This window comes from Beta vulgaris, chromosome 3 (genome assembly GCF_026745355.1).
Source record: "Beta vulgaris subsp. vulgaris cultivar EL10 chromosome 3, EL10.2, whole genome shotgun sequence".
Classification (NCBI taxonomy): domain Eukaryota; kingdom Viridiplantae; phylum Streptophyta; class Magnoliopsida; order Caryophyllales; family Amaranthaceae; genus Beta; species Beta vulgaris.
This window is the reverse complement of record NC_079204.1, coordinates 26,407,476-26,479,564: the sequence shown is the minus strand read 5'-3', so window position 1 is coordinate 26,479,564 and position 72,089 is coordinate 26,407,476. Positions and strand designations below refer to the sequence as shown.

The 72,089-nt window shown below is 36.0% G+C and overlaps 2 protein-coding genes across 2 annotated transcripts in view; both read right to left on the bottom strand.

Moving 5' to 3' along the window:
• Positions 1-10,478, bottom strand: part of LOC104906879 (stem-specific protein TSJT1) — a 12,814-nt gene extending 2,336 nt beyond the window's left edge. The window contains exons 1-4 of the mRNA XM_010695712.4: positions 10,186-10,478; positions 2,538-2,778; positions 2,066-2,186; positions 187-296 (exon numbers count right to left, since the gene is read on the bottom strand). Coding sequence (XP_010694014.1) covers positions 187-296; positions 2,066-2,186; positions 2,538-2,778; positions 10,186-10,388 — 675 coding nt within the window. The 5' untranslated portion in view covers positions 10,389-10,478. The remainder of the gene's footprint in view (positions 1-186; positions 297-2,065; positions 2,187-2,537; positions 2,779-10,185) is intronic.
• Positions 10,479-32,464: 21,986 nt separating this feature from the next.
• On the bottom strand, positions 32,465-44,391 carry LOC104906877 (signal peptidase complex subunit 3B). The gene is made up of 6 exons (XM_010695709.4): positions 44,061-44,391; positions 43,930-43,977; positions 37,876-37,938; positions 35,346-35,399; positions 33,006-33,092; positions 32,465-32,758 (listed from the first exon to the last, which is right to left on the bottom strand). The coding sequence occupies exons 1-6, from the start codon at positions 44,184-44,186 to the stop codon at positions 32,633-32,635; spliced, it is 504 nt and encodes a 167-aa protein (XP_010694011.1). The 5' UTR covers positions 44,187-44,391; the 3' UTR covers positions 32,465-32,632.
• Positions 44,392-72,089: the final 27,698 nt, after the last annotated feature.

Sequence of the window (72,089 nt, the reverse complement as noted above, 5' to 3'; positions counted from 1 at the left end):
GTTTGCCAAACAATTAGACAACAAATACCAAGGAAAGCTCCTAGTACCTAACATAGAATATAATGGGTAACTTTGAACTCCATTCGTTACGAGTCCGGATCCTCTAGATTCGTTACTTTACTTGAAACTCTTTAAGACTTTTTCAATCTTTAACTGATGGATCTGATCAAGAAGACAAGAAGTTACCTGGAATGTAGCACCCCACATCTCCTCATCAGTGGCAGGAATAGCAGTTATCTTGTTCTTAGGATTCTCATAGCTCCTTAGTTCTCCTATGGCAGTTGAGAAGAAACACCCTGCAAAACAATTGCCAGGTTCTTAAGGACAAAATTATACTAATTTCCGCGATAAAAAGTGATTAATCCAATTATATCTCTATTATATAAGGGAAGGGGAGCAATGGTGTCTTTTTTGAAAAAATCTATTTTGCCCCACTTCCCATTTTAAATTACAAATTCAGAGGCTTCAAACAAAAATACCAAAAATATAATTATAACAATAACTCACAAGTTAACTAAAATCATAAAATTGCATAATTTACGTTATGCAAATCACTAAAATGATCAAGAAACTTTATAAAAACTTAAAAATTCACTAACAAACTACAACTTATGAAAAAATTGACTTGAAATCAAAGTACCCACTTTCTTTACAATTTATGAAGTACTGTACTTAATTCAAAAATCAACTAAAAAATTATAATATTAGAAATCATAAATAAATTCAATAAAATTTCTATTTTGTTCATAGAATTTAACTTTGAAAAGAAAAAAAAAAACAAAAAGAATGGTGAGAGACTTAAGTGACAGAAACTAAACCAATCAGATTTTGCAACTAAAAACAATTATATTTTGTATGTCTAATGTTTAAATTTTGACTCTTATGCCGAAGAAAATCGAGTTTCTCATATATGTTTAGTGTATACTTCCTCCGTTTCTTTTTACTTGCAACGGTTTGACTTTTACACTATTCACCAACTCTACTTAGTTTATGTATGGTGATTTATTGTTAAGGAAATACAGATTCATGTGGGATCTTGTTAGATTCGTCTGAATGTATATTTTCCGAATATATATTTTTTATAATTTTTATTTATCGGTAATTAAAGTTATTGATGGTTGAAATTATGCATTGGCAAGCGTAAAAGTCAAACTGTTGCAAGTAAAAAGAAACAGAGGAAGTATATATGTATTCCTCTACGCTGGAATGTATGATTGATGACGTGCTCAGCTGTGAGAAACATACAACTTACAAGTAGGCAAAAGGACTAGAGCTTTTCCCTTTTTTCTTGGTACTTGAACTCCTATTATCAAATTAAACTTATTGTTCTTATTCGTTTTTATTTTTTTTTTAAACTAAAATTAATGTATTGAATCAAAGTCATACAACATCTAGTATGAAAGTCAAAACTAATGAATACGTATTAAAATGAAATAAATACAATTTTAACATGACAAAAAAAATTACTCAGTTTTATCTCTTATTAATTTTTGTTTGAACTTTTATTTATCCGAACTTGTCTTAAATTATTGACAAATTAATTTAATTATAAATTGAATGTCAGTAATCCTACTTTTAGCTTATTGCGTTTCCCTTAGTTAAACTTATAAAATTATTATTAGCCTAATCAAAATAAGCGGATAATCATTACTATAATTTTTTATTATATTTTACTTTTTTTTTTTGTTTTTTTATTTATTCCACTAGATATATCTTGACATTATTCATAATTAGAGAGAATTTTCTAAATTTTTCTGAATATATAAGAAAAATATATTCTCATGTGAGGTCTTATTTGATTCGTCTATCTTATTAATATTCAATCTTTATTATTTATTAGAAATACGATAAAAGATAGTTAATGTCAAAGAAATGATGGATTTGACGAATGCGCAAAAATAAAGATGGGTAAAGTATTTAGCTATATAGCTAGGGAGTAATTTTGTTATCCAGTTATCCCCTCGATCAATCTCATAAATGCTCCATTATCAAAGTCAATAGTTGGGGTGGTTAGTACACATCACAGTCTGAATTATTATTAGTCATACTCAAGCATCAAACCTACCTTGTGGGAAAGAGGCAAGAGACTTGCCACAAGAACCTTTAAGCAAGTTTGCATCGTCAGCGAAGGCGACATATCCATCACTGGTGATTCCCCAGTATAGTGGGACTTTGCCAAATTGATCCTGCCACAAAAAATATGGAAATCAATTTGTTATTTTCACATAATTTTCAGATCCACAAATTATACAAATATACAATGTTTCTTCGAATCTAGTTGTTGTATATTAATAATTCAAATCACAGTTATAAATATGAGATTTATTTAAGATGCAAGTAATTATTTAATTTCAACTTATTAAATTTTCATCCTAAATATTATCTGTATGTATTTTCAAAATATCAACTTTTAATATTTTTCACTTAAAACCGAATGAATGATACTAGTGATCAAACATGTGTGTTGAAGACTGTTAAACAATAAATAAAGCAAACATTTGTAGAAACGGATTATTTAATAATCACCGAATACCTACCGATGCCACAAATAAGGTAGAAGTAGACTTGTCAAAAACAATGAAGGAGAAATCTCCGTCGAGGTGGCTGATAACGTGGTTTGTTGGATGTGGTGCTCGATCACGAAGTGCCTTGTAAGCTTCGATGACTAAAACTGATTCATTGGCCGTCTTTGCCAATCCATAATGTTGGTTTAGACTACCCAGGTTGTGAAGTGCTCCTTCAAACAAGCAGAATATCTCATCTTTTGCAGCAAATGATCTGTCATTTGTATATGCATCCATTAAGTAATTAAGTTTTATGGGTAGTAAGGCTAAGGCAAGATACAGTAAACTAGGATCACCATCATTATTGAATTATAAATTAACAGAAAGCAAGTTGTAACGTAGCTTCATGTAATATACTTTCTTATGATCACCATGACTGAATATTCAATTTAAATAGCTATTCACCATTGTAAATGGGTATGTAATATACTTTTTTACTAAAGCATAATTGTAAAAATTGTTATATAAGTATTCACCTCTTCTAAGTTATGATTGGTGTGTCTTGGGAGTTTCAACTTTCAAGTGTGAACTAAAATTGCCACATTGAAAATAATAAGATTTTTTTGGCAAATGTTGTCTTTTAAAGTGTTCATTTTATTAATTGTCGTTCTTTCATTTCAATCTCTTCAAATACAGCCTCAAATAAACCAAACACTTTTAATTTAGCTTAGGTAAAAAATGTGAAGATAGATTGAATTTGGGCTTCAACTTAACAGTGATTGGATTATTTTATTTGAGGCTGCAATTGAAGAGAATCAAATGAAAGGACTATAATTGAAGAAAATGAAATAAAGAAGCTGTAATAAACAAAGTGGCCACTTTAAAAGGTTGCATTTCGCAAACAAATGTTTGAAAATATAGCCAAAATGCGGGTGGTTTATATATATTGATGAGCCACCATATGGTTTGAAATGTCTTGAACTAAATTTTCTAAATTAACATAGGCAAAAGCTAACGAGAGGAGAAAATAAGGATAAAATATATATATATAATATTTTGTTATATTTATTGACCTTACTTGAATAATGCTTTTAGTCCCTTTATAATATGCCTTATAAATTGGCAAATATTATAGGAGTGAGGGCATATTCTCCTTACCTTATTTTCAGTTTAGTTCAATTCAATTCCGTTCAGTTAAGTTACAATCGGTTCAGTTCAGTCCAGTTCAATTCAATTGCAACAATTCAGTTCAGCTCCAATTATCATTTCAGTTCAGAAAGTGTAATTCAATTCAGTTTAATTGCAATAAGTTCAATTCATTTCATTTCAAATGTTTTATGTCGAAAATAAGAGGTCTGAATCATCAAGATGTCAATTTTCAAAAACCACTACTCTTAAATGTTAGGTAAGTTCATTTCATATGCCTTTTAATTTTTCAAAGAAGCATGCTACTATATACTAATATTCTTTTTTGCTTATTTATTTTCTAGGTTTTTTTTTTATGGGAAATATTTTGTAGGTTTTAACTAGGAGTCATAAAAGGTGATTGCATAATATCTACAAATGAACTTGCAGATGAGTTGAATGAGGATGTCCTAGCTCAATTTTTTTTGTTTAGATTTTTTTAATGTATTTCTAGATAAGGGTGTCCGGAACTGACCGGACCAAATTTTGGTATTTTTTTGGACGGGACGGGAAATTTTTCCAGACTGATTCGATTTTGGACCTATTGGACTGGAATTTATATTTTTGGAAAATATTTTTTTTTTAATTTAAATATATATTTATAAACTAAATACATTAAAAATTAATAATTTTAATAACAATGATCCTAAAGTCATAAATAGTAGGTTTTTAAGTTTCTACCTTTTTAAACTTTTTTTTAACATATAAACTTTTTTTAGTAAAATAATAAAAATTACGGTCTAACCGGTCCAGACCGAAATGTTATGAGTTTGGAACGGACCGGATCGAAAACCCTGAATCAGGTTTTTTTGGACCGAAGACCGAACCGGAATCTCCAGTCTAATCTAATCTGATCCAAATTCCTGTCCGATTCCTGATCTTTGTACAACTCTATTCCTAGGAGAAGTATTTTGACTCAATTTTCGGCGAAGAAATTTCAATACTCTAACTTTGATGTTGAGTTTGTTGTCTTACTAGCATGAATTTTGATTTCCAATTTTTTTTATTTATTTTAGAAAACAAATCCTATGTTCTTTGAATATAAATTTTGGTAAGACTAATTCCTAATATAATGTATAGGAGTATTAAAAAAAGTAGTGGGAAGCAAGGAAATGCTTAAGAATGTCAACCAACGTTCACCGTTTGCATGTTATCAAAAGAATGAGGCAATCTTCTCCGTCTTTTAATATACATGTTTATAATCTCATTTTAAAATATTAATAATATATAATTACTAGCAATCAAACACATAATCTTTAAAATGGAATGTGAGAGTTCAACCATAAATTTACTGTTTATTAATTATTTTATGGCAATTCAATGTTTATTTAACAATAGCAGAGTTGCAATTAGATATTTATTTCAAAGATAAGATATTTTACAAGTATTTTAGTAAAATTAATTGGTAATATACGTTTTCGAGGGTTGAATTTTTCTTAGATCTATACATTTCATTGAGCAGCTAAAAAGTCGTATACTCCTTTTTGTATAGCTTATTTGAAAAAATAAATCTTGAATTAAACTATTGAATATGAAATTGTTGTAGTTCATTTCATATTAGAATAAATATCATTTATTGTCTTTTACAATTTCAACAGCTACTTTTGCCAAACACTTCTAATTAAACAACTAATTTGATCGCTGACAACTACTAGTAGACAGCTAGCAGCTACGCCCCAACATCTACAGTTACTGCAACCGCTAACATCTATTAAAACCGCTAGTTTTGCCAAACATGTCGTTCTGTAATTATATATAATTACAAAAACATAGAAATTTTTTAAAATCTCTAACACTTTTATTAAGGTTTCAACATTTTCTTATCTGAATTTCATTCATTATCCCTAATTTCTTTTATGTTTTAGAAAAAAAACTTATTATATAATAACGTTCATTTTCCAATTCTCACCAAACAGAAAAATATAAAAATCTAATAAAATCAATTATCAAAATTTATAAATAATAAAATATTTGATAATTATAACTGAATTCCAACGTCATCCATAACCAAAATACAGGTTGATCAATTATAAGAGCTTGTTTGGTTAACCTTCAAATACATGGAAAATTAAAATTCGTAGGAAGTAGGTATATGAGTTGTTGTTTGGTTGGCAAAAACATGGGAAGAACTTCCTAGAAAGTTCTATTTCCCATAAATGGAGGAAATAACTTACCTAGGCCCCTCTAGGTAAGTGGAAATTCCCATGGAAAATATAATTTCCCATCTTCAACCAAACAAAAAAAATATACTTTTTAGAAAATGAGCAAGGGAAGAATACTTCCCAATTTCAACCAAACGACCCCTAAGTAGAAAATATCTCATGATTGCATTTTTATTTTGACACGTAGCTTACATGCGTAGTGGATAAAGTGGGAAAACTAGTGGCAGACTGGCAGTGATATGTTGGGACCCTAAAAATTAAATCATGCATCAAACGATACTAAAACATGGCCGTTAAATCAAGGCCAACTGGCCAAACAAATTTGTGCTTGTGATTAGTGGAAACTCTAAAGGTGACAAACAATGCTTCACAAATTTGGTTCAAGTCAATGTCATTTTTCAATTTCTGTTTTATCTTTTAGAGATATCACTTTTTAAGTTCTTTATCATCTTTATTATGATGTCTTATATAAATAATCCGTCAAAGTCATTTTTAACATTTTAAATTTCAAACTTATCTTTTGAATTCTATATCATATAATCATGAGGGGCAGATTTATTTTATTTTGTTTGGTAGCGCATATTATATCTTCTTGTTGTCTCCTCTTTTAATTTCTGTTCATAATTTTCTAATTTTAGACTACATATAATAATCAATTTATAAGAAGAAATAACATCACTGATGAAAAGCGATACTGCAACTACTAGATTCATAAAATCCAAAGCTCCACAGTGCTTCTCTCCTTAGTGGTAAGGAAGATGTAAACAAGTATTCACGAAAAAGTGTACAGATTTTCTCATTGGCAAACTATATACTTCCTCCAGTACTTTTACTTGCAAACTTACAAGAAATAAGTCGCTATGACAATTTTACTCTTGACATGAGCCAAATCATGGTAATATAATTAGAGTCTTAGAGAAACTCTAGCCAAAATAGTCTCACATATATCAAAGTAAGAGTTATTGCACCAGAAGTAAGCAGAGCCGCGGTAAAAAAAAATTCTCATTGGCCGGGTCGGGCCTAAATTCAGACCGAATTTTTGTGACCCAAAGCCTGCTATTTCGGGCCTAAATTAGCGGGCTTTTGTGGGTCAAAAACGGACCGGGCCAAAAAAATAGACTAAAAAGTCGTTTTTGACTTACCTAAAGGCAAAAAAATTCAAGTCGGGCCCGCCGCGGGCCGAAAAAATCTACCCAAAAATGGGTCGGGCCGGGCCAAAATGATCATCTCTAACCAGAAGTATTAGTGAATAGTAATAACAAAGTTCAAAATTGATATTAAAATAAGTATAATTAATGCCAAAGTAAGTTTATTGATGGCAAAATTCAAAATTGATACCAAAGTGAATTTGCTAGATACCAAAATAAGAGTTTATTGGTATCTGTTTTACTGAACTTTGGTATAAATTGATACCAAACTTCAGCATCTGTTTTTTATCTTTTTGTGCAAATTGTCAAAAATGTTCCTTTAACAATGAAATGCGGATCCAAGCTTATATTTAGAGTTGTTCATAGGAAGATTGGATGATAGTGTGAAGTGACAACTGACAAATATTAGGTGATGCTACCATGTCAACCTTTATATCAATCAAACTAGTAATATATGCTCTTCTTCTTGTTAAGATGTCTACTTCTTTTTAATTTATAAATTTTCTTTTTTTTTTATTAGAAAATTAACTCAGTCCAAGAATTAACCCCAACAACGTTACTAGCTTGTTGGAAACACCAATATATTGGCTAGTAAGAAATGCATAGCATGTTAAGGAAATACCCCATCATAATGCTACAGGTAATGACCGAACCTCTGACCTCAAAAGCCAAGGGGGAGCGCTCTACCCACTTGAGCTAACACCTATCCTTTAATTTATAAATATAATGATGTTCACGTTTACTTTTTTTAAAATATACGTATGTGTATTTATATATATATATACACACGCATAAATATTACAAAGATATTGATATGAATTTAAATTTCATATAATTATGTTTCTCCTTATGGCAAAATAACGATGATCCTTACTAAAATTAAAATGTATATATTAATTTTCATTAGTGAATCTCTTCACCTTTTAATAATAAGTTCTTAGGAAAATTTAAATTACATAAGCACCGATAAATTACAAAAATATATTCTAAAATTCAATAAGTTGAGACAAGTTTTAATAACTATCATAGAAAGTATGGCAAAAATATAAAACCTAGAAAGTAGACACCGCAGCAAAGTTATGTAATTAAAGGAGTGAAGTAAAAAAAATAGTGATCCCCTCTTGTTTTTATAGTGATGTATATGTAGTAGAAATTTTTTTTGCTATTTCAAACTTGATGTCAAGTAAAGAGAATGAAACTTGAGTGTTTGGATCCTCTAGAGTTGTAAAATAACTCTACAAAGTAGAGTTTGAGCAATATCAACCATTAAATAAAAAATCAATGGCTCATATATTCTCTTTCCAAAATCCCCCCTATTTTATCTCATCGAAATCCACCCCTAAATCTTTCCATTCCACCAATATAAGCCTTTGATTTTAAAATGTATGGCTCAGATACAACTCTACCTTGTAGAGTTTCACTAAAACTCTAGAGGATCCGGACTCGAAACTTGAGTAACACCCGTAATTTTTGCACTACTTTGACCAACTTGTATTTTACTACCTCTATTACAAATAATTATTACGCTTTCTTTTTTGACCATGCATATTCGATTATTATACTTCGACTTTATCATTATGGTAACAAGTCATATCAACTTTAACATTTTCATATCTCATACGTTTTACCCTCCATTCTATAAATCCGTCCAATAGAACGAACTTTTTTACCTTATATTTTTCTCTCTCCACTAATATTTTAAGGATTTTTTAACTAGAACAATACAAACTTTTGTCCGTTTTCTCGCAATAATACAAATTTTTGATTATTTTTAAATAATACAAACTTTTGTCCAAAATTTCTCCAGTAGGGCATGACCGGTTAGTCACTTGTTGGTGCACGGAAAATTGCTTATGTGACATACACTTACTTCTTCTTCCTTGATTGCTCTAGTTCTACTTTCTCGGGGGTGAGGGAGTGGTTTTCGAGACAGGGATTGATGGTTTTCGGGGGTAAGGTGGTTGGGTTTGGTGGTTTTCCGAGATGAAGGAGTGGAGGGGGTGGTTTTCGGGGGTGAAGGAGTGGTGGGAGTGGTTTTCGGGAGCGGGGGAAGAGAGACGTGCTGTTTTCGGGGTAGGGGAGGGGATCAATGGTGTTTTCTGAGGTGGGGGAGGAGAGACATGGTGTTGCCGGTGGTTGGGGTGGGGGAGGAGGGGAGAGAGTCCAGTGGTTTCGTGGTGGGGTTTCAGTTGGTAGGGTGAGGAGAGGATAGAGAAGGAGATTTTTGGGTTTTTTTAAAAATTTTCTTTTATATGTCAAAAGTCACATTATCCTATTGGAGGAATTTTGGCAAACATTTCTATTATTTAAAAATAATTAAAAGTTTGTATTATTGCGAGAGAACGGACAAAAATTTATATTATTACAGTTAAAAAATCCATATTTTAACGGCTTTTACTTTCTCAAATCCATGTTTTTGTTGTACTTCTCTCATGTTTTTTAAAAATCGTATTGGTTCTCCATCAAAGTGTGTAATAATTATTTGTAGATGAAGGGAATATGTATGTAAGAAATAAGAATAATATTAGTCTATGGGATCTTATCAGATTTTTCAACTTATGCAAACTAACAATAGAACTAAGAAACTTGGAGGAGATATGCATTAGGATCAACAATGCATTCATCATATCTTTAACGGCCCGTTTGGTAGTTAGTCATAAATGATTGTAATGGGAATGAATTTGTGTGTAAATTTGTAAAAAAATATCATTGTCCATTCTCATGGTAATGTTAATATATCCTAAAGTGTTCACTTTCTTTCTTGAATTTGTATTCCCATCCAATACCACCTTGTAGGTAGTAATGAGTGGTAATGAAAATTGCTTCTCCTTGGAGATAAAAACATAAGTTTAGGGGTGAGATTGCTTGTTCATGTAGAAAAAAATGCCTCCCCATTAAGATTTTAAGGGTGCTTCCCTAATAAAATTAGACTTGAAACTCATTTCCATTACTACAATTTATTAACGACTACCAAATAAGCCGTAATTGTATATATATATATATACAAAGCTATTTTTTTCTCATTTGATACCTTCAAATAAGATAGTGAGAATTCTAAATGAACAAAATCAAATAACTTTAGTACATCATGCTCGTAGAATTGATATAGGATCAACAATCATCATCAAACAAACCGCCAAATTTATAAAATAAATAGAAAACGATAAAATATATAGTAACATATACCTAGGCCGGAGAAGAGATTCCCCTTGATGACAAAACGCTAATTGAGCGTCATCCCCAACCTGCGCGGAAAAAGCGCACGTATTTCCAGCCATGAAGCGGCTGACGAGCTCCGTCGCCTTCGTCTTTGGCGACGGAGTCCGACTTCCAGCAGCCACCAGCTCCTCTGGTGGTGACACCACTGAGCTACTGAACACTCCCAACATCCCCTCTTTTACTTTTGTTTTTCCTTTAGTGTATCTTTCTCTGCAAGTTTGGAATTGAAGTTCAGAGAAAGGACATAGAAATTGCAATGATCATGGTATTGGCATTTTATAACGAAAGGTGAAGGGTATTAATGTCATTTAAAAGAGTGACTAAGAAAGATTACTTATTTTGAGCAAAGACTAAAGAGTATTTCTTATTCTCTATTTTCTTTTGGGTGAGAATTAATTCTACTCTAGCTTTACGACAACTAATTAGAAATTATAGTTATAATTATAATTTATTTTTGGCTTTGATGTGAAAAATTATGGTCTAAGAAGGAAGATAGTTCACGTGTAGTGGGTCCCGGAACAAGGGAGCTGAAAACCATGTCTCCGCTAGTGTTTTTACAGGCCCCATGCTTATTTAAATAAGTTTTTGTTACTTTTTTTTTTTCCCTTAATACATGCATGAGGTTGACGATTACACAAGTTTTATGTACTACTTTAACTGTTAATATTCTTTTTTTTTTTTTTTGAAAGCAACCGTTAATATTCTTATATTAAAGTAAATTTTTTAAAAAGTTGGAAATTAATCCAACAAAATATTACGTGATAGCATTTATATTTATACATTTACATTAAAATATGGTCAAAGTTAACCTTTGAATAGCGGGAAAAAAAAAAATTCAATGTAATTGGATGTATTTAGAAATACATGTACTTCCTTTTTTTTCATGTTACACTTCCATCACCTTTTACGTGTGTCGATACAAAATTTTGAGAACATATATCTCTAATTTTGTATTTGTAAAAATTATAAAAGTACATATTAAAAGAATACATATTAAGATGAATCTAATAAGATCTCATATGACTATATTTTTATTTCAGTAAAAATCTGTGAATAGTGTAATTGTCAAAGTATAACATGTAAAAAAAGACGTATCAAACAATTTAGGGGTCCTAAGCCATGAAAATTAAATATGGACCCTATAGGGATATAGAACGTATCTTTAATCTCGTATTATTAATAACTAATTTAATTTTTCTATTTAAAACGATTGAAAATGAATTAACTTTGTTAAATACTTAAATGTTATTTTCATTTTTAACAAGAAGACTATTTAGATTTAAAAGAATAATGGGTTTTTTCACCAAATACCTGCGATAAATTAGAAAATTCATCATATACCCTCAATGTTTCAGATATTCACCATATACCCCTGACTTTTTTGAAAACGTTCACCAAATTGCCCTTTTCGTAACTGTCGTTAACTCATCGTTCACATTATTTATGATTTTGCCACAATTAAACCCTAATACTAAAATCTAACCCTAATCTTTAATCCCTAACCTTACTCTAACCCCCCACCTCCTCCCCTCCACCCCAGGCCAGTCCAGCCCCCACCCTTCCCCCACCCCATCCCCTCTAACCCAGCGCATCCCCCCACCCCTCTCCTACCGCCACAGCCCCCACCCCCTCTCCAACCGTCGCAACCCCCCACCCATCCCTTTCGAATTTCGCTGTTAATCCCCTCCCCTCCACCATCCCTTTGAAAATTTGCGCATCTCACTCGTCCTCGCGTGTCTCAAGCTCCTCAGATCTCGCTTGAGTTGCAAATATTCGAGGAGGGGGTAATTCGAAGGGGGGGCTGCAAAAATTCGTCAATTTCCGGTGGTTGGGGACTCGAATTCGGCCGCGAAAACTCGTGCTTCGTGTGTGCTTTTCGGCGGTTGGGGACTCGAATTCGAAAGGGAGACTCAAATTCGGCCACGAAAACTCGTGGGATTGGTGCTGCGCCGGCGGACGGGGGGAGGGCTGGGGGTGGTGGAGGGGGACCGGTGGAGGGGAATGGGAGGGGGTGGGGCCTGGTGGAGGGTGAGGGGGACCGGTGGAGGGGAGGGGGAAGGGTGTGGGTTAGGGTTTAGATTATGAGGTTAGATTAGAATTAACGATAGAGTTAGATTAGGGTAGATTAGGGTTATGGTTTAGGGTTAATAATGACAAATGGTAAATAAAGCTAACGGTGAGTTAACGAAATTTAGTCAAAAGGACATCTGGTGAACGTTTTCGAAATCTCAATGGTATATGGTGAATATCTGAAGTATTGAGGGTATATGGTGAATTTTTCAATTTGTGGGGGTATTTGGTGAAAAAACCGAAGAATATATAGTAAAGACATACCAAGGATAAAACTAGAATTAAAACAAGTATTAACTTAACGACAAAAATTTTGGATTAAAAAATGTATTTTCCATCTAAATTCAAAGAACATAAGAAGTAAGGAAATAAAATTTAGGTGGGGCCCCTTAAAATTGGGGACCCTAAGCAGTCGCTCACTCTGCTCATGTGTCTGAGACCCCTCTGACCAATGCAAGGAAGTAACATTTTTACGTGGATATTATTTATTTCTTTTACATGGGTTTCTAAGGGATATTTTACTTGGATAATACTTATTGTGCTACATATTAGTTGCAACATATGACATTAATTTAAATGAACTCATGTGAAGAGGAAAAATAAAGATATAAACAAAGAACTCATGTAATAGAAGATTTTTATTTATTTAGTGTAATGGATTTAGCCCCTACTTAGTTCAATTGTAGGGGGAAATGAAAAGGATGAAATAATTAAGATAGGTGGTAAGCCTTTTCATGCCTTTGATTCGATTCCATTCCATTCCATTAATTTGAACTTTGAAGGAAGGTAAGAGATTGATGAATATATATATATATATATATATATATATATATATATATATATATATATATATATATATATATATATATATATATATATAGGAATAGGATCTTGTGAAAACCACTCTTAGGCTGAAAACTGAAAACAAAAGATCCACACCGTTGATTTTTTATCGCGTGGCCAACATTGATGTTGCAGTTTTTTGGGTAAAAATCACTATTTTCTCTTTCCTCCCTTCTTTCATAGTTTCACCGAGTTTCTCACTCTCTCTCCTCACCTGCTCCTCTCTCCTCCCCACTCTTCTTCAACTGGATTTCACCATTGTTTTGTCATCATCTCAGTCTCAACTCTTTTTTCTCATTTCACCTTCCTCTATTAAAAAAAAACTCTTTTTCTCTCTCCTCTATTAAAAAAAAGGAAAGCAAAGAGTGGATGGCGTGTTCCCAATATGAGAAGCTTTTAAACCGGTACATCAATTGGATCTGTATTATTGTTTGTCAATTATCTTGTTGGTGCGTGAATTCGATGATTCGTTAATCGGGTTTGATTTCGCGTATTTAGTATGCGGTTGGTGCAAAATTAGGTGACAATTTGGCCATCATCGATCTAGGATTTGAATTAGGGTTTTACAATTTGTGGCCGTCAATAGATACTGATACTCTGATAGAACAGCTTGAAGAGTATTATCAAGAATTAACAACATGATTTTCAGATATGGAAGATCAATTATAATTTCATTTGTTAATTCTTTGTCTTTTGATGAGTACTTAAAGTGGGTTGTTTTATTATATTCTTGTTTTCGTATGTATTCACTTTGTTATGTGTATCAATAATGGCGTGTTTAATAATACAATTAGTTAAAGTTACCCTTATAATACTCAAAGTTATCCTTATAATACTCAAAGTTACCCTAAAAAGATGAAAATTAATTGTAACATAATAAAGTTATCCTAAACGTACTAAAAGTTATCCCTTATCATATATAAAGTTGCCCTTGAAATATATAAAGTTATCCTTAATATAATGAAGTTACCCTAAAACAGGCAAAGATTACCCCTAAAATATATAAAGTTACCATAAACGTGGTAAAAGTTACCCCGTTTTCAGTTTTCAGACTAAAAGTTGTTTTCAGCGGATCCTACCCATATATATATATATATATATATATATATATATATATATATATATATATATATATATATATATATATATATATATATATATATAGTGAGAGGGATATATAGTGAAATTCAACTATATATCCCTCTCACTTTTTGAAATTCACTAAATACTTCTAACTGTTACAAAAATATCACAACAGACCCTTCTGACTAATGGTGTTAGACTTCATTTAGTAACTATATATCTCCTAATTAACCACTCAACCTTAGTAAAACCTTTTAGCCAAATAACCATATCGCTCCTAATTAACCTTAAGTTATCCTTCCTCCTTATTTTTTCCTCTTGTTTCTCTCTTCACCAACCTCCTCCCCTTCTACGACCTTAGCCACCAAAAGTCCACCATAACCACTGCCAACTCGTCACTACAACACCACCTCAAATCTCTTTTCTCGCATTCTCTCTTCCATTGCAACCACCGTTGCCATACTACCCCGATATCACCCCCTCAGATTCTCTCTTCTTTTGTGACCACCGCTGCCACACTACCTCGATCTCATTCTTCATATTATCTCTTCTTTTTTGCGACCACTGTTTCCACCCCTCACCGCCACCAGCACCATCTCTCTCTCTATCAATCTCCTGAAAGCATTTTTCACTTCTTCCAAAATAAACATTGATTCCCCCATTATCATTCCAACTTCAACCTCACCTGTTCTCCACTCATCGTTTTAAAATCGTGAGTTTCGGAACAGCTACCACCGTCAATGACCAACTTCACCGGCAACATCGAGGCCGGGGAATAATGGGGTACGAGTACTCTGAAGAGTGTATATAGGAATTATGGGCAACGTCTTTGTCGGAGAGCTTCAAGTTCTCCGTTAGTAAGGGTAGCAAAGAGAATGTGGGGATTGGAGAAGAGAGAATTAGAGGAAAAGACAAAAAAGATACAGAAAGAAGGTTTGAAGAGTACCATAAATGATGAGTTCAGGAGAGAGAAGGAGAAGAGAAAGAAGAAGGGATGGAATTGTGGCAGGTGAGGAGAGAGAGAAAGAAGATGAAGAAGAAGCCATGTAATTGAGGAAATGGAGGGGGGAAGAGAGAGAAGAGGATCCAGATGTATAGGGAGATGGAGATGGGTTAGTTTTTAGGTTGCGTGTTGATGTGGTTTTTGAGTGGTGAGGTGGTTTTCGAGTGGCTGGTGGGGTAGTTTTTTGGTGGAAGAACATGGAGGTGGTGGTAGTGGTGGTAAATTTGGTGGAAGGAGATAGGTTGGGTGGTAAGATAGTTTTGGAGGAAGGATAAATTAGGGTTAATTAGTTAGAGTTATTAGGTTATGTATGTTTAATTAAGGTTTAGTCATTTAGAGTTTAATTAGGGGCTAATGATTAACGATGTTAACCTTCAATTAGTCAAGGGCATGTTGCGATATATTTGTAAACGTCGGGGGTGTTCGGTGTATTTCCAAAAGTGCAAGGGTAAAATGGTAAATTTTATGAAAACTCGGGAGATTTAGTGAAAGAACCGTAACATCACTAGTTCAAAAGCTAATAAAGTTAAACACGGACAACCAAAAAAAACCAAAAAAGTGATGATCAAATGAAAACAATGCTGAAAAAGGAAACTAACATGTGAAATTTTTAGTGATTAAATTCATTAAAAAAACCCTAACATTTAAAAGAATTGATAAGATTAACTATACATTTAAAAGGAAATCGACAATGCAATATAATTTACCAAAATTGACATTTCCAAATGTTTCAACATCAAAAAGAAAATTACAAATTGTAGACTCAATATTTGCACAAACGAAATAGTTGCAAAGCTAGAGATGCAAGAGATAGTGAGCGACATGAGCAAGAGTGAGAGATGTGAGCAATGTGTGTGTGCGTGTGTATGAGAGATATAAAGAGGGAGAAAGAATGTCAACTTTCCTTTATTTTGTGAAGGTTAGAGAGGACCATAATTTTCTTACCGCAGAATAATGGGCGATAACAAAAGAGTTGAATGAATTATTATTGAAACGGATTGACTTTTATTTCAGCCCTAACCAAACAATTTATCATAACGAATTCATCAAAAAAATTCATCCCATTTCTAGGACTTTTATTTCACCAACCAAATATAGGCTCAAGATGACACACTTATTGATTCAATAACTTGTATTTTGGCATGGACGATTCTCCGAGTCAGTTACAATTTTCAAATATATTATTATTCTTAAATTTCATAACTGATTTCATTAACTTTTTGTAATTTTTTGTCTAGTGCAAAGTGGAAAATAGACGTTATAGCATGATAAGTTGTTTTAAAATAAACTCTAAGTAATTGGGGATGAAAATAATAATTTCAATGGAACTGAGGTAAGATAATATTATTACCTTAATAAAATTGTAAGAGATTAAAAGCTTGTCCATGTCTTTATAATTACACATTAATTATTAGACTTTATTATGTTTTACTTTGAAAATTAATATTGAAATGACAGTGGATTGGTGGTTAAACTCTCACATTTCACAAGTCATGTGTTCGATTCCTAATAACTAGGAATTGTTAATATATTTAAATGAGATAATAAAAATATATATTATAAGCTTAAGAAGAGTGTCACGACATATTTTCTTTGATAAGTAAACCTTTTGAGCAAAGCATGGTACACATCAACGTTCTAATTATGTCAAATTGGTTAATTGATCTATTTCGAGATTAAGCTGAGCATGTGTAATTATTTTTAGTGATGATAGTATTGATCATCATCACACAATCTAATATAACTAGAATTTTAATGTTATCTATCTAATTGAAAGGAGTCTTATTATTCTCATCCAATATGATACATTAGGCTAATAATTAAACATGTAATAATTAAAACTTGATTTTCCCAACTCTAACTATCATATTTTAGTAATGATGTCCGCAAATCCGAGATGAAGGTTTTTAACTATCTTATCTCAAGGCGAATAAAATAATACTCCATCTGTTTTTTTTATATTTCTCACTTAGAATCTTGACACTATTCATAATTAGAGAGAATCTTCTCAATTTTTTTTCAATTTATAAGAAAAAATATAGTAATGTGAGATCATGTGGGATCTTGTTTGATTCGTCTCAATTAGTACATTATTAATATTCAATCGTTATAATTTTTACTAATATATAATAAAAGATATTTAAATTCAAAAATGTGCGTTGGGAGATGTGCATAGGAAAGTGAGAAAGAAAAAAAAAAGAGGGAGTACTCTTTTTGTTTCTTTTTATTAATTGTTAAGCTTACACTTTTTGCGCATTCTCATTAGTGCATGATTCTCATAATCTAATGATTATATTCTACGATATAAAATTTCTATCGTGCATGCAATATAGACTATATAGTACTCCCTCCGTCCCATAATACAGTGCCTACTTCATTTTTGGTGGGTCAAACTTTTAAATCTTTGACCGAATATTCTCATTTGTATATATAAAAAAACAAATTCATGTGGTATCTTATTAGATACGTCTCAATGTGTATTTTCATAATATCAACTTTTTATATTTTTATTAATACGGGATTGAAGATATTAAAGGTCAAAATTATGTCTTGGAGGTTGTGTAAAAAAAAAAAAAAAGCATTATAATATGGGGAGGAAGTATGTCATAAAATAAGGACAAATTTTTTCACTAATCTTTTTAGGAAAAAATTTAACTTCTTACTACGCGCTCTCTACATTCCTAACTATACATTCTTTTGTTTTGTGGGGGTGAGGTAGGTGGTTTGCATCGAGGTTTGGAGTTGGAGTAAAAAGATGAGACTTCTAATTCTTACATTTGTTTTTATAGAATTGTGAATAGAATGAGATTGTAATTGAAGATAGGAAATTACTATAATCTTCACCTTCAGGGGCAACTGATAAGAGGTAGGAATGAAAATCATTAAAATACTGATCAAAATTGACAACTTTGCCATTAACGAAAACAAAGAAAGAAAAATGTTTTGTCACAGAATCACTGTAACTCTATTATTATTTATTTGCAACTTATTCCTAATACTGTAATACACCTTAAAATAGAAATAGAAATTACTTTAATTTAATAAATTCATAATCATCATTCTCTCTCATCATTCCACCCGTTCTCTTCGACATAAAATAGTTGAACTGAACTGAACTGAATTGGACTGAATTGAACCGAACGGAATTAAACTGAACTGAAATGAATAGTGATATGTGAGAGTAAAAGTATTATCTAGAGCTGAACTGAACTGAACTGAAAATAAGCTGGGGAGAACAGACCCATAATGAGAAAAATGGTTACTCAATAAAAAAATTACAAATTTAATATGACTGCAAAACTTTACATCTAACTGTTTATCTCAATTTCTAAAAACTTTATAGTTTATAGTAGTTTGTATAACAATAATTATAAATCACACTTTTATAATTATATTTTGATGAAATTTATTAAAAATAGACCAAAACAATGGACAAAAAGACTAATATGGTACTCCCTCTATATATTTTTTTATCTTTTCTACTTTGACTTTGCACGTTTGCCAATGCACTTAATATCTATTAATTATCTTTCATTACATATTAGTAAAAATTATAATAATTGAATATTAATAAAGTACTCATTGAGACGAATCAAACAAGACCAAACATGACTATATTTTTTCTTATATATTGAAAAAAAATCTAAAAAATTCTCTCTAATTGTGAATAATGTCAAAATTATAAGTGAGAAAGATAAAAAAAATAGAAAGGGAGTATAAAAGAAAAGTGCAACTCATGGTAGCATTTTTTGTAAATATAAAAAACTTCCCAAATTTCACCTGTTTTATGAGTGTCGAGGGATGCTCAGAATACTCATAATTTTATTATGTAGCATAATATGCATATTGCAGTATTTAGTTTGCACTCCTCACTAAAGATACCTAAGTATAGATTATCCATTAAAAATAAATTATTAAAAATAAGTAATTATGTTGTGTTCGATTCCACTTATTAATGTCTATTTTTAATAAATAGACAAAATTTTCGGAAAAATGGTGAGAGATTAGTACATCTAACCACCCGTAAACTATTCATTTGCCATCATTGACTCATTGTTTCGCAACTGCATTGACACTCATCTCTAGTCACTTAATTTGTCTTTTTGTGCCACGTCAGATCAATGTTGTGAGATTCACAGATGCTACCACCAATTTGTTTGGATACTTTCTTTCTCTCTTTTTTGGCCACCAAACTGGTGGTATGGTTGTTTGTGGTGGAGAAGAATCATGTCAGACTACGCCAACGGTATGACGCCCGCAGTTTTGGAAATATTTCTTTTCTATGTCCAGCGTTGAAATCATAAGATACCACTAATCAAACAATAATAAATAATAACAATATACTCTATATGATTGTCAAAATTGGTCTTAATAAAAAATACAATTTGATTAAAGAAAACTACAAACAATCACTAATATATGTAAATCATATTTTAAACTTTTTTTTATTTCCTCTATTATACAATAATGATAATCATTTAACTTTTGCATTATTTATCGGTTAACCTTAACTAAATTCTTTTTATTATTTATAAAATAAACGAAAAACTGTCATCTGCAAAAAAGGGGTGAGCTATTCTCGGATAGCTGATGGCAGTATTTTATTCAGTAGAGCCAATTTGCAAGAATGCTCTAAAATAGCTGATATAATCAGTTTATATGAGAGAGCTTCCGATAAAAAAGTTAATTTAAGCAAGACGGATGTAGCGTTTAGCCAAAAAGTGTCTGTTGAGAGGCGAAAGAAGATTGTTGATACTCTTGGAGTTAGAGAGCTAGAAAGACATAACAAATATTTGGGCCTGCCGACAATCATAGGCGTTCCCAAACGACGGTTTTTGCGTGCTTAAAAGAGAGAATTTGGAAGAAATTGTATGGTTGGAAGGAGAAGTTGTTGTCTAGACCTAAAAAAAAGTGTTGATTAAAGCTATTGTCCAAGCAATGCCAACCTATATGATGAGTATATATATTCTGCATTCTTGATGGCTTGATTGATGAAATCCATGCTTTGATAGCTAAATTTTGGTGGGGATCGAACATAGCGGAGAAGAAGCAACATTGGCATAATTGGGAATCTATGTGTTTGCCAAAGTCTATGGGAGAGGATTGGGATTTCAAGACTTAAAATGCTTTAATCAAGTTATGCTCGCAAAACAATGCTGAAGATTATATGATGATCCAAATTCTTTACTCTTTAAAGTGCTTAAAGCTTGATATTTTAAAAATGACGAGTTTTTAGGTGCTTATAGAGGGGGTTCGATCCTAGCTATTCGTGGCGAAACATTTGGGGTGCTAAATCATTGTTGTTAGAAGGGCTTAGATGTCGTGTTGGAAATGGCTTGAGAATAAAGGATGGGGGGCGGACGAGTGGTTGCCGAGAGAGGGTGGGAATTTTACGCCCACACCTATCAATGCTGCTGATCCGGATTTAATGGTGGCGGATTTAATTGATCATGAAATAGGATGGTGGAATGAGAGCAAAATTCGGGCTTTAGTGGAGGAGGTCGATGCTACAAGAATCATGGATATACCTCTTTCAAAATTTTGGCCACGTGATTGCAAGTTTTGGTGGCTGAGCAAAGATGGTGTGTATGCGGTGAAGTTGGGGTACTGGCTAGGAATGTTAGGGAAGACTAGAGCGTGGCAATTGGGTGCGGGACAACATGAAAGAGAGCTGTGGAAACGTGTTTGGGTGATTGATGACCCAAATAAGTTAAAACACTTTGTATGGAGAGCGTGTAAGAGTAGTCTCGCCATGAAGGATAGACTATATTATAAACACATTACCCCTGACACTAGTAGAATAAATGCTTATTGCTGCGGTCATTTAGTGGCCTATTGCGGCGGTTTTGGCCGCGCAGCAAATAAGGGTGCAACAATAGTTAAATAATATATTAACCGCAGCAATATTTCAACATATTGTTGTGGTTTCTAGCGTAAACCGCAACAATGTTATTATTTTATATCATAAAAATCCAGTATATTGCTGCGGTTTCTAGGCAAAACCGCATCAATATTATTATTTTATATCAGAAAAATTAAGTATATTGTTGCGGTTTTTAGCCAAAACCGCAATAATATGTCGTGATACTGGTAATTTTTTTTTTTTTGCATTTGAAAATTAAATTTGAAATATTAAAATCAGACAACTAACCCATTCACTATCTACTGAATTAACAGACAAACTGAACATGAGATGCTATAAATCTCATTAATATATAAAGCTGAAAAATCTGATTACATCAATATTGCAAAACAATAAAATGAAAAAATAAAAAAAGCAATGAAAAAATTCTAAAAAAAGCAATGAACAAATCTAATAAAGCGCGAGAAAGGGAAGCTCTATTCTCTTGGTTTGAGTTCTCTAGTTCCGGTAGTTGGAGTTTCATAGGAAGAAGATATGTGTTGAATTTAAATGAAAAAAACGATCTAAAACAAAAAAAATTAAAAGCAACCGAAAAAAACACGATATCTAAAACAAAAAATGAAAAAGCAAACAAGCAGATCCAAATAAAAAGCAAACGAAAAAAACCCGAAAAAAAACACGATATCTAAAACGAAAAATAAAAAAGCAAACAAGCAGATCCAAATAAAAAGCAAATGAAAAAAATATCTAAAACGAAAAATGAAAAAGCAAACAAAAATTGAAAAAAAGCAACAAACAGATCCAAGTAAATGGAAAAGAAAGATGAAAAAAAAAACGAAAAAAGAAACAAATCTAGAGACGAATGCTTCATCGGAGGCCAAAAACCAACGAGAAAACAAATCTTGCGAGAACACGAACGCCGGCGAGCAGGTCTGAGTTGGCGATTCTTTAAAGACGTCGACAAGGATTTTACAATTGTTGAAACAAGAGAAACTGTGAGAATTATGTGTCGTTTTCGCCAAATTGAGTGTCGTTTTCTCCAAATTGGGTCGTCGTTTTCGAACAATGTGGGTCGTCGTTTTCGAACGTCGGCGCCGATTGCGATGATGAGAGACGTGAGAGGTGTGTGAGGGTGAGAGAGAAAAAGTGAGGTGAGAACATGAAAGAGATGAAAATGGCGTGTGAGGGTGAGAGGTGATCGAGAGGTGAGAGGAGAGAGAGAATGTGATAACGGCTGAGAGAGATGGGTCAAGGGTGAGAAAACCCTAGATGAATGAAAAGAATGAGTTGATAAAAGTGAGGGAACCCTAACTGCCACTTGGGCTTATGTGTTTTATTAAATTTAAAGGCTATTGTTGCGGTTTTTTCACAGAACAACAACAATATATCCTGGTCAAAGGGTCAACAATTTTCAAAAAATATTCGCTGACATCATATTGCTGCGGTTTTTTTTCCGAAACCGTAGCAATATGGTTATTTATATTTTTCTTTTTCTTTTTACGTGATATGTTGCTGCGTATGGGCAAAACCATAGCAATATCACTGCATCAATAATCAATTATTCTACTAGTGTGATAATGTGTTTCAGATTTGCGAAGAAACGAAACCGTTATTCATTCTCTATTCTATTGTAAGCATGATGTGGATGTCTGCAAGAATAGTGATTACGTTGATGATATAGGGGGGGCCCCCAAAGAATTCTTTTTCTGAGATATATCTCCGGTTGGCTGTAACACCCCGATAATTCTCTCTTTTCAGAAATACCTTTTTAATATAAAAGATAGAGAATTACCAAAGCATTATCGCCCATGTGATAACGTATCGGCTTGATAAGCGCATATATGTCTATATTTTTGTCCCCTAAAATTAGTCTTATGGTTGTCTTCTATGTGTTATTTTATAATATTTATTGACTTTAATTAATAAGTGACTTATTTATGTCCATATTATATTTTATTGAATAATTAGCTTAAATAGTGTGTTATTTTATTATAGGTATTTTACAAGTTCACTTTGCTAAAGGAAGACAACAAGACTAAGAGAAAAAAGAGAAGAAAAGAAAAGAAAAAAAATGATAAAAGTGAGCCCAAGCTCACGTGGGCTGAAGGAAGCAACAAAAGGGGCAACTACATCTTTTAATTCATGCTTCCTATTTGTATACTCAGCAAACCAAAGAAACATAATACTTTCCGAATTCCACGCAAGGAACAAAGAGGAGATATGATTTTATATCTCAAAATTTTCACGATACAGATTATTTAGGAGATTTTCAGTTATGAAATTTTATCTTTTTGATTCTATCTTCTACACAACGAGATATAAATTCACCATTTTTCGGAGATGAAAAACACACACACATACAAGAGAGTTCGTGAGATTGAAGAAAATAATTGGGTTCGTCCAAGATCGACAAGTTGACAGGAATTGAAGAAGTATTGCGTTCGGAGGCGAATTGAGGGTAGCGGCTGCATCAATTCGGGTCTACAGTCATGAGTTTTCTCTCTTCTATTTTCAGTTAGTTGTTCTTGTGATTGAACTTGATTCTATCTGAATTTATTCTTGATTTCAGTTTCTTATATTTCTATTATTTGAGTCTAATTGGTTAACGCTGAGTTGATTGAATTTAATTATTTAATTTAGTATTTATGCAATTCATACTATTGTTGGTTGGTTATGAAATTTGATATCTTTACTTGTAATTGGACGCAATTAGTTGTTTAGATACTCAAATTGTGTTATATGACTATTAGGCGCAGCGTTTAATAGTTGGATAGGGATGACGACTTGAGATTAATAAGAGTGAGCGGCTCATCTCAATATTCTTAAGTGTATGAATTGTGCTAATTAAACAAGTTTATTAGGGTTGGATTTGTCTTAGCAAGATTCTAGATTTTTAGTGAGTAAGACAAGAATTGATCGCGGCGATAATTCACCAATCTAAGTGCTAAGTTAACTATTAAAGTGGTCTCAATTATAAAGGTTAAGAAGCTAAATTATGACTAAACATTCTATGATCGAATCGGGAATTAATAGAGTTTGTGTGTCGTCACTTGTAATTATTAGTTTAGTAGTAGTTTTAATTTTACTTCGTCTAAGTAGTTGGTTACAACCGAAACCCCTCCTAATCGTATATATGTGAATAGTGTAAATTCGTATATGATATATATTTTTGTCACTTAGTTGAATATTTGAGTTTAGGAATTATAATAATCTTCTCGTGGGATCGACCCTTTCTTACCCTTTTACTAGTTACAAATATTTTTGAAGGTTTAAGTTAGGTTTTTAATTTTATATGGTAAACGACACGTATCACGGCTTATTCAGAATTTTGCAGCGGAAAACATATAACTAAACTTTAAACTTTATTATTATAAATAAACCAATAAGTACTTTAAAATCAAACACTTTAAATATGTCTACTCGACCAAACTTATTAAAGTACGTCCTACTAATGCAGAAAATAAGATATACTAGATTACACAATCTCTCCATTCCCAGATTCCCAAGGATGCATCATCTGCAAACCTGTAAATGTCAATGCTTTAAAGAATCTGCTCACCAAAATGGGTCATCACAGGATCAATAAGGCAAAGCCATGATCAACAATCACAAGCAAAGCACGTAAACAGCAAAGCTGAGTACTACATTCTAATACATAAACATTCCTAACATGATACTAATAAATAACATGCAGGGATAAATAATAATATAACATTCTGCAGATAACTTCTATTGAACATAACTTTAAACATCTTTTTATTACTTTAATGGAATAGTTATTATACTTGATTGTGTTATCTACTAATGTATTCACCTAGGAAGACGAAATACGGGCGCTACTTCGAATTTTAGAATGACCTGCAATATTGAGGAACCTTTGAAAAATAATAGGGATGGTGATCAATCCATCTTCCAAAAAAAGCCATGGGCTACCACCATGTACTCCAACTCCTAATGTCCAACTCTAGACGTGCACCAATCTAAAGTCTATAACTATCCTCGTTACACTTTACATTTTTTATAATTTATTACTTGTTATGACACACACACAAGTAACACAAAAATAACAAATCAAACATTCACAACTGAGCTTCTTTTATCTTAGGATTTAATAAGCGATCACACAACTTACAATCTAAGATTACTTTCTTTAATCTCAATCTTTTTTATTCGGGAAATTTCCTTAGTTATCCCTGAGGTTTGACGTAATTCCCAAATTACCCCCCACATTTGGGGAATTCCTCATATACCTCTGAGGTTTGTGTTTGTGCTCAAGACATCCTTACTATGGATGGAAACCTAACGTTGTTAGGTTTTCCCCTCTCTCTCCACCCATCATCCTCCATTGACGAACATGGAAGCTTTCTCTCTCCTCCCAACCCATTCTAAAGCCCTAACCACTCAACCCCACCACCTCCCCTTGCCCCAACCCCTCCCCCACCCCCGCAGCCCCCACCCCTGCAAGCCGCAACCCCTAATTTCGCAATCTCTTTCTCTCCTATGTTTTTCTCAAATTCCAAATCTCCGACTGAAGAAGATATATTTTTCTCTGGCCTATTAACTTCACTGTTCGATCTTCTTCGTTGGGCATCGATTTTGCCACTGCTCATTTACCAAACGGAACCGGGCATCGATTTCAACTAGGTGGGGAAGGGGTAGGGTCGATTTCGACAGAGGTTTGGGCGTCGATTTGGACGGGGTGGGGTAGGGGAGGGGGGAGGCTGCGGGGGTGGGGTAATCTGGTGGGGGGGGGGCTGCTGGGGTGGGAGGGTGGGGGAGGGGGCTGCGGGGTGGGGATGGGTGGGGGGGGGGAGGGGAGGTGGTGGGGATTGGGTGGTTAGGGCTTTAGAGTGGGGTGGGAGGAGAGAGAAAGCTTCCATGTTCATCAATGGAGGATGATGGGTGGAGAGAGAAAAAGAAAATTGGGGAGAAAGAGAGGAAAACCTAACGGCGTTAGGTTTCCATCCATAGTAAGGGTATCTTGAGCATAAACACAAACCTCAGGGGTATCTCAAGAATTCCCCAAATGTGGGGGGTAATTTGGGAATTAAGCCAAACCTCAGGGGTACCTGAGGAATTTTCCCTTCTTATTTTGTTGAACCTAGCCAACAATCAATCTTACCTTTCAAAGGCATAACTTATCAACTTACCAAATAAGGCCCACAATCATCATAACGTAGTGAAAATAATACTTGTAAGGGAACACATGAATAAACATTGATTCAATCTCAATAATATATTAATTACCCTATATGAGTTAATAAATAAAGTTCCTATCCACATACTTGCATCAATAATTCCATACAAACATGACAATCTTTAACTCATAATAAATCTCGTGAATAACATGTTTGCAAACAGGCATAAAACATGTAAAATTCAATCATACTAGAAATCACATATGAACTTATAAAGTTACTATACATGATACTACAACTTTTTCCTTCTTAAATCATGATACTAGATCACATAGCACATAGGTATGTACGTACCTTGTGTAGACAAATTGAGAGGCCACTTTTTTACTTCAAAAGTTGCCCAGGGAATAATCTCCGGCTAACCAAATATAAAACATTGGTATATCAATATACCAATAAATTTACGGCAATAAAACTTCACTTAAAAACATGTCAAAACCTTTTCTAAAATTCTTTTGACACCAAAGATTAAATATTTCAAACCCTAAAATATGGTACTACTAAAATAGGCTTTCAAAACCTCATAAATCAAGACTTTAATATTTAAATCTCTCCTTGAACATAAAATATTAAATCTGAAATTTCTTTTCTTAATAATATGAAACATATAATCTGAAATAATTAAAGATATAATATTTAAACTATACTTTAACAAAATAATACTTAGAAATATTAAATCAATATATATGAAATAAATATATAAGAAAGCGATGAAAAGAATCAAAGTAAAAAGGGAGAAAAAGAGTGAAAATACCGAAATCGCGAGTGAAATATGGCAGCAAAATTGCGAACTTGCAGAGGCCATAACTGATAGAATAATAATCAGAATCGAGTGCTTCTTGAGCCTAAGTTCAATAACTTTTTGAGATCTACAATTTCCCAGAAGGAAGTTTTGGCTAAAAATAAATAGAACTATGAGAAATCTGGACAACCAGATTTGGGTGAGAGAAAAAAAAACGAGTGAGAAACCGAGCAAAAGTCGAGTGAAGCAAAGAGGGAAAAATCTAGTGAAGAGAGGGAAAGAGGAAAACGAGAATTAGTGGAAAAAAAAAGCCAAAATCTGAAAAAATGAATCATGGGAGGTTTAATGAAGTATTTATAGGTTCCCTTTTCCTAATCCTAGTAGAATTAGGAGTACATAAGAATAGGAGTCCTATTATTAGGAAAAGAATTACTCCTTTGGGCTTTTAAATGGGCTCAAAAGGCTACAAATTGGGCTCCTTAGCCCATAAGCTTAATTTAATAATTAAATATACTTTAAATACTACTCTTTAAATAATTAAAGTTCCACTTAATGAAACATTTAATTAATTTAAGAAATAAAAACCATAAAACTCTTTTAACTCCTCAAAATAGTCAAACATTAAAATAATTCGACTCATAAAATATTAAAATCATTTATAAATATACTTTAAATATATTTATAAAATTCATAAAATTACAGGGGATTATAGTCTAACCCTCTTAAAGGAAGTTTCGTCTCGAAACTTGACACGAAAAGTCACAACTTTTCAAAAGTTTGAACTCATCTTTTCCAAAAGTTCAAGAAGAATTGTGCCACTTGTGCACACTTTTGCTTACTTAAAACACTTGTGTTACTTATGAACACGTTTTCTTATGTGGAGAATCTACTCGTTTTGCACTATCATGTGCAAAATGCCCACAATAGGTATACATATGCATGAAAATCTCATAAAAATAGACAAAAAGCGCGGAATTTATCGCATTCTATACCCCTTAAAGAAAATGAGTTACGCCCTCGAAACTCACCTCAAGGAATAAGTCTGGATACTTCTTTTTCATCTCATCTTCGGCTTCCCGCATTACCTCTTCAGACTCGTGCTTAGACCAAAGTACTTTCACGATGTGGACGTCCTTATTGCGTGTACTACACACTTTCCTGTCGAGAATCTTCACAGGTCTTTCCTCATATGTGAGGCTACTATCGATCTGAATCCATTCAGGCTCTAGGACATGACGCTCATCAGGGATATAGCGTTCGAGTTGTAAAATATGGAACACATCATTCGTCTTCTCAAACTCCATTGGAAATGCCAATCTATAGGCTACTTCCCAATTCGCTCCTGAATCTCATATGAGCCTACATACTTAGCACTCAACTTGCCCTTTTTCCCAAATCTCATGACGCCCATAGTGGGTGGTACTTTCAAGAACACCTTATCACCTATGGCGAACTCATATTCGCGTTGTTTCAAATCAGCATAAACTCTTCTGCCTATCCTGCGTAGCTTGAATTCTAGTCTGAATCGTCTGACGTTCTTAACGGTTTCCTCAATAAATTCTTTCCCCAAGACTATATTTTTACTAAAGTCATTCCAAAAAATAGGACTTCTACACTGCCATCCATATAATGCCTCAAAAGGTGCCATGTGAATGCTCGCATGATAACTATTGTTATAGGAAAACTCGATCAGGTCTAATTGATCCTCCCAACTACCTTGAAAGTCAATTGCACATGCTCTCAATATATCCTCCATGGTCTGGTTAGTCCTCTCAGTCTGACCATCAGTCGCAGGGTGAAAGGTTGTACTCATTTTCAATGTTGTCCCAAGATTTAATTGGACCTTTTTCCAAAATTTTGAAAGAACTCTAGAGTCACAGTAAAAAATGATATCCTTTGGAACTCCATGTAGTCTCATAATGTATGTCTTAGCAAGTTGCTTCTTTTTCCATGTCTCCTTAATGGGTATAAATACAACGGATTTGGTCAATCTATCTACAATAGCCCAAACAGTGTCATTTCCACCTCCCTTTAAACCTTAGACTTCCATCATCATAAATCTTAAAGTTAGCTTCCTTACCTTGCTTCATTTTCTCCTTGATCTTATCTAGGTCCTCATCCCCAACTTGACCATCTTTGATCTCATCCAAAACTGACAAACCTAAAGATAGAGCGTTAAGTTTTGCCTCACGTTCCCCAGGATTTAAGATTTCTAGGCTCAACCTTTGCATATCTCGACACAACTCCTCATGGACTATCAAGGCACTCAAGCAATGACTCGATTTTCTACTCAGGGCATCAGCAACCACATTGGCTCCCCTCATGATACTGAATGTCTAGGTCATAATCCTTAATCAACTCCAGCCATCTTCTTTGCCTCATATTCAGGTCTTTTTGGGTGAAAATGTACTTCAAGGTCTTATGATCTGTGAATATCTTACAAGTCGCTCCATAGAGGTAATGTCTCCAAATTTTTAATGCAAACACTATGGCAGCTAACTCTAAGTCATGGGTAGGGTAATTAGCCTCATAAGATTTCAATTGACGCGACGCATACGCAATTACCTTCCCATTCTGCTGTAGCACACATCCTAGACCATTCTTCGAAGCATCACTATATACCTCAAATCCCTCATTCACACCAGACAGGGTCAAAACAGATGCAGAGGTTAAACGATCTTTAAAAATCTGAAAGACTTCTTCACACTTTTCACTCCACTTAAATTTTGACTCCTTTTTCATCAAGTTGGTCATAGGTCTTGCTATCTTCGAGAAATCTCTCACAAATCTCCTATGTAGCCATCTAGACCTAGGAAACTTCTGATATCTGACACGCTCTTTGGGGTTGGCCACTCACTCACAACTTAAATCTTAGCAGGATTTACTGAGACTCCTTCCTAGACACATAGTGACCAAAAAATGCTACTTTCTCCAAACGGAACTCACAACTTGTATGAAACTATTAAAATCATTGATACATCTTCGGGATGCAATATGACTTCCTCGTTCAGCCAATTCTCGAATTTCGTAAAATCACCCATTAGAAAGCATGGTAGCTATACGAGGTTTCAGATTTCATTGAGCTCTTGCCATACTGCATTTCTCAGGTCACAACAACATGGGTTATACACATTTATTAGGCAACATCTGAAATTGGAGTTGAGAATAGTGCCACATACCGCAATCCAGTATCTTGTTATTTGGTGGGAATCAATCTGGAAAAAACTTGAATTCCACATGGACAACAACCCACCTGAGATCCCCACTGAGGGGCTAAAAGTAGTAGTTTTACTATGTTTACTAAAGGGACCTTTTCTTAAGGGAGACTAGTTTAAAGATATTAAAAAAGGTTCTTTATGCTTGGTTCTAAAAAAAATGTATTTTAAAGAATTTTCTTTAATGCTAGATTTAAGAAAAGCTTAGTAAAACTCACCTGATTTTGTAAAAATCACTAAAATAAATTTCTAAAAGAGTTTAAATTAAGTTTTCAAGTGTGTTGGCCATAAATGTAGTAGCTTAAACAATTTTATATGTGTTCAAATATTAGTTGCTAAATGTATGAATTTGCTTAACAAGTCACTTAAGCTTCATAGTAATTTTAAGCTAATTTACTAATTATGTGTTTTGCTTGTGATTTATGATTGTGTGGGAATTTTGCGTGGCAATTATACTTTCCCAAAAACTCCTAAAAATATGTAGAAATTCTAATTATAAAGTTTTTAGGGATACTTCCTACTTGCTTGTTGGTTTGAACTTGATGTACATACTAAGGATTTATGAAATTGAACTATATTTTGTTGGGGAGGAAGTTGTGAAAGTAGTAATAAACATCATTATGTAAACCATAAACGCTACAAAAAATGAATATCCGTTTAAAAACTTCAGAAATTCGTGTATACGTGAATATGTGTATAATCGAACATGTTATGAAAGTCTTACAAGCATATCAAATGATGGTGCGGAGACGTCCCTCAAAAATCTAGAGAAAATTCCCTCTCTTCGTATTCTATTCCTCATTATAATGGTGAATTAGAAAACAACATATCTTTATCTCACATTTCCAAAATAGTTGTTATTATATGCATGCAACTTTTATTACAAGAAAGAATTTCATGAGTTTCATAAACCAACATATTGAATGCATTTATGATGGCTACTATATTTTCAGAGATTTCTAATTTCTGTACTAAAAAGTATCTGTGTGAAAGTTTGAGATCTTTATTTCAGATTTTCTGTTATATGTAATACTCCTTCCGTTTTTTAGATTTAATATATTGACTTTGGACACTATTCATCCAATACACTTTGACCATTAATTGTTATGTATACATAAGAAAAATAGTCATGTGGGATCTTGTTTGATTCGTCACGGTATATTTTTCATAATCGGCTCGAATCGACTCAACTCAAAAATGATTTTGTTTTTGGCCTTATGTAAGCAATCAATTCAAGAGGTTATTACACCTGATTATGGAGCCAAGGTCTTTGCGGATAGAAAAAGGTGAGAAATCCAAAACATTAATAATCATATGCTAATATATATATATATATATAGGGGAGATACGAGGTTGGTGTAGCACAAGGTCAGACCCCACCAAGCTCATTCTAGGAGAAATATCCCCTTATCCCCCCCCCCCCCCTCCTAGCATGGACATTCTTACCCAAAAAAGAATATAAGGATAAATATGTAGGTCAAACACTTGAGAATAAAAGGAAGTTCTATCCCCAAGTATCACAGTTGGAACGATCACAATGTGAATCTTCAACAAACTACGCCAAGTAAACTTTGTCATGTATAATGGGGCATATAAGAGTAACAAATATCATTAGTAAGTTAATCCCCGAATATGTATATAGATGATATGTTGAGTATTTATAAGCATAGGAATTATTTGTGAAATATATATAGATTAGGCGTGGGACGATTGAAGTTTGAGCGACAATCATCCTAGCTTTTTTGTTTTATGTGGGCAGCACTTACATGGTAGAACATTTTAGAACGTCATGGACCAATCCTTGTTTGCAGCAACTAATGACATCGACTAAATTAGCACAATCACATGCCGCTATGCTCGACCTTATCTTTACCCATATTGAAAAATACCAATAGCTGCTGCTCAAATTCTTCCCAACAACAAAGGACAATCGGTTTCTCTCAAGTTCCATTCTCCTCCACCCCCTCCGTCCTTGGAGGTAAAATGACAAAAATTAGTATGCCGAATATTCAAGGCTTAGAGCTGAGAGATAAGAGATGAGAGCAGAGACATTCATAGCCACAACTAAACATCCCACTAGCAACCAAACAAGAATTTGTATCAGAGGTAATACTTGTGCCAAGATCACGGTTATAACAAAAATTTGTAGCCATACTTTTTTGTGTTGTGACATTGTGATGAGAATTCATAGCGATACTTCCATAATAATCTCATTAGTCAATGCGATAGTAGATGTAAATCATGTAATGAGCCTTGAATTGAGAAAATGCCGTTGTTCAACTAAAATCAAAATTCAAAGCTGTACTTTCATTTGCTCTTTTATCTGTGTCTAAAAAGGGATGTGAACATCTTTAAAGCAGAAACTATGAACCTCAGTCTAACTCAAAGAGACATGGATCATCTGTATTCCTGTGGCAAGCGGTATCCTGACAGAACTATTTTGTCGGCAAACATCTTTCCAGTCTTGGGCATAACATGCCAGTGCAATGTCAAGTTGAACTCCTTGCCTCTCAGATTGCTCCCCTGAAAAAGACATTTAACAATCGCAGAGCTTTCGATCAACTACATGCTACAAGTTCAACATCTTAGCCATATAACCTAGTATAATTCTTCTATAATAATGATGGCAGCTTAGAGGTAAAAATTTCCAAATGACAGGCAACGCTAATATTGCGAGGATCATGGCCACTGCAATTCAATGCAAGGGAAGAGGACTAAGATGCTAGAGTAGGAGCCAAATGGGCAAAAGCAGTCAGTGGTGAAATCTAACCTGATCAGTAAACCGGTACTTGTTTGAGATACTGACTGAAAATTTTGCCTTTTCTCGTGAGAGTATTATAGCATCCCAGAGTGAAAGCTGTTCGAGAAAATTGCAAAACAAATCAGATTTAAAAAACAAGCAGCATGATCTTGCAGGTTTGAAGAGAGAACGTTCTGTGCAGCCTATATATACCATCAATGCAGATCTATATTTTAGTGTCCTTCGAAAGAATTAGAGACTTTCAAGTTCCAGAAAATTTGACAATGAGAACCTTTTACATAACAGACAAAATACAGAGTGTTGCCACATATTATCACCATGATGAACTTTATTTGTGTATCAGAACTCTTTTCTTTTATAAGAACAGAAATCTTTTGGTTGTAAATCTAACAACATCGACTATATATCACAGAAAAATTATTACTTTATATTAAACAGCTTTTCATTGTGGATTTAACATCTCTAACTATATTTTTTAAATCGTAATTTGTTTATTTTAATATATTCCAACTTAACTGGCCAGCTGATATAGTTACTATATCATTACTGCCATTAGCATTTCAATTTACACCCCTATTCAAAACTATCATAATTATTTTCCATTTGTAATATCCCATCTAACTAATTCAAAAAGGGAAAGCGTTTGTAAAGGAGTTCTTTTACCATTTCAAAAAAGATCAGCAGTTATAAATGCTCAAGTCACATCAGAAGTCACATCAGAAGCCACATTGTTTTCCAGTCATTCTCTTGATCTCTAATTTAGATATCATTTTTCACACAGAAATTGTAATTACTTAAAGGAAAAAAACATTCAACATTCCAGAGAAGAGAATAGCTGCACTTCTCAGGGTATTACTATCACTCGGCAAGCCAAACAGTAGATGATAGCCAAAGATTGTCAGAAGATTAAACAAAATAACTTTCTCAACCATTTCATGTCATGAACATGTGGCCACTAGATTGCTGATAAACTCTTTCAACTTCCCCAAAAGTTTTACACCAAATTTTTGAATTTGACATCACATAGCATGCATGAGTATCTGAGTGTAGCAAGGATATTCCTCTAGATGATATGGAGCATCAGCTGCCCAAGAAGCATATTCAAGAAAGCATATAATTTGCCAATAGCGTAGGTGAAGTCCAAATTATTGGCTAAGCTCCATCTACAAGCAACCTCTTCCTGATCTTAATTCTTTAGAGACCACCTACAATGTCCTACATACTAAACCAGTGTTACTCCGACACCTTCATTTACCTCATAAATGGGATGTTGTGTCGTATCTGACACGACACTTTACTTGGATACTTCATTTAAACAAAAACTTGACATTTTTCTACAAAATAGCTGAGTCGGACACTTGGATACCCTGTATCCGAGTAGACACTTAATCCGTGTCTGAGTAACATAATACTAAACTACATTGATGATAGAAGGAAGATGGGAGAAAGAGCCTCCATAAATTACTAGGACTAGCAAATGGCAGTAGTGAGAATAAGGTTCATATCACTGACTTATTGAATCCAGATATCTAGAGCTCTAGCCACTAAACATTAAATCCTTCATTACTAACCAGGAGATTTCTTCTCTATATACAGCTGGATTTTAGAAGTCCCCAGTCGAAAACAATGAAACATAACTCCACGTCATCGGAATATGTGTGAAGGGAATAAGATACACGTGCCAGAGTTCTTGGAGGATTTTTAAGGACACTACCATACCCCTTAACAAAGAATAATAACACTAACTAGAATCAAGCAACTGAAAAAATGAAAAGACTAACATCAATGTCATTTTACGCGACACCTATTGAGATGCTCACGCACCACAAGAGAGGGAGGGGGGGAGTATTGGATCTGCTTGGTTATATCATGTGATAACAGTCAAGCTGCTTCCATCAAACATTTGACAAAAAAAAGAAATCTCCATTAAAGTACATACTGACGGCATTCTCCTTAACTTTATTTCTTTGTGTGTGAAGTGCAGAGCAGGTTGTTACTTTAAGTCTCCGTCCACAAAAGGAACAGAAAAACCAATTCAGCATCATCTGCCACTGCCAACCCGCATCTAGTGCTAGTAGACGAGAAACGGGGTGGGGGCGGGGGTGTGAGGAGGAGAGAAGGATATTACTAATGAAAAATATTGGAAAACTAATATCCACAAGTGTTCCCTAAGAAGCAGCTCACATATGTAACTAAAAAACATAAGTCCATTTGAGGCAAGCAATTAGAAAGAATAAGTTTGACCGCAGCACTTTAGTAGAATTTATTTCATGAAGAAGAAACTTCAAACTTTTGACGAATAAAGCCCAGTAAAGTGGAAAAAAGGCACGATTACAGTTCAGAAGCTACCTGATTCAGCACATTTTTATGGGTTTCATACTCAGCAGCAACAAATGCAAACACCTGCAGGAAACAGTAAAGAAGAGCTCAGTCAATGGCTTTGCTTGCCATTTAAGCGTAAATGATCATACTTCTAGCCTACATTGTTGACCAATAAAACATATACATATACAAATTCTAAAATTTCCAAAAGAATGCCCCACCATAACCTAGACTACTTTTTAAGAGAATGAAATTACTTGTATATCAAAATGCAAGGCTAAGCCTTGTTTTGATAGAAAGGGGTTTAAAGGACATGCACGATCAAAATGCAAGGCTAAGCAAGTGGTCATGCTAGAGTTGCTTTGCAAACAGGATCAAAAACATTAAACAAACAAATCTGTAGGAACACAATAGCCAAGAACCTAACTTGATTTCCAATATTGGCTCAAATCACACAAAATACAGCAACAATAAAGTTGTTCACTCAACTTAAACCATGCAGATAGCTCCCAGTTTTTCTACCAATCTCATCTGATGGAGGTCGGAAAAGATGCGACAAGGTCAGAATATTGCCATGCTCTGCCAAACAAGGCAGCAAGCACACGAACATCTATCACAGTAAGTCGACTTCCCAATGTACTTTACACACACACACACACACACACACAGAGAGAGAGGGGGAGAGAGAGAGAGAGAGAGAGAGAGAGAGAGAGAGGATCAAATGAGAAGGGTGATAAAGATTCATGTGCCTTTCATTGAACTATATGTGCATATTGGTTAAACTAGATGTGCAAATTATTTGAACTAATAGTATGTGCATTTTCTTTGAACAACTTTTTCTCGTGGGATTTGTTTTAGTTTTGGAAAGCATCTCTTATCAGTTCCATAAAAAAATGCATATTCAGTTTAAAATGAAGGTTTCTTTCAGGAAGATGCACGCGATCCTTTTCGTTCTAAGCACCTTCTCATGGGATGAAATGGAGATTGACGTTCAGTAACCCACTAGAGATAAATAAATACAGTAAAAGTTATAAATTACACCATGTATCATTTGAAATAGCTTGAAAAACACTACAGAACAAGATCTATTTATAGTGTATTGGGATATCATAAATCTCTTAACAAGGAAAGCAAAAAAGCCCAAGCCCTAGCGTTGATTCACCGAGTTTGATAAAAATAAGACTGCACATGTACAACTATCAAAATTTTGGACGTTGTAAATAATTTTATTTCTACTACTAAAGAAATTATAGCAACAAGAGGACGAGTATAATACATCTACACAAGAAATGGGACAATAGTTTTATCAATACCTAAGATATAGAAGACATATACTTCCTCAGTTTCATATTACTTGAAACTTTTCTAAGGACACACTTGCCAACACATAACTTCATTCATTAATATCTCTAATTCCTTGTAAAAATTTTACAAAGTTGATATTTTGAAACTATTATGTCGAGATGAATCTAATAAGATCCTACATGACTATATTTTTCCTTACGTTCAATTCGCAAAACACAGTAAAACGAGAGAGGAAAAATAGTGTAAAAGTAAAAAATGTTTCAAGTATTTTGAAACGGAAGTACATAATCAGAAAAATTTGAGGGTAACTACCTAATAATATGCATTTTTTGTGAGAAACTACCTAAAAAAATATTAAGTCATGGAACTACTTTAAAACAAATTGTGGCAAAAATATACTAGTGGGCGAATTACAGTGGGTTGACTTTGGTTTCCGACATTTACAGTGTCTAGCACTTCATTTTAATTTTACCATTTCTTGCTCTCTATTCCTTTTTTCTCTCTTTATGGTAAGCGCTACCCTTCTCACAATCAACTCTTCCTTTTTATGGGGAAGAAAATCGTAAAAAGTTGGTGTGTTGGTGTGATTCAATCCCAGTTTTTTGTCGCCACATAGAAATTGAGGAAAAAGTGCCGTTTCTTGTCATATCCGAATGGAATATCATGTTTTCTAATGCTATGAGCCTATGACTGATTTGAAGAAGGGGATAGGGATTATCGAGGAATTGTATTAAAACAAGAGAAAAATGGAACAAAAGTGAGGTAAAAGGAACGAAAAGGGACAAAATTAAAAGAAAATGCTTGAAAATAAAGCCAACCCTCCCATTGGTACCTTTTTGCCACAAAAAATATTATTAGTTTCTTGCATTAGTTTTTTTAACTCAAGTGTATTTATAAGGAAGTTTTTCGCAAATTTTCCATATATTTAATTTACTAAAATTTTAGGTGAAGAATAATGTTACTTATGTCCCTTTATAATTTTCAACTTTTTAATACATATGCAATATACCTTTCCCACCCTCATGGGAGGGAAAACCCACATAAACCAAGCATACGCTGAAGGCTGGTCTTCCTTATATGGGCACTTAGTTAACAAAGCTACGCACACAAAGTGTGTCAAATAACTATATAAACAATATGCATAAAAAACTTAGCTCCTTCTACGAGGAATTCAGATATAGTGGGTAGACAAGATATATTGATGACATGATAAAAATTAAAACAAGGACATTCTGGAAGTATCATGATGAACCTGCTTTGTATTCCAAGTAAACAATGACTGGAGATCTGCTGAAATATTCAGAACCATGGCAACCTGTGGAAACATCAGATAGATAAGAACAAATGCAAATAGAGAAGAGCAATCTAAAGGAAAAAACTTAAAAAACTCTGCTTAGCATCTAATTAAAAGTTTAAATGAAACATCAAGTAAAATAACAATACAACAAGGGACAAAAAAAGAACAAAAAATAGTGTCTTCCCGCATCTCATGTTCTCAGACTCTTACTTCCCCCCGTTTCAAAACACTTGCTTCACTTCCCTTAAATGGACATGTCACAATACTTGCTACGTGCTACTTTTAAAGACTCAACAGTACAATACTAGCATCATCTATTAGCCATATTTCTTCTGGTCCCCTTCTGTATCTAACTTTCTCTTAAAAAATGTGCAAGTAAATAAAAATGGAGGAAGTATATTATAGACCTTCAACAGAAAAATCATCACATAGAAATTTATTACATTCCAATGAACCAGTTACATTACTTTTGGGCTTGTAAGATGCTGACTAGATGATGCACCGGTAAGGTAGTGGAGAGTTGGGATAATGAAGATTTTAGAAAAGTTGAGGAACCCAAAGATATCTTGGATATATGTAGAAATTAGGTTTGTGAAAGCACATAGGCACATAGCATTTGACACATAGCACTTGACAGAAAGGAATGGATGTGAGGATTTAAAAGGACAAACACCAAAGATAAGATCTTGACTCATTTAGCTGATGCCATTCTATAGGATTTCTCCCAGCCAAATGCTAATGCTTACATAATAATTACATAATGTTTTGAGGTAATATAGATTGAACATTGTGCATTCTAGCATGAACAGCCACCAAACATCACTTTTCAACCAAGAATCTGAAGCAATTTATGGACATTTTGTGGCCCTTTTGCAATCATTTTTAGGAATAGCAACTACAAACCCCATACTATGATAAATAAATGAGGACGAGTTCAGCATAAACAAAGATTATTTCACACATTGGAGATTCATCTAATGCATGCATTTGGTATTTTATTTCACAAAGTACCCTAAGCAAATATGAGTCAACATTGAGCACTTTAAAAAATTCCAAAAATTTATATAGTGTTGGTTCTTTTGCTTCTAGTGAAAAATATACTTCCTGCATTCTTTTTCTATTGCAAAAATTAGGCTTTTACACTATTCAATCACCACCCTTTCACCATCTATTGTGATTTTTACGTAACGAGAAATATAGTTATGTGGGTCTTGCTAGATTCGTCTCTATATAAACTTTCAGAATATCAGTCCTTTTAATTTTCACTAGAAAGTAATTAAAGATATTAATAGTTAAAGTTCTGCATTGGCAAGCGTGAAAATCAATTATTGCAATCGAAAAAGAACAGACGAAGTATATACCTTGGGTGAAGGGTAAGAAAAGAAAAAAAGTGTAAGGAAAAAAAAAATCAATCTTACCTTAAAAAAAAGATGTACCAAGAAGCATTAGAACATATACTAGATAAATTTTTTCTCATATTGAAGCAGCAAAACTTTATTCACAATGACATGAAGCTGGTGCTGGTATAACATTGATCAACAAGTAAAATAAGGACTAAGATTATAGAGAGTGCTTTGTTTTATTGAAAAATCAATATGGCTGCTTTTAAATCTATTGGCTTGCTTTCGGCAACCGATGAATGCAAAATCTATGGCACAAACATGATTAGAAGTCAGCCTTCTTAGTCTCCCAAATTATCTGTTTCAGAATCATCACAAATAACTCCACCTTGAGTAATCAGAGGAAGTGTGTTTGGTAAATGCCTTTTTGGTGGCTTTTATTTGGCTTCTGGTTATTTTAGTTGTTAGCTGTTCAAACAGCTATGACAACTGTTTGGTAACGGCTTTTTAGATTCATCCAAAAGTGAAGAGCTGGTTTTACTAGCTTACGGCAATTTACAACTTTCTTTTATTTTGTATTAAACATCCAACACTAAAACTTGATTAGGTCATAACACATATAGCTTTCAACACTAATCATGAGCTATCAAACACTAACCATCGACGATCAAACACTAATCATACATATAACCTAATCATATGATAGGTGTGGTGGTACTATGTTGAAGTAATACTTGTTAAACTTCAAATGTAAGGTTGAGGTTAAAAATCTCTTTATGTGATATTTTAAAAGAAAAAATTCACGCCTCGTTAACCGCGTTTTGTTCCTTTTATTCATACAAACCGCTTATGCGTCATCAGAAGTGATACCGCGAATGCCACCGCATCTACAATGTTCCTCACCGGTGTCGCATAATTCACGGATCGCTTTGGATCGCGAAACATGTACGAAAATGCAATTCGCTAGCTGGCCGAATTTCGGGTAGCAGAGGATATTTTTTTGGTTCGATTTTTCGGGTCATGGTTCGAGAGTTACTTTGACTTTTCGAACCCTACCCCATCACGCCTGTCTCTCTCTCGAACAACAACATCGCCTCTCTTTTTTCTAGCACCGGCAGCAGGTAAACAGCCCGTGAACTCACATCACCATGGCGACCTAAAGCCTCGAATTACCTTTCTCCTTCCCCTTGATTAGATGGCTCAATTATCATATCCAAGTTTCCTCTCTTGAATTGATAATGGTGACAAAAACTACATCATTATTCATTATGCACTAAAAAACTTTTTTAGCAAGCGCCCCAACATTTCGTTACAACATATTCTTGTTTCAAGCTTAATTAAGAGAACTAGGGTTTGTCTTCTCATACCATAACTCGGAAATTTCCCACAATTAAGGACTCTTCTCTCCCAATCATCCTATTATATACAAACACAGAATGACCATTTGAATTTTGGTACGCCAATTTGGCCGAATTAGATCGCGTAACCCAAAGATTTGGCTCACCTATGAACTAAAACACGGTTAGCGGGGGTAGGAGCGGGCTATGAACACTGTTCCTTCATAATCTTAGCAAAGCTTCTCTAGGAGTCGTCCATCATCATTAAAACACTTTGTATAAGAAACGATCATCAGTTATACCATTAGAATCAGACCCATCAAAACATAACTTGGTGGAAGTTTTATACCCCAAGAAAAAAGCAGTATGCTACAGCACCCCAAAAAGTTATCCTTTCTAACTTGAAGCTCCCTAGTATGCAGCTCAACGTCCTTAACATCTATAATGATAGCACCTACATCAAAAACTATCCTCATTTTTACATTGAAAAATAGCTAACTTGTCAATACTTTCCAAACTATTAGATAAGTTCGTCATGATTAGCCAACTGATTGGGACAACTTTGAACACAATATATCATAGCTTTTCCAAACTGCACTGTTAACATACTAACAAACAACACACTCAATAGATGACATGCCACACAACCTGACTTGATATGTCGCCCAAATAATCACAAAACTGCATGTACTGCCTCCACCATTTCACATGCCATCTCAACTGCCTTGCACAAACCACAATGACGCACCTCCTCACCCTATTAACATTCCCCTAACCACCCTAAAGGAATATAATGTGCACAGATGTGGCCAGATTGTGAACAATGGCCTGAACTCCTTCCACCCTTTTCCAGCTACCTGAAAAGCCCTTTCCAACAATCAGTAGCCTACTCAAAACCACCAGATTGAAACTAGACCAGCCCTTACTAGTCACTACCAACAACCACCACTTAAGCGACCACCCTTTCAATGCAAGAATAAATCTCAGCCAAGGGTCTCGTGAACAAAGATCGAGGTACTCTTACTCCTTGATCAAAAACCCCAACTCCAAATATCTCCCATTAAAAAAGATTTGGCCTTGACCCTACCAAAATCGTCCTTCTCCACGAATCTAATCACCCAAAGAAAAGAACCACAAACTTCTGCATTCACCATTTGAGTATGTAAATCTTTGGCTGGAACATAAATCAACTAATCAAATATAAATCTTTGGCTAGAATATAAATCAAGTATAAATTAACCATCAGTTTATCCACCACCCTTCCCAATGTAATAAATAATCTTTTGTATTCACTATTATAGTATACTCCCTCCATCTCCAAATAGACATCATATTCTTTTGGACATAATTATTAAGGAGAAGTTCCAGATAGACCCTTAGTTGCATAAAATTAGAATAAAAATAATTGGATTTGGTACATAATTCATGAATTCGTTACTCAGCACAGAGAATGTAAGTGGGTAAGGTAAGTGCATGGACCCATGATTGATTTATGGGAAAGTGAGTAATATAATAAAAAATGGAAGGTAAATAATATTCTAGTTGGTGGAAGTGGAACCATGCCAAATAAGGAAACGGAAAATGTATTTGGGACAACCATAAATGAAAAAATGGGAAATTCTAGGGGAGGGTACTTTAGGCATTACCTATATTAATTAGCTTGAGGAATAAGCTAGATAGTTTATTAAGGGAAAAACTGTATGTATGTGGAGATAATTAGAAAGACAGAGGGCACGATAAATATTGACAAGTGTTTTGTTGAGCTTTTAAGAATACATTTGAGAGAGAATCAAGTATATCGAAAGCTTGAATATCTTTACATTATTGTTGTTTCCAGTTATTCATCAATCAAACTACATCTTCTTCACTTATTTCCATATTATCTTGCTAAAATCTGTGCTAAGCTATGTTAATCCATAGCAATGTGGTACTAATAATTGATAGTTGGCGACCACGTAGGAGTAAGGCATAACAGAGGAGAAGAGGAGGAATGAGCTGATTTATGGAGAAGGAAGTAGAAAAAAGGAGACTTTGGCTAGAAACCCGAGAAAGCTTCCTTTCCTTGAATGGGCACATCATGGAGAAAGCATGACACCTTTTCTAAAATTACATTTAGACCAAGCTTATTTGCTTATCTCAATCTTGTACAATTTCATTAGCACTTGTGACAAGGCTTATTAACTTTTATGCAAGCTTATATAGCCTTGTAACCTTTAAATAGACCTAGCATTTGATGAGCAAAAACTGAACAAGGCTCTTAATAATTCATTATCTTTGTGGTTACTTGTGAGCCTCAGTGACTCATAACTTTAAGGAGCTTAGTATGATTTTTGAAGATTGAATTACAGTGATTGTTTAATGTGAAGCTTCATCTACAGCTTCTAGCTTGCTTTTCTTCGCGATCTGTTCGAGCTGGAAACATACCTCTGACCTCTCAATTATAGCCTACTTGGAAACACCAAAAACCTTTGTTTTAAAAAGCACACTTGAGTGCAAGGCATAATGAGGTGCCATCATTGAGCAACTATATACACAAGTCAACTAGGAGGCAACCGATTTGTGCACATGAGGCATGAGGTAAGGGTTCAGTATGGTTAAACCCCATACCAAACATTTGGTTGGCTTGTTTATATTATAAAATTATATATCAAACCTAACTCGTTCGGGGTGAAGAAACCTTTAGGGGAGGTGGGTTCAGCTCATTTTAACCCTACATGTATTATAAAAGAGAGATAGAAAGATTGAAACGAGGAAAGCTGTCCCCTATCGATCAACTATGATTTCTCCTCTATGCCGTCATACTTCAAACAAGCACCTGCATTGTATTTTCTCTCTTGATACGTCAATATAAAATCATTTCTGTTGCGATTAATAAAATCATTATGATACAGACATACAGTGCTCAGTATCAAACCATAAGTTCCACTATAATTTAATAAGTTCACCCTAACTGAACATAAAAATATAATATGTTCAAATAGATTCATAAGTCAACTAAAATTTTGAGTTCCCAGAACATGTACGTGCAATTTCATTGTGATTGAATGAGAGACATAAAATTTTGCTAAACCTAGCTCAATTTGCAAATTCTTACCGCTAAATCTTTGCAATAATACCCATAATACTACAGTTTATATTCCTAAAACAAAACAATTTCAAAAGTGAACTTGAATCTCCAATATCTAAAAACCTCAAATGCAATAAAACATAAACTAGGGATTTAGAGAAACAAAAAACAAGTATATTGCAGACGCAGATGTAAAATTTGAATCTTGAAAAAACCCAAAAATAATTAAGTACCCAGAAAAGAACCCTAATTAAAAAAAAATTACCTCATCATTGCCATTGGATAGTTTCTGAAATCTATGGATGTTGACCACCTAAATTAAAAACAAAAACAACCCAGATCAGAACAAAACTGAAAAAAAAAAGATGAAATACGAAACTCATGAGAGAAAAAAACCTGAATTTTGGCAGAAGGAGAAGGGGAATTGAAATTGTCAGAAAAAGAAGCAACAGCGCACATAATTGCAAGTATTGTGACTGCTAAAGTTAGGAGCGCATTGGCTCTGTAACCAAACGAGTGCATCTTTGATTATTGAGTTTTGTGTTTTTTTTTTGCAGTTGAAGTGAAGTTGGGATAAATTCAGAGATCAAAATTTTTTTGACTCTTCGGACCGAAGGAGATTAGTATTTTCGCCGAATGAAATGGGATTTCTGGGGAAGTTTATAAAGAAACTGATGAATATGTTTTAATTTTATTATCGGGGTTTGTAGAGTTACAATGATCGAACTTGGAATTTGGGAGAAAAAACCATGACCGTATGACGTGCTTCCTGCTTTTTGATTGGTTTGATTTAATTTTTTTTCTTTTTGGAATTTATCGGACTGAAAGGCTAAAAATCGCCACAAAATTATTCAAAATCGTCCCGATCCCACGAAACATTTCCAACTTTACTCTTTACTTTTCTTTTTTTATCTTTTCTTTTTCCAAACCACCACCTCCATCCCCACAACCACCCCTTCAACCACCCACGAACAGGCCCTCACCCCACCCGCTCTCCACCCCTGCCAGCAGCCCCCGACCCCAACCCCTGCAACCACTATGAGAAACCCGCGAAAACCAAATAAACTACCCTCGTCCACCGTAGAAACGTCTGGTCTAGACGTTATCGCCATGATGGAAAATGTCTAGCCTGGACATTTTCGCTGTGGACGAGGAATTTTTTTTGGTTTCATTGGTGGTTGTGCATGGTTTAGTTGGTGGTGTGCGTGGCTTTGATGGTGGTTTGTGTGGTTTCGGTGGTGGTTGTGTGTGGTGGTGGTTGTTGGGTAGTGAGAGGGTCAGTGATGGTGAGGATGAAAGAGAAACTTAAGGGTAAAATTGCATTTTCAGTTGTGCTTTGGGGAGATTTTAATTAATTTTGGGATGATGTTTAATAATCTTCTTTATCATAAGTTCGTAACAGACTTTTATATATCGTTTTTTTTCAGATTTATATAATAGTTTTAGCGAGAAGCAAGGTTTTGCCATTTTTCGGCTTGACCCACAGTTTCCACATAAACTAGTTTTTAGACCCCGGATTAAGCCCCAAATAGTGTCATTTTCATTTATTAATATTTCACTTTAAATTGATAACGCTAAATATGACTTGATTAAGTGGTTAAAACTTTAATATATGAGCTTGAAATTATGGGATCAAATCATATACAATGTATCTTCTAATTTTAAAAACTATATGTAAATTACATGGATTAAAAAAAATCCTAGCGCCGTGTGGGACTGTTCTTTGTTTAAACATGCGTTTTAATATATTAGTATAAATCTCTTATTTGCTCTACACATGCATCGGATTTTTACACTCTTTTGAGAAGAAAATGTAAGGGAAAGAGTGGAAAAGGAAAAACCCGACGCAAATGCAGTATCGATAAACAAAGTGGTATATAAAAACCTGAAAATCGGTGGTTCACACTTGAAAATAGGGTATAATTGTATCTGAAAAGAAAACTAAAATTGTAAGGTCTTAACTTGTCAGAATATTTTTAAAATGTTGTTTTGCACAAAAGTGGTATATATAACATGTATGTTTTAACAAATTATTCTTTATTTTGCTAGATAAAATTACACTACTACTTTTTCTAACAAAGGAAACAACATTAGAATAGCTAATGCAATAATCTAATTGATGTCGTTGCAATAGATGTGTATAGTGCAACGACTCATAAAAATTTAGATCAATATGATAGGCTATGGCAACGGGTAATCTAAGATCGTTGCTCTAGTTTGATTTATGGGAACGGTAATGACTATGTCGTTGCAATAACAACCTCAAGTTATATTCTTTATCTCATGAACAACCTATGGCAACGATAATATACTGTCATTGCAATAGTTACCTCAATTATCTATTCCTCATCACATAAATACAACCTATTTTTGCAACGATATCTTAATTTTATTTAATGAATTATGCGTGCATCTAAGGGCATCAAACCATTTAGTGTTTCCCTCTTATTTTTTCACTTAGTTCAAAGTTCAAACCCTCAATTTAGTTTTTCACGCATAGCTTCAGTGCATCTCCGTAGTCACACCCTAACCTTCCTTCAATCGATCACCTTGCCATCTATTCCCCCCTTAAATTGTAACCCCCAAAATGAAATTTTGAATCCTTAAAATCCCCGCACAAGCAGAAAATTCATCCTCATTAAGTCCTGAATGATCAATTAATAGCGAATTCTTGCAATTAGCAGTGACGAAGAAGGGTGAATTGTGGTTAGCAGCGACGAAGACGGCTATTGTGATTTGTAGCAAAATAACAAGGTAAATTGTTTAAATATGTGAATTTCATCTTGAGTTTCCATTATTGTTAATGAGTTTCTTTAATTTCACGATGTATTATGTGAATTGATCTATAATTTTAATTCAGTTTCCAAAAAAACTTTAGTGTCTTTAATTTCATAATTCTGATATGGTGATCGAATAGTGTATTATCCCAATTCGTGGTTTTGTTCAAAGCACAAAGAAGAAGTTATATCTGATATTGACTTCTTTTTAAGAAAAACAACTATACGAAGCATTTTTATGTTATATAATATGAGCACTATAAGAGAGGGGGGTGAAACACGAGAGAATGCTTCGTATAGTTCTTCACTCCATGCTTGATACTTCATCACTCGAACAGCTTCACTTCGATCTTTGATTAATTCTCCGTTTTAATCTTCAATCAAGTATTCTCTTTGCTCGAGAATGAATTACCTAGCAACAACATAAATAAAATACACTATGTCTTTTGTGGTTAAGTCATCTTCAAAACTCAAGGGTCAACAATTTCCCCCTTTTTGAAGATGGCAACAAATTAAAAGGCATATAATATAATAATATGTAATTCACATAAGTCATATAAAACTCTTTTAACAAAGTAATTCAACTAAGTTAAATTAATTATAATAGTCTTGTTATTTTATTTTTGGAAGGAAACGTAACATAAACCATGACTAGATAAATATTTACTCTGATTGCCTTTCTCTTTCCTCCTTTGGCATCTTCAAAAACATTAGTCCACGATTTCAAAAAGATGAAATTATCTACCAAAACACATCACACCACCAAACTTGTGAGAAACAATTTGGTTAGTATAAGCAAATAAAGCATTTAACTCTCAAAACCGCAATCCAAGAATATTAGCCATTCAAGAGACGCACACATGCAAAAAGATTTAACATAGAATTATCAAATTAACATAGTTCCATTGTAGCATGCTTTAGAAAGAAAGAAAGAAAATACAAAGAATAAAAAGTTATGTTCCCACACAAAAAAAAAACTAAACTAAGAATAGAGTTTAAGGCTTAGGAGAGGAAGGTTGTTCGACCACTTCTTCTACCACATCATCTAATTTGGTCATCACTTCCTTATGATTTTCGGCAATGGTTTGATCAAGCTTGAGCACAACATCCTCCAACTTCATCAATCTCGAGTTCATCTTTTGGAGAGATGTGGTCATATCACCAAGTTGTTCCATGATCAACTTTTGACCATCGAAAGCCTTGTCAATCTCTCTCATCAACCCTTGCACTAACCCATTCACACCCTTAGCTTCAGTTGCGAATTCCATCATAGCTTCCGAATGACCCATTACCAAAGTAAACAAGTAATCCAACCTTCTAGTGTGAGCTAGGGTATAAGTAGCACCAATGGTAGGGTTTTGGGATGAAAAAGGAGAGGTGTTAGGAGGATTACTGGCGGCAGGTTGTTCCTTAAGATCAGGAACAACATGTTGTTCCTTAGGGATGGGAACAACAGCTGGTTCTTTTCTTTAGAAACATGATATGTAGGTGATTTGTTAGGAGGAGGGATTGGAGTGTTTTGTGGTGCATAAGGAGGTGGAGATGCAGTTTTTGGTGGAGATGAAGTAGTAGGAGGTATGGTATCCATAGAAACAGGAGACTGTTCCCTAGAAGGAGGAATGCGAGCATCATAAACTTCTTTAGTAATCACACTCACTTCATCATCATCAACACTTTCTTCCTTACCATGTGAAGGAGAGTTTAGAACTATCAAGTTTCGAACTCTTTGACTAGTTCGAGTAACTCTCACAACCGGTTTCACCAACTCTTCCCTTTCAACCACCTTCTTCCCCTTATCTTTTGCTTTTTGTTTTTCTTTTTCCAATTTTTCATATTTCTTTTCTTTTTCTTTTTCTATTTTTTTGGTTTTCTCTTGTTCTTTTTCTTTTTCCTTTTAAACTTCAAGTTCAATTTCTTCCTCCTCCTCATCATCATCCTCATCATCATCCACATTAGCTCTTCCTTTGATCACTTCGGCATTCACAACACACACATTTCAATTGTTCAATGCACGAACATTTAACATATTTCCCATAGACACACTAATATTTGGAACCCCAGAAATCTTCACATCAAACTTAATTAAAATTTCTGTAACAAGAGCTCCATAACCAACAACAAAATCGTTCTCAATGCAATGACTCACGTGTTGAATCATCAAGGAGGGAAATTTTATGTGTTTATGGGAGGCTAGGCAGTGAATGTAAATCAAGTCTAACATGCTAACTTGAGCACGTTTAGAGAAGCGAGGTAAAATGGCTTTCTTTAAAATGTGGAAGAGTATTTTGTGGTAAGGAGAAAGAAGATTGTGATCAAGAAAGGTAGTGCCTCTTTTTCCACCATATTTCACAATCAATTCATCAAAGGAAATATCAGAAAATGGATAAGAGCCTCTTTATTTCTTGAAATATACGTCGGTTCCCCTCACGGGAACACCGAGTAGATTTCCCAAAAATCAGCATTGAAGTCAATTTGGGTTCCCTTTAAAGCGTAGAACAATTTCGCCTCTTCATCAATTGAAAAATGTTCACAAAATTCATCCATAAGTTTGGAATTAGACATTGTCCATAACATTTTTGAAAAGTGTTCCCAACCTTCAAATTTAATCAATTCAAGCAATTGACGAAAATTAACCTTTCCACACCAAGAAATATCAATGCATAAACCATGAACATACCGTGTTGCTATGGATTTTCGTTTTGCAACCTTGGTTGTTCCTCTCACAGGAACCGTCGATTCCCCCTCAATGTTTGCATGTGAGTCCTCTACTTCCATCTCCATTGTTTCTTCAATTTTCTTCCTTTTTCTTAGGACCTTTGTTGATGGATTAGGAGAGATATCCATAGGAGTTGGAGATTCGGTGTCAGTGGAAGAGGGAGAGGGTTTTTCGGGTTGTTAGAAAGAGAATAAGAGGATTGTTTGGTGTTCATGATTTTGTGGAGATTTTTTCGGTTTCAATGGAAGTAAAAAGCTGTGATTTTGGTTTAAGGGAAAACTAGGGAATAATAAAGGAGAAAAAAAATTACTTAACCGTGTATTGTACATGCATGGTTTGAGGATAAAGAAAAAAATAAAGAAAAAAAATAAAGAAATTAAAGATAATATCTCCCAACTAACTTGAGAAAAAAAAAGGATTAGAATCAGATTTTTAGGAGAAAAAATCTGAACAGAATATTTTGGATTTTATTTTGAATTTCGAAATTTGAAAAAATAAAACTAGATCTAATATGCTGGGAACAGCGTTTGGGAACAACGAATGGAAACAACAAGTTTTGCTACTTTGGAACACATTAATCATTTAATCCATTGTCAACTCTTAAGGCATAAATTGTCTTATGAACAATAAGGGGAATATTATTGGACTTGGTGAGCAGTTTTCAGACATTTTTACTTATACATATGAAATAATCATATAAGATTGTGATGATTTTAAGCAAATAAAAACATCAAATTGCTCACACATACATAATGCCAAAGTCAAACAAAGGGAAAGATTATAGCAATCATTTCAATTAATTCAAGCCAAGTTCAAGTCTCAATTTTCAAACCTATCTCTATTTAAGGGCTTTGTCAAAATATCGTCAATTTGACGTTTAAAATTCCATTTTAATAAGCCCTTTCAACATTATCTTTAGAAATGATGCCTAATATGGATGTGTTGACTCTGAATGATGCACGGGATCTTTAGAAATACTATTGCACTAGTATTATCACAATAGATGGGAACACATTCAAAGTAAATTCCATAGTCACGTAGTTGTTGTTTTATCCATAGCATTTGGGAACAACATGCTGCTGCTGCAACATATTCAGCCTCAGCTGTAGATAAAGCAACTGTGTTTTGCTTCTTGGTGCTCCAAGAAACAAACTATGACTAAGGAACTGAACCATACCTGATGTACTCTTCCTATTGACCAGATCTCCTGCATAGTCAGCATCCGCAAATCCTTTCATTCAAAGGTATCACTTCTGAATAGAATAGGCTTAAATCTCTGTTCCCTTTAGGTATCTTAGGATTCTCTTCACAGTTGTGAGATGAGATTCCTTTGGATTGGCTTGAAACCTTGCACATACCCTACACTGAAAGCAATATCAGGACGACTTGCAGTTAGATAATAGTGAGCCAATCATACCTCGATACTTGGTTTGATCCACACTTGTTCCTATAGAATCTTCATCCAATCTGGTTGAAGTTCCCATAGGTGTATGTTTACTTTGGATGCCTCCAAACCATACTTTTTCATAGTTCCTTTATGTACTTTTGTTGATGGATGTAGATTCCTTCTTCTGTTTGCTTGATTTGCAACCCCAAGAAGAAGTTAAGCACACCCATCATACTCATTTCGAATTCTTTACTCATGAGATTAGCAAAGTCCTTGCACAAAGATTCATTAGTGGCACCAAATATAATATCATCAACATATATTTGAACAACTAATAAATGTTTTCCTTTTGATTTTAAAAACAAGGTTCGATCCAAGAAGGAACTTAGAAAGTCTTTCATACCATGCTCTTGGAGCTTGCTTTAACCCATAAAGAGCTTTGTCAAGCTTAAGACATGATTGGAAATCTTTATTTTCAAAACCTGGAGGTTGTTCACGAAATACCTCTCATTAAGATAACCATTTAGAAAAGCACATTTTACATCCATTTGATACAATTTAAAACCCATGAAAGCAGCAAATGCATAAAATTCTAATTGCTTCCAATCTTGCAACAGGTGCAAAAGTTTCTTCATAATCTATACCTTCCTGTTGATTGTATCCTTTACAACTAATGGCCTTGTTTCTACTATGGTTCCGAACTCATCCAATTTGTTTCTAAACACCCATTTAAACCAATAACCTTATTGTGTTTAGGTTTAGGTTCAAGGTGCCAAACTTTGTTTCTTTCAAATTGATGAAGTTCATCTGCATAGCTACAATCCAATCAGCATCAGTGAGAGCTTCTTCATGTTCCTGGTTCCACATAGAAAGAAAAGCATGAAAAGCACAAAATTTCAATTGAGATCTCGTTTGAGTTCCCTTTTTAGTCACTGATTATGAGTTCCACAGGATGGGAACGATGAGTTTTCCAAGGCTTTGGTTGGAAATCCTGGATGGAAACTTGATTTCTTGATATCTTCACTTCCCTTTCTTGGGAACCAGGTTCAACAATAGTGGATTCATTCACTTGTGTATCTCACCTAGTTCTTCTTCTTCCTTCATTGGGAACAGGAACAGATGTTGTTCCTTGGCTTTGTTCCCATGACTTCTCTTCCAAAGTCTCATCAATAAGACTTTGATCTTTTCCAACCTATTTCGAAGTCATCATCAACCTGTGTGCTTGCATCAAATTTATCTGTTTCATCAAAAATAACATGCACACTTTCTTCTACACACATAGACCTTTTATTATAAACTCTATAAGCTTTGCTACTAGAAGAGTATCCTAAGAATACAGCTTCTTCACTTCTAGCATCAAATTTTCCAAGATTTTGTTTCCCATTATTATGAACAAAACATTTACATCCAAATGTTCTGAAATATGTAATATTGGGCTTTTTACCAAAATAAGCTCATAAGGAGTTTTATTTAATAAAGGTCTACCATGGCACGATTTATAATATGACAAGCAGTATTCACAGCTTCGTCCCAAAAGTTCATAGGAAGACCACTAGCTATAACATAGTCCTAGCCATTCCTCTAATGTTCTATTCTTCCTTTCAACAACACCATTTTGTTGAGGTGTTCTAGGGGCGGAGAAATTGTGATCTAAGCCATTGTCTCTACTAAAGTCATCAAACTTAAAGTTCTCAAATTCTTTGCCATGGTCGGATCTAAGGTGTAGCAATTTTTGACCACTCAAATTTTGAACTTTCTTTGCAAAGACAAGGAACTCATCATAAGTCTCGTCCTTGCTAGAAAGAAAAATAACCCATGTAAATCTAGAGAAGTCATCTACAATAACCAACACATATTTCTTCCACTCCTACTTTGATCCTCATAGGTCCACAAAATCCATATGAATATTCTAATGGTCTTGTGGTACTTACCACATTCTTGGACTTAAAGAGGACCTAACATGCTTCCTTTAGCCATGCATCACAAACATGATCTAAATGAAACTTAATTGAAGGTAAACCTAAAACTAGTTCTTTAGAACGAAGTTTGTCAAGCAAAGAAAAGCTAGCATGACCTAGACGCATATGCCATAAAGAGAATCATCATCAATAACACTAAGGCATGTAAACTTTTTTTGGGAACAAGGTTGAGATCCACAACATATGTGTTCCCTTTCTTGTTCCTTCCAAAAGACATCCTTTGTGCTTTGTTGACATTAAACATTTTTCACTATTAAACTTCACACAGTTCCCTTTATCACAGAATTGGGAAATACTCAACAAGTTATGCTTTAATCCATCAACTAGAAAAACATATCTATGGAATGTGACGATGACTTACCAACTTTGCCCATGGCAACTATGTTACCTTTTTGTTGTCACCAAAAGTCACACTTCCACCATTATAGGCTGAGAGTGAGAGAAATCTTGATTTATCTCCAGTCATATGCTTAGAACAACCACTGTCTAGGTACCATGTGTTGTTCCCCTCACTCCAACCTGCAAGAAAACTAATTGTTAGAGTTAGGAACCCAATCTTTCTTGGGTTCCTTTCCTTCAGGAACAATAGATTTCTTTTTCCAAAATTTTACTTGTTTCCAAGTTTCTAAATGCGACCTATTTTAGGACAAGAGTTCCTAAAGTGACCAGTGTTCCCACAAAACATACAAACTTTATCACTTGGTAAATCAACTCTCTTTTTAGGTTTTTCAAATTTCTTTTTGTGATTAAAACCAAGACCTTCGATTCGTTTTGTTTGAGGGTTCTTAATCCATTTGGAATAGGTAGGATTTTCTTTCTTTCTCATTGTGCAGTTCCCCTTCAAGTTCCTTTTTTCTATTTCCAAAAATGAAACATGATTTTTCAATTCGTTTATTTCAGATTTGAAACTTTGCAAGGGAACTGACTTAATGTCAAATGAACTTACTTCAGGAACAAACTCTTTTAATTGGATAACTCAAGGCTTAACAAGTAGTTCTCATTTTTAAGATTTTCGAAATCCTCTTTTAATTTAAGATTTTTGTCAACAAACTCAAAAAATCTTTTCTCAATATATTCGAACACTTTTAAGCCAAGAGGTATGTTCCTTTGCAACAGTTAAAGCATGTTGACATTGTTTTAGTTTATATGGCTCATCTTTGCAATCATTTACGCTCAACAATAAACTCAAATAACTTTTCTTTACTTAAAGAATTAAGACGAGTTTTGATGTGTCTAGACTTGCCTCAAGAGATTCAATCTCTTCATCAGATTCGGAATTGTCAAGAGCCATAGACAAGAAGTTTGCAGTCTCCTCATTTGGTTGAGGATCATCTTCTTCTTCGGAGTCAGAGTCTCCCCATGCAGCAACCATAGCTTTCTTCATGTCAGATCGAGTATAGGAACTTTTGTATTCCTTGTTCCTATCTTGCTTCGTTCCCTTCCTTTGCCTTTTTCTTGTTCCCATTGGGGACAATCCTTGATAAGTGCTCGAACTGCCACACTTATGACAAACAAGTTTGTTAGAATATTTCTTATTCTTACCTTTGTAAGTCTCCATTCTTCATGTTCCTAAACATTCTTTTGAATTTTCGGACCATGAGAGCGATTCTTCTTCATCAGTTTTCGAGTCTTCACTTTCATCAGCTTTTAAGGCAATCGATTTTTGCTTGGACATGTCTCCATTCTCATTGATTTGTCCAAGCTCATGAGTCATAAGGGAACCAGCAAGTTGTTCCAAATTGAACTTGTAAAGTCCTTAGTTTCCTGTAAGGCAGTTACCTTAGCCATCCATCGATCCCTAGGAAGGCTCCTTAGGACCTTTCGTACCTGTTCCTCAGATGTAATCACTTACCAAGAGATGTTAGCTCATTAATAATATTAGTAAAGCGTGTAAACATGTCTTGGATAGAATCTTTTGATTTCATTTGAAAAAGTTCATATTGGTTCATCAAAAGATCTATTTTTGATCTCTTAACTTCACTCGTACCTTCATGAGTGACTTCAAGAAGATCCCAAATTTGTTTTGCGGTTTTGCATCCCATGACACGATTGTGTTCATGAGGTCCAAGACCACAATGAAGCAGTTTTATAGCAAGAGCATTAATTTCCATTTTTCGAAATCTGCTTTATCAAAATCAGATATAGATTTAGGAATTACCTCATTCTTGTCATTAGTGGTAGTGACTTCAAAATCACCTACCTCTATGACTCTCCATACCTGGTAATTGTCGGCTTTGATAAAGATCTCCATTCTGTTCTTCCAGTAAGTGTAAACTTACCATTGAACATTGGTGGCCTCTGCGTAGAGTACCCTTCTTCCATTTCTCTCTAGTATTCATATTTTCAAGATCTTGAACTCAACAGGGTTTCCTGAATTTAGAGTTCCCGCTCTGATACCAATTGTTGTATAATATGAGCACTATAAGAGGGGGGGTGAATTATAGTGAGAGAATAAGCTATACTTTTTGCGGAATTAAAAGTAAACTTGGGAACAAACAATGGGAACACGAGAGATTTTAGCGAGGAAAAACTTCCTAGGCCTAGTAGGAAGAAACAACCTCGACCACAAGGGATTTTAAACAACTTTCCACTATAATAGGCCAAAACAACTCTGATTACAACCTATTACTTTTCTCTCGATCTCAACTTAAGTCACTCAACTCAAGTTCCCAACGACAGTTCCCACAACTACGTTTCTCTCAAACTTCACTCGAAGTTCTTTCTCTTTCTCTTTCTCTTTCTCTTGCTTCACTCAAAGCTTTCTCACACTTACAAGAGTTCACTCAAACCCTTTTCTCAAAAATACATTTGTAAAACAATGGAAGAGTAATAAACTCGATTAATGTAAGTATGAATTCTCTTAAGGAAAGGCACTGACTCTTTAGATAACTAAGAAAATTAGCTAAGTCAGACAAAATTGTTTCTAAGTATTAGGCGCCTATTTATAGCAATTAGACAAGACATATTATTCCACTAACTTAACCATTATCCATGATCTCCATGATTTAATTAATTAATTAATTAATTTAATATTCTGCAAAGTAATAATCCACTAATCCACTACTTACTTAACTAAGAAGCAGTAACATATTACGTGGTTTTAGAACTTGAGGAATAATTAAACTATTTAAATTAATTAAATACTTGGAAATAATTAACTAACCACTAACCACAACTACAAACGTGTAGAGTATTTAGGCGTGATAGCAGATTTTTGGATAAAAAAATTTTATTTACTAGATTTTAGGAAAAATATCTTTTAAAATATTATTAAAAACGAAAACATTTTATATTTAAAAACGAAAATTTAAAACCGGAAAGTATTTTTTTGAAAACAAAATCTTTTTAAATAAAATATAAAAGATAAGATAAATTTGTTAAATATTTATCTTAATAAAATCGAAAATCATTTTAAAATCTTTTCCTAACAACTTATAACAAACTTCCTAAAATAGTGGATCTTAGTCAAAACTATCCTAAAACTCTAACTAACTTTTGGCGCACAACAAGGTTAGGCGCACTACTTAGAAGTTATCTTAGGTTCCTAAAAGTTTTAAAGTCTTGTTCCTTAACTTGTTCCTAATGTGCGTGCAGTCTGTTCCTTTCATGGGAACAGAACCAAGTTCCTTTGAGAATTCACCACGAACTTAATTAAGCTTTACTCAACCTTAACATGAAGATAATAAATACACCCTAATGTATTCTAATCTTCATTCCATGCTTGATCTTCATCACTCGAACATCTTACTTCGATCTTGATTAATTCCCGTTTTAATCTTCAATCAAGTATTCTCTTGCTAGAGAATGAATTACCTAGCAACAACATAAATAAAAAACAATATGTCTTTTGTGGTTAAGTCATCTTCAAAACTCAAGGGTCAACAATTTCCCCCTTTTTGAAGATGGCAACAAAAGGTATATAATATAATAATATGTAATTCACATAAGTCATATAAAACTCTTTTAACAAAGTAATTCAACTAAGTTAAATTAATTATAATAGACTTGTTATTTTATTTTTGGAAGGAAACGTAACATAAACCATGACTAGATAAATATTTACTCTGATTGCCTTTCTCTTTCTCCCTTTGGCATCTTCAAAAGCATTAGTCCACGATTTCAAAAAGATGAAATTATCTACCACAACACATCACACCACCAAACTTGTGAGAAACATACAATTTGGTTAGTATAAGCAAATACAGCATTCAACTCTCAAAATCGCAATCCAAGAATGTTATCCATTCAAGAGACGCACACATGCAAAAAGATTTAACATAGAATTATCAAATTAACATAGTTCCATTGTAGCATGCTTAAGAAAGAAAGAAAGAAAAGACAAAGAATAAAAAGTTCCGGCACCGACACACAAGAAGAAATAACAAGAAGAGAGAGAAGAGGTTGTTCGGGTTTCATGAGGAGAGAGAAAAACAGGGCAACATCACCAGCAACCAACAACAACGACCGTGGCAGCACCGCAAGTAGCAGCGGCGACGGCGTCCGGCGATCTGTTCGTCGGTGGAGCACCGAGCAGGACACGAGAGAAAGAAAATTGGGGGTTCGAGATCACGGGGATTGGCGTTTGGGGATTTGGGGTTTTTGATTCATTAAACCGACGAAAAGGAAATATGATAAGGGTTTCCAATTGGTAAACGACGAGGATAAGACCAAAAATAAAATAAACGAAACCGACTTTATTTTTTCAAATACCACTCTACTAATTTTTCACAAAACCCAAAATATAAAATAATAATAATAACCTCATAAAATTAAACAAATAAATACGTCACCAACACGTCAATAAAAATCACATTCCACAACTCAAATAATATAAGAATTTTTGAAACATAATTAACTTAATAATTATATTTAACGTTTAAATAAATGCTCTTAAAAATAGGATATTATATGAAGTCTAACCACGATCAAACTGCATCCCTTCAACAACATATAAACTATTCCCCGCACTTTTTCCTTCTTTAAGAGTCACAACACCTTTCCTTCCAACTTTTCTCATTGCTTCAGCAATCATATTACTGACTTCAGAATTGTTGTCAGCACTAACAGCTGCTGCCTACTACATCAGCTAGTTCACTTTATTCAACCTACAAAAACATTACATACTTACAGTAACTAAACATTCAAAGCTGCTCGTAAATTTTAGAAAAATAAAATGCATCATGATATTACCTCTTTGGACATTGAATTAAGCTCGGATACTAGAGCTTTTACGAGCTAACTCACTGTCATGAGGATACCATGTTGCCTCTTGTTTTTGTGAAGAGCATTTATGAATTGGTATTCTTTGTCTGTTTTGGGTACTCTTGTTCTTGACAAAAGAATTTATGAATTGGTATTGGTTGTTTGTTTTGAGTATGCACTAAAACTAGTAACAATTAGGTGCACTTTAGTCTGCATATACTAGCACTTTTTTTAATTTGCACAAATGTGATGCAGTCGAGAAATGTCCTTGGAAAGTTATTTAACAGTCATTTTATTTGGGAAAGGGACCTGCCAAAATAATTTAATTAAAGAAAGAGAATGAGTATGACTGCATTAGCTAGAACCTGAACAACATTGACATAAGGGCTAAATTAAGATTTTATTTTATTTTTCTCCTGGTCGGGCGTTTGTGGGTTACTGCTCATGAGGTGCCATCAATCACAAGCGAGTACAATTGTGGGAGAACAAAGTGTAGAAGAATTAAAGAACTTGAAATGCAAGTTACACCATCTTTTTTATACTCACTCTCCCATAATTAAATTCTCTTCACCTTGACAATGTATGACAATTTTGGACAAACCCAATTGAAGAGAAGTCGACCAGATAGCTTCATAGCCATAATCTTTCACACATTCATCACTGCAGTAGCTTCATAATCATAGCCTCCTGGTAATTTTTCTTAATATTTGTTTTTCAAATTATAGTTTTAGTGTTACGTACGAATGTGTCAATTTCCTTTAGCTTGGAACGAAAAAAAATGTGTGTTTAACTGTTTCTACAAATTAATTTGTTGATTGAACTTAAGAAGATTCTGATTTATTCATGCAACCACGGTACTTTCTCTCATTCTCTCCCTCCTGTTTAGTTTTTTTGTTCTTAGAAGTCTTGACTTGAGACATTCCATTAAAGACAATTCTAACAATTCTCCGTTCCATGATAATCATGTAGTTTATTAAAGTCTTTTACGTTGAACTAAATGAGATTTTAGACTTTAAAGAGACAAAAAATTGAGCTAATGACTACTTTCTCGTGCCTTGAGGGCCTAATTTAAAGTCACCTTAACAGGCCCCCCATCATGTGTTGAACTGCCCTTAAGGATAGTGACATAATATAATAATGTACCTGCTTCAAATCTACTAGAAACCAGATCCACGCCTATGATCTTTGATGCATAAGAAACTTTCGCACCCTCAGCAGTCTAAAAACATATAACAATCATATCAGTGAAGTTCGATTAATCTGCATCATTCTTTCTTCAATTAATATTGTTAAGCGTGATAGTTTGTTGTACGGTTTGAGGTGGAAAAGAGGGAATGGAGCACCCATTATCTCAACCAGTATCTCTGAGGTTTTGTGAAGAAAAATGGTCAACATCCTACTAGTGACTCAAATGGGCAAGCTTCTAATAGGCCGCAACTGTCAGATCGTGAGGTTAGAACCACCTATTACATAGTTAAAAAATATTCATATGCTCAAATTTTAGAAAAATTCTAAAACTTAAAATTCTTACATGAATATGAAATTCCTAAATTATAAACAGAAGACATTATTTTCATGAACTGAAGACAATTTTGCTATAGTTATTGTTATTTCAACTCCATTTTTGTTTTTTCTAAATTAAGTGTTTTCAAACTATTACAATGTTTAAATTTTTTGGTGAACAATGAGCCAAATGGAGGAGACCAAATGTAGATATCTCAATTCTTAGATGGCACACACTTGTTAATCAAGGTATCATTTGCTCACTTCTCTCAAAACTAGACATAAGTGCATATTCTTTCCTTGCAGTTGCCTATACTTGATGATATTTCTAAGTGTGCCATTTCTAACAGTTGTTAATTAAGTTTTAGATTACATATTAAATTTGAAGCCTGTTGCCAACGGTTTATTCATGCATTCAACGTTATGAATATCTTCTGTTACGTAGTATGAAACTAGTAAACTAATACAACAACTCCCAACTTCGGATTCTTAATTTGGAGACATGTGCAACAATGATTGGCTCGGATCCCGGTGCAAACTTCTGACCAGCAACCTGCAAAAAGGGACCTACCATGGAGGTTTGGTGGTTTCCCCTCCGATGCTTAAGTCAGATATCAGGGATATGAAGGAACTTTTAGAGAGAGAAAGTAGAGAGAGAGAATTTATGGCAGAATAACAGTACTATGCTCTGAAAAACGTACCTTTCCCCTGATTTCAAGGACTATTTATACTGTTTGAAATGACTGTTGTACCTTGATGTCACCCTAATTTGGGAGCATCTGATTGGCTAAGCAATAATATCAGGACACGTGGCAAGTGCTGATTGGTCAATACATTTTACCCTTTAGCTGAATCAGGCTTTACATCATTGGGCCTAAGTACAATTCTAGGGCCACAAGGGAGCTTTCCAGTACACCTTTTCCTCAGAAAAGTGTACTTTAGCCCAAAGAACCTGCAGGCCTTTGTACTTTTCTTGGCCTAAACGAATGCCACATGTAGGGATGAAGTAGTGCCATGTGTCATAAGGGTAGCCGCTGATTTTTAGGCTACAACATTTGTCCCTTAAAAGAGGGAGTTACCTATTAGGTGCCAAGACGGTTGATCTTCCTCTTTTAACCGACCTGGAACTGCCATCTTCTTTTTCAAAAAAGAGGCGCCATTTTGTCGGTCTCCACAATTCAACCCCTAAGGGCAACGGTTACTTTTACCGGATGAGGGGGTCATTTTCACCCCTCTATAAATATGTGACCTTGTCATTTCTGGAATCATTTTAACGTTGCTGAGAAATTTTCTAGAGAGAGAGGCTCTGCAATTTTTACTGAGTTTTTAGAGAGAGAATTAACTTCCGTCCAAGCTCTTGCAAACTGCTACTCTACTCGTCCGAGATTTCAACTCGTCTTTGACATTCGTCCGAGCTTTCATCTATAGGTATTTCTTCATTCATTTCCTTTATATTTTCAAGCATATTTTAAGAAAATGGATTCGTCCTCTTCATCGAACAATCCCGACCGGTCAAGGGTTGGTGCTAACCCTAGAACATAGGGCCTGACTTCCTCGGCATCTTCTAGAGTTGGACCTATCTCGGCCGAACTTGCATTCTTTTTCTTTAGCCGTGGACGGCATAGTCAGACGACCCAGTCTTTACCAGTGTAGGGTAATCTGGCGCGCGTCAAGCAGACGACTCGTATCAGAAGAGGGGTTAACATGTCGGCCTCTAGCTCAGAAAAGGAGGCATCAACTGGACGGATTCCCGCTGATGGAGAGCGAGAAGTCCAGAGCACTTGTCCTGCCAACCCAAGCCCGTCTCCTGACCTCGTCCAGGAGGAATCTAAAGTTCAGGGCTTTCCAGAGCCTTACCCGTCAAATCCAAGAGCGGCTTCAGATGAGTCGAATGAGGCCGAAACCTCTTCTGCCACCGCTAACGACTCAAACGAGCCATCCACCACCTCTTCTGAGATAAGGCGGCGCCTTGGCCCCTTGTCTGACCGTAGATACATCCTGGCCGAAAGTGGCTGGCTAGGACGAGTAGGTCGCCATCTTGACCACCTTTCTTCGGCCATACCCATGCCGGGGTATCGGTTTGTTCTTCCTGGCCGGGAGGACACTATACTTAGTGCTCCTGCTGGCCATTTCGCTGTCTATCGTCTGGCCTTAGATGCCGGACTGCGTTTTCCTCTTCATCCCTTCATCACTCGACTTCTTTATTACTACAACATAGGACTTAATCAACTTGCCCCAAATTCATGGCAAAACATCCTAACTTTCATAGCCGTCTGTGAGTTTAAGGGCGTCGACCCGTCCATGGCGGCTTTCTCACAAATGCATTATGTCTCCAAGGTTCCCAAAACTGTTAATGGGGCTTGGGTTAGCGTTTGTAATCGGCAAGGCTACACGACGTCTTGGGACAAGACGTCCAAGATGCATGCTTGGAAGGCCGAGTTCTTGTTCGTCCAAGCTCCGAACGAGGCGGTAGCCAGACGGTATCACTTTACTAGCCGGAACGCTACCAACACTGGACGTACAACGTCCTTTCTAGAGCTGGAGAACAGCTCGGCTGAGGAGCTGATGGAATATTTTAAGGTCTCAGAATATTCCATCAATGACATCTCCTTCAAGGGTCCGTCCAACTGGATCCCTTTCAAGGAGATGTTTTACAGCGACGATTTCTTGGTCGCGGCCGGTTTGAGGCCGGCCGCGGATAGAGGTATACCCTTCGATAAACTCTAAGTAAACCCTTTCGTCCTAAGTTTGAGAATTTCACCATGCTTTCTTTTCTTATGCAGATTCGGCCAAGGCGAAACTGAGAAAGTCTTGGAAGGGAGATATGAGTGCGTCCCAGTTCACCGACTCCCTCTGAAAAGAGTTTAGCAAGACTGGTGCTGAAAAAAGAACAGATACGCTGGTACAATCTTTTTTCTCTTTTTTTTTTTTTTTTTTTTTTTTTTTTTTTTTTTGTGTTGGACGAATTACCTTTTCGAAGAAACAGAACTACTAGATGCCTTAGGACGAGCTCCTGCTTCAAGGAGCAGAGCGTCCTAGACTATCCTTGGAAGGTTTCCTTCTACCAAAGGCAGGCCGTCCTAGATGTTTTAGGACGAGCTCCTGCTTCAAGGAGCAGAGCGTCCTAGACTATCCTTGGACGGTTTCCTTCTGCCAGAGGCAGACCGTCCTAGATGCCTTAGGACGAGCTCCTGCTTCAAGGAGCAGAGCGTCCTAGATCATCTTAGGACGGTTTCCTTCTGCCAAAGGCAGACCGTCCTAGATGCCTTAGGATGAGCTCCTGCTTCAAGGAGCAGAGCGTCCTAGACTATCTTAGGACGGTTTCCTTCTGCCAGAGGCGGACCGTCCTACGATTCTTTTTTAGACGAGCTTCTTCGCCAACTTCCTTGGACTTGCCTCAGTTTTCTTTCTTTTTCTAGACGGGCGCCTTCCCTAAGCGTGCCTCAGTTTTCTTTATTTTTCTGGACGGGCGCCTTCCTAAAGCGTGCCCCGCGTCCAAAGAAATAAAATATCCCTTGCCGCTTTCCTTATTAACTTTGCTTTGTGTTTCAGAAAAATGCCCCAACGTCCAAAGCGTTGGCGGATAAAGCGGCATCTAAGAAGAGGCCAGCCGCAACTGGCGACGCTCCTCCACCCAAAAAATCCAAAGGCTCCACGGCCAAGAAGAAGAAGCCTTCTCGACCGATTCCCAAAGTTGAGATTGTCATCCCAGCCGAGGATGATCCTCCAGTCGTTGAGGAGAGGGCTTTGGTTACCTACACCGGCCCTATCGATCAATCTGAGCAACCCGAGACGGTTGCTCCCGTGGACGGATCCGAGGTTAAACCTTCTCATCCGGACCCGGCTTTGGACGGGTCTGCCTTCACTGGACCAGTCGCCAAACTGGTAGGGAAGATGCCGGAGGCTTTTAGGACGGCCTCCCGTTCTTCTGGTGAGTCTTATTACTCAAATATAGTTAGAACACTGCGGGTTGGCGGACGTCCGATGAGTCCGTCCAACAAACAGGCCGTGGTTATTCCAATCAGAAATATTGACGAGTCTAATCTTTCAGATAAAGGGAAGGGACCAGCTCTTGACGGTTCTCCCATCCTTTCAGACGATGACTCTTCTGCTGCTTTTGGGAAGATGTCATCGACTGATCGTGAAAAGGTCAAGCTGGAGCTTTTCAAATGTTTCCCCGAACCTTACATCAAGGGGTTGCGGGGAGCATCATCAGGACATGTAGGCTACATGTCTCAACTTGCTGCCGAGGTACACCTTTCTTTCTCTTTGGACGCTTGTCTTTTCTACTTGTTAGATTTTTATGTTTGTACAACCGTCCTAACACATCGTCTTCTTTTTCCTTTTTTTCAGCTCTTTGCTCGCAGCATGATAACTGAGGACTGGGCGAGGGCGCTTAGAAAAGAAAACAAGTAGCTCGTCCAGGATGTGACCAAGGCCGCGGACCATGCTCAGTATTCTATGGCCGAGCAAGAAGTATTGCACCAGCAATCCAAGCTGGCTTGGGAAATGCAGTCAGCTGAGCTAGAGTCCCAAAACAAAATCTACCTCCTTCGGCTGACGAAGCTGTTGGACGAGAAGGCTGCCTCGGAACGCTCTTTCAAGGACGAGAGAAACTCGGCCATGCTGATGGCCGCAGATTTTTTCAAAGAAATCTCGTCCTTAGGGTAAAAAACCAAGCCTTAAGAGCCGAAGTCAACGCCACGTAAAGCGGCCAAGGAGGCCATGAATACAACATCGATACCTCAAAGGACTGGGCCGTGCAGGCCTTTGGAATGATGGCCGAGGAGGAGGATATCCCCAGGTATGCTCGCCGGCTGGAATTTCAAAAAAGCCTACACAGAGCCAACATCAAAGGGGAGGAACCCCCGTCTTCCAAGAGTCTTCCGAAGACGAAGAAGAAGAAGATGATGTTGAGGCCCAGGACGAAGAGAAAACGCCCTCCTGACGCTTAGTTTCTTCATTTCAATTTTGGCGCGGCCACTTGTAATTTAATGGTATTTTGTACTTTTGCTTTAGATTAGGTTGTAATCTAGTTTTAGATTAGCTTGTAATCCTTTCTTCTATCTATGAAAAGTTATCTCTTTCAATCTCCAATGCTTTATACTTTAATGCAAAAGACACCTTGTTTCATGATTGAATATTTATGCCAAGTACAAAAGCAATTCGTCTTAACATACTTCAGACGATCCCCTAAGCTCCTTTGGCCGAGTGTATTAAGGCATTTATCAATTGCCTAGGCTTTAATGCACAACTATGAAAGCAATTCATCATAACCTACTTCGCCTGAACCATTAGTTCTGTCATAACCTACTTCGTCTGAACCAATAGCTCTTTTCTGGACGAGTAGGAGTCAGGATGTGCAAAAACTTGTGAGTTTAAAAACTGCTAAGTTAATAACTAGCTCGGCCTGAATTTGAATAATCCTTCGTCATTGAACAAAGACTTAGTCATCTTTAAATTATGCCCCTATATGCCCCCCTTCTTGGACGAGGAGGTTTTGATAACCTTCCTTTGTTCAAGGAGAAAAGGTCATAATTTATAAATAACTTGGACGTTTTCATGAGGGTGATTGCAACCCGTCCATCTTTGTTAAATTATGAAATAACTTGTTCCTTTACTAAGGTTGTTATTTCTAAGTTTTTGGCTTTTGGACGGAAGGTAGGATACCTTTACTAAGGGCCTAATTCCAGCCGACCTTGTTTAGGAGATGTTTAACTCTTTAAGTAAACAAGCGGCCAATTTTATGTAATTATACATTTTAGGATGATAACATGTTCAGCCGATCTCCTAATGAAAGGTGCGTTGTCCTGCTGCTCTGTTCTTTGTTATATTAGACTTTGGACGATAGTATATAACTTAAGCAAATAAATCAAACAGAGAGTCATAGAGAAGTAGAGCTGTATTATATGAATTTTGCTTGACGGATAGTCAAGGTACATGTATACATTCTACTTTTTTCATTGTAATGCATTAAGAGTAGATTACAATCTATCAAGATGCCCTAAACAAAGTATTTCTTCAAAGTATCAGAATTCCACGTCCTAGGAATAGGAACGTCCGTCCATGCCTTCCAGACGAAAGGTGCCATTCTGAACTACTTCGATTATTTTGTAGGGTCCTTCCCATTAGGGGTGAGCTTTCCTAGCTCCTTGGCTCGGCCGACTGCTTCCTTTTTCTCAAGACGAGGTCTCCAAGCTTCAATGGACGCCTTGCAACTCTTTTGTTAAACTCCCTTGCCATTCTCAACTTGTATAGCTGCATTCTCAGCAATGCATTGCCCCTGACTTCGGGAACTAAGTCCAAAGCCGTCCGAAGAGCTGCCCAGTTAGCATCTTCTGAGTACATCATCACCCTCAGAGTTGGTTCTTCAATCTCTATAGGAAGGACGGCCTCAGAGCCATATACCAGCATGAATGGAGTTTCTCCTATGGAGTTCTTGGCCGTTGTCCTTATTGACCATAAGACCAGCTGCAATTCTTCTACCCAAAGTCCTCTTGCATTATCTAACTTCTTTTTGATCCCGGCCGACAAGATCTTGTTAAAAGCCTCGACTTGCCCATTGGCCTGTGGATGAGCCACTGCAGCAAAGTGAGCTTTGATTCCTTGATCGGCCAACCATTGCGAAGCTTGGGTGTTTCAAACTGCGGTCCATTGTCAAAGACGATCGACTGGGGCATACCAAACCTTGTGATGAGGTTCTTCCAGATGAACCCTTTGACGTCATTGGTGGTAATGCCTCTTAATGCTTCGCTTCAACCCATTTTGTAAAGTAGTCAACAGCTACTATTACAAACTTTTTCTGGCCGGCAGCAATAGGAAAGGGGCCAAGAATGTCCATTCCCCATTTAGCAAAGGGAAGAGGGAAGAGGATTGGAGTTAAGTAATTGGACGGCTTCTGATAGATGTTGCCATGCTTCTGGCAACTATCACATTTCTTGGCATAGAGCAAGGCGTCCTCTTTCAAGGTCGGCCAAAATAGCCAGTCCTCAGAGCCTTTTCTCCTAACGCTCTCCCTCCAATGTGGGAAGCACAAGCTCCTTCATGCAGTTCTTTTAAAACGTCCAATCCCTCCTTTCTGCTGATGCACTTAAGAAGAGGCCGGTTGAAGGATTTTTTGTATAGAGTCTCATTCCACAATTCGAACCACTTGTCCCTAGCTTTCACGTACTTAGCTTCTAAAGGATCAAGAGGCAACCGACCTGTCTTCTTGAACTCAATGATGGGGCTCATCCACTCATTTTCCCGGCTGAGAATCAGAACTTCCTCGGCCTCAATGCTCTTGGCCGCCTTGACCTCCCAGAAGACTGTTCTAGGGACATCCCCTGCGAACTGGCTAGCTTAGAAAGAGCATCACCTGATGATTTTCAGATCTAGGCACTTGATCTAGGACGAACGCTTCAAAGACTTGATCTCTCTTTGATCAAGTTCATATATTTACTCATGGACGCCTCTTTACACTCAAAATCCCCGTTCACTTGACTGACCACCAGCAGAGAGTCAGTTTTAGCCTCAATCTCCAGGGCTCCAGCCGCTTTGCACATTTTTATGCCGGCTAAGAGAGCTTCATACTCTGCCTCATTGTTTGAAGCCTGGAATTGGAACTTCATTGCATACTCAAATTTATCCCCTTCTGGTGATTGGAAAATGATCCCAGCCCACATCCATTCGAGTGGAGGATCCGTCCACCATTAGGTCCAATGCCGCTTTCCCTCTGCTGGGTCTTGGACGCTTTCTACATAGGCCGGGTAAGCTCTACAATAAATCAGCTAGAGCTTGCCCTTGATTGCCTTTCGAGGCTCGAATGTTAAGTCAAACATATTGAGCTCAAGGCCCATTTCAACATTCGGCCAGATGCGTCCATCTTATGCAACACTTGCCTCATGGCTGATCTGTATAAACAAGAATGCTATGGGCTAGAAGTAAGGCCTTAACTTCCGGCTGGCCATCAACAGCGCCAGGCCGAACTTCTCAATGGACGAATACCTGCCTCCGCGTCTTTCAAGACATGGCTAACAAAATAGACGGGTATTTGTACTGAGTCTCTCTCAGCCAAGAGAACAACACTTACCGCGAATGGAGACACGGCCAGGTAAACGTACAGTTTTTCTCCCTCGGCCGGACTGATCAGCCTAGGCAGCTGCCGAAGATGATCTTTAACTTGTTGAAGCGCAGCCTCAGCTTCTTCCGTCCATTCAAACTTGGCATTCTTTTTAATGGTTGCAAAGAAATGGTGACATTTGTCCCCTGATTTTGAAAGAAACCGTCCAAGAGCAGCCAAACATCCCGTCAGACGCTGAACTTCTTTGACTTTAGACGGCGAGGTCATATTCATGATTGCTTGAATTTTGTCGGGGTTGGCCTCAATCCCTCGCTGATCGACCAAAAACCCCAGAAATTTTCCAGCTACTACGCCGAATACGCATTTCTGCGGATTGAGCTTTAACTTGTACTTCCTCAAAGTGAGGAAAGTTTCTGTTAAATCATCCAGATGATCCTTTTCTTCTCGACTCTTGACGATCATATCGTCGATATAAGCTTCCATATTTCTCCCAAGTTGTGGCTGAAACACAGTGTTGATAAGCCTTTGAAAGTGGCCGGCGCATTTCTCAGGCTAAAAGGCATTCGGAGCCAGCCATACAACCCTTTCTCCGTGATGAAGGAGGTTTTATCTTGGTCGTCTGGCCACATGGGAATCTGGTGGAAGCCTGAGTAAGAGTCCATGAAACTCAGAGTGCATGACCTGCTGTAGAATCAACCAGCCGATCAATCTTGGGCAACGGAAAGCTGTCCTTAGGACAAGCCTTGTTTAAATCCGTGTAATCAACGCACATCCTCCATGTGCCATTCGGCTTCGGAACCATACAATTTGCTACCCAATCTGGATAATAAGTTTCACGATAAACTTAGATTTGAGCAGCTTTTGAACCTCTTGGTCAACGGCCTGATTCTGGCCGCCCAAGATGTCTCTTCTTCTGCCGGATGGGCTTCTGTCCCGGCTCAATATTTAGCCTATGCACCGCTACCTCAGGATCTATCCCAGGCATTTCCTCTACGGTATAGGCGAAGACATCTTCAAATTCTCTTAGCAGCTTGATCAAGGCGTCCTTGATTTCAGAATTCAGGACGGACCCAATCTTCAATGTCCTTTTTGGACAATCTGGTCTTAAACAGATTTCTACCGGACTTTCTACCGGCTCCGGACGTTCTAGTCCCAGACTCATTATTGCCATAACCTCCTCAGATGAATTCTTTTCTTCTTTAATAGCCAAACACTTTCTTTTCTTGCTGGGCAAGAGCATTGACGGCTTGCTCTCAGAAAGAGGTAGCACTTGAACCTTCTCCCTCTTGCTTTAGCTCAACAATCTGAGCCTTTACCTTCTCGGCCGAGTCATCTTCCCGGACCTTTGGATGCTCTGCCTTTTCTTTCCATGATGATGGTTTGAGAGTGGTAAGGTAGCATTCTCTCGCAGCTTGCTGATCTCCATAGAAAGATCCAATCTTCCCCCCATCACACTCAAACTTCATTAGCATTAAGTGGGTCACATAACAACCTTGATGTGATTTAAGGTAGGTCGTCCAAGAATGACATTATAAGCGGTCAAGTCTCGTACTACCAAAAATTTCACAGAAAGCGTCCGGGCAGCATCTTTCTCCCCAACCCTGACGGGTAGAGTGACGGTCCCTATGGGATGGATGATCCCTCCACTGAAACCGATTATAGGGTGATTTACAGACACCAGGTCATTTTTATCAAACTTCAAACGAGACAAACAATCAGCACTGATTATATCAGTAGAGCTTCCGGTATCAATCAAAATTTGCCTAACTCTGAGGTTGGCAATCTTCATTTCCACAACTAGGGGGTCATCATGCGACGTCCTTATCTTACCTCGGTCCAGCTCGCTGACTACTATTTTGGGGAAGGGATCAGACTCGGCCTGGTTGGTGAGCATAACCCGACTGAGTTCCCTTAAATAGTTTTTGTGGCCGCGATTTGTTGGACCTTCAGCCGCAAATCCTCCGAAAATGACCATTACAACATCATCATCCGTGCTATCACCATCCATCTTTCTTCCTTGACGGTTATCTCTTTTCTGGAATTTCCTTCCTGACGAAGGTAGATAATTGTTCATCTTACCCTTTCGGGCCAAGTCTTCTAATGCTCTCTTTAAGTGCTTGCATTTATTGGTTTCATGTCCACAATCCTTGTGGAAATGACAATACTTGCTTTTGTCTCTATTACGGTAGGGCGTCTTCATTTCGGCCGGCGCCTTTAGCTCATGCTGATCTGCATTTATTGGTTTCATGTCCACAATCCTTGTGGAAATGACAATACTTGCTTTTGTCTCTATTACGGTAGGGCGTCTTCATTTCGGCCGGCACCTTTAGCTCATGCTGATCTTTAATTTCCATCAGAATGGAATACTGATCTTTGTTGAACTCTACAGGTTCAACTGAGGCCACCGGCTCAGACCGCCTACTCCTCTTGGACGAGGTGGTCAAAGAAGTCATTGCCCAAGTTTCAGCTTTTTTGGGGGGATTCTTTTTTGGCTAAATAGCCTCTTCTACCTTCTTTACCTCCGGCTGTTTTGCCTCAGCACAAACCTCTGTGGCATAAATGAATGCTTCAGCTTCCTTCAAAGCTTCCGTCAATGTGGTGATTTTCTTCTTGACCAAATCAAACTTAAAGCTTCCTGGTCTTAAACCTCTGATGAAGGTGTCAAACGCCACTCTCGCATTCAGATCCTGGATCTGCAACGCTTCTAGGTTGAATATCTTCACATGACCTCTCAAGGCCTCTTTAGGACCCTGAACCACCTTACCCAAGTGCATGCTTGTTTTTTGTTCTTGACGATTAGCCACAAAGTGACTAGTGAATAGGATACTGAGCTCAGTGAAATTGTTCACCGAGTTAGGCGGCAAATTGTTAAATCATTTCTGAGCTACTCCCTTCAACGTAGCTGGGAAATCTTACACCAAGTAGCATCGTCCACCCCTTGGACATACATCTGATGCTTATAGGCTGATAGATGATCGCCTGGATCTATTGTTCCATCGAAAGGCTCAATGGTCGGGAGCTTAACCTTTGGGAAAGGAGGGGACTCCATAATTCTGAACGAGAAAGGAGTTGGCCAATTGATCTGGAGTGCCCCAACTTGACCCTCAATGGGTATGTGCTCCCGGCGGTACTCCTTTAGTACCGGATTAGAAGAGGTGTTAGCTAAGGCTTGACGCCTATACACCATTGGCTGCAAAACTGTTTTCTCTTGCCTTGGCAGAAAAGCCGAAGGTCCATGGCTTCTTCCTACTGTTCTGGACGGGAGCCTCAATGACGGATCCTTCATGTAAGGAGTGGAACCAGAGGTTGAACGCTGCTGAGCTGCCGCCCTCTTGGCTTCCAGATATTCCCTAGCATCAGTTTCCAATTTGTGCCCGGTAGGGGGAATATTGTCTCCTGGACGGACAACTAGCCTCCAATCCATCTTCCTCCTGGAATCACTAACAGCTGGCTGCTTTCCCTTGGAAAGCGGCCTGGTCAACTCTAGCCAAGGTGGCCGGCTAGTCCCTGGACGACCCTTTTGGGACCTCCCTTTGAGTGGCTCTGCTGCCTCTCCTCCTGGACTTATCTGAAAGAACAACATATTGTTCTTAATCTGCTCTTCCATAACAACGACCATTCTAGCCTAGAAATCATTTAAGACATTCTCCAAGTGATCAGCTGTCACTGGACGATCAAGGTTTTCCTGAATGACTGGAGTCACAGTCTTACCCTCCAGATGGACGGCAGCATGGCCTCTATCCCGTCCACGGGGTGGCCTCTCGTCGTCCACTGTGTCTTCCACTTGAACTCTAAAACTTCTGTTCCTTGCGACATTCGATGAATGACAATCTGTCATTGTTGCGTCTCCCCACAGATGGCGCCAAATGTTACGTAGTATGAAACTAGTAAACTAATACAACAACTCCCAACTTCGGATTCTTAATTTGGAGACTTGTGCAACAATGATTGGCTCGGATCCCGGTGTAAACTTTTGACCAGCAATCTGCAAAAAGGGACCCACCCTGCAGGTTTGGGTGGTATTTCCCCCTCCGATGCTTAAGTCAGATATCAGGGATATGAAGGAACTTTTAGAGAGAGAAAGTAGAGAGAGAGAGAATTTATGGCAGAATAACAGTACTATGCTCTGAAAAACGTACCTTTCCCCTGATTTCAAGGACTATTTATACTGTTTGAAATGACTGTTGTACCTTGATGTCACCCTTATTTGGGAGCATCTGATTGGCTAAGCAATAATATCAGGACACGTGGCAAGTGCTGATTGGTCAATACATTTTACCCTTTAGCTGAATCAGGCTTTACATCATTGGGCCTAAGTACAATTCTAGGGCCACAAGGGAGCTTTCCAGTACACCTTTTCATCAAAAAAGTGTACTTTAGCCCAAAGAACCTGCAGGCCTTTGTACTTTTCTTGGCCTAAACGAATGCCACATGTAGCGCTGAAGTAGTGCCATGTGTCATAAGGGTAGCCGCTGATTTTTAGGCTACAACATTTTCTGTATCAAACCAAATTTCTCCATTGTGATTGAAAAATGCTTGTGTACTGCTAGCCTACTACTAATACATGGTAATGATATATATCACGTGCAGGCGCGCAATGATGGATTTCTATTCAACTTCTTGCTTTCAGTCCTATAAAGTTGTATGTCTTTGAGTCCTTAATATTTTCCCACTATTTTTCCTATATATCTCCACTCTTGCTCCATTACTATTTATTCTCCATTTTCGAATTTAATTGCTTAATTTAGTGTTTTCTAACTATTTACAATGGTTGAATCCTATTAGGTGAACAATAAGTC

Coding starts and splice junctions, on each gene's coding strand:
- LOC104906877 (XM_010695709.4), bottom strand. CDS start 44,186: ATGCACTCGTTTGGTTACAGAGCCAATGCGCTCCTAACTTTAGCAGTC. Junction 43,978..44,060: donor CTCCTTCTGCCAAAATTCAG/GTTTTTTTCTCT, acceptor TTTTTAATTTAG/GTGGTCAACATCCATAGATT. Junction 32,759..33,005: donor AGTACCGGTTTACTGATCAG/GTTAGATTTCAC, acceptor TGTCTTTTTCAG/GGGAGCAATCTGAGAGGCAA.